The sequence below is a fragment of the Macrobrachium nipponense genome, chromosome 12, assembly GCF_015104395.2.
Source record: "Macrobrachium nipponense isolate FS-2020 chromosome 12, ASM1510439v2, whole genome shotgun sequence".
Lineage (NCBI taxonomy): Eukaryota > Metazoa > Arthropoda > Malacostraca > Decapoda > Palaemonidae > Macrobrachium > Macrobrachium nipponense.
This window is the reverse complement of record NC_087205.1, coordinates 89,100,524-89,163,816: the sequence shown is the minus strand read 5'-3', so window position 1 is coordinate 89,163,816 and position 63,293 is coordinate 89,100,524. Positions and strand designations below refer to the sequence as shown.

General features: G+C 36.5%; 1 protein-coding gene across 2 annotated transcripts; it reads left to right on the top strand.

Moving 5' to 3' along the window:
- The first annotated feature begins 5,322 nt into the window (after window positions 1–5,322).
- Window positions 5,323–44,049, top strand: LOC135224641 (alpha-L-iduronidase-like). 2 transcript variants are annotated; one of them, XM_064263854.1, is made up of 15 exons: window positions 5,323–5,833; window positions 6,567–6,707; window positions 7,321–7,511; window positions 9,278–9,373; window positions 9,799–10,002; window positions 11,099–11,198; window positions 14,538–14,741; window positions 16,996–17,124; window positions 23,733–23,926; window positions 25,229–25,603; window positions 29,066–29,190; window positions 30,802–30,933; window positions 31,331–31,407; window positions 39,863–39,981; window positions 41,236–44,037. In XM_064263854.1, the coding sequence occupies exons 1-15, from the start codon at window positions 5,391–5,393 to the stop codon at window positions 41,328–41,330; spliced, it is 2,625 nt and encodes an 874-aa protein (XP_064119924.1). In that variant the 5' UTR covers window positions 5,323–5,390; the 3' UTR covers window positions 41,331–44,037. The 2 variants fall into 2 exon arrangements, with proteins under 2 accessions (XP_064119924.1, XP_064119925.1); XM_064263855.1 differs by lacking the exon at window positions 14,538–14,741 and having other exon boundaries at window positions 41,236–44,049.
- Window positions 44,050–63,293: the final 19,244 nt, after the last annotated feature.

Sequence of the window (63,293 nt, the reverse complement as noted above, 5' to 3'; positions counted from 1 at the left end):
GGGAGAGGAGAAGTGAATGGATTCTGACCAGTGAGAAGACTCAGAAAAGAAAATCGTGTAGGGAGGGCATGGATTAGGACATGAGCAAGGTGGAAGAAAAATGGAAGAATTGATAAGGCATCAAACTGTGTACTTACAGGTAAAGCCTGTTGTAATGAAAATATTCTTAGTAATTAGGTTTTGCTTCACCACAAGTGTTCTGGATATTTGCTTCACCACTTACTAACAAGTACTCTGGATATTGCTGTTATTTTTTCAAAATCTAAGCTGTTAGTCTTTCGTGCAGTATGAAATGTACTTTTCTTTTTAATACAGATAACAATGGTACTGGTAATTCAGTGCGCATATCTAGTGCATACCTAAGGAAACAATAAAATGGAAAAAGGCAAAAGATTTGTGATTGATCTCAAAGAAACCAACAGACCTACATTTTGGAGAATGGAAGCTAATTTAATAGGAGACTTTTGTTAGAAGAGAGGTCCACAGGTTGGCATCAAAGGCAATAAAACAGTCACTAAAAAGTTATTTTCATTAAAGTTTTTGTACTCACACTGGTATCTTTACCTAACTCAAAGGATAAAACAAAGGTACCCAAGTCTAACAGTGTCCCACTGTCTTTCTCTTACCTGATACAGCATAAGTACTTACTCAGTAAGAAATGAAGTGATTTTATTGAAAGAATGTAAAACAGAACTCAGACTCAAGCACAGGAACCTTGACCAGGAATGGTTAATCGGAAAGGTATGAGGTATGGGACTAGTTGATGGAAACCAGTAAGAAGGCTTATAAACTCATGGAGAAAGGTCATAGATGAAGACCAAGACCAGATGGAAAATCGGGTACGAAGTTCACAGGACAGAAGAGTGGATATGACTTCTTTCACATCAAACTTCGTAATGGGAAAATATGACAAAAGCTTAATGGTTCTGATAATAGTCAGTAATCTTTCCTAGATTTGAAATATGTAATTTAAATAACAGTTGCAGGAATTAAATCATATATTCGGCTTCTATAATGTAAAATAGGTGGAATAGTTGTTTTGTACAAAGGAATCATCGGGGTAGACAAGTCCACTCCCCAATTTGTGTTTGACAGCTTTTTCATAACAAACCCAAACTTATAGTGCCATTTGTTTGCCATGAAAAGTTTCCGAAATAAACCCCCTTCAAAAGAAAAAGAAAAGAGCACGAATATTTTGTAAGTAAGCAGTCCACATGTGCTGTAAGACCTAGTGGGTATCAGCTGACAATCCCCTTCATACTTCATTTGCTTATGTGTGCATGCACTTGTTCCACAGATTCCTTAAATGAATTTTTGTTTATTCTGTCTTGTAATTTCACTGAATGTTGTCCATCTCCAAGTAACTTTGTATGCATTTGATATAAAAAAAACATGGCAGTAACTTCTTGTGTTTCTGATGTGTTTGCAATGTTGTTTTTGTAATTAGTTCTTCATCTCTTTAAACCATATGTATTCTTTCATTCATGCCTAGTAACTTTGATGCTTGCATTGTCAATTTTAGTAACTGTCAAGTAGCTTTCTAACTGAAGTTATTTGTAGTGTTAAGCTTTGAATTTGTTCTCTTTTATATTCATAAGGAACATACCCTTCTGCAGACATCTTGTCAATGAAGTATTATTTTGTGGTTTGTTTCTTTTCTTCTGTTACCAGAAATATTAACAGATTTTCACTCAAAAAGTGGAGTCAAATTGAATTATCGTTTTGAATCACATGGCTCAAAAGTTATGAGACTTGGTTTCATGTTATCCATTTAATTTCTGAGAGGAGAGATTAATATTGTAGTGTCCACGTATGTATGTACAATGTTTGCTTGGTGATCAGTGATAGTTGAACCCTTCTCTCATGGGTTACCTCATGGCTTGTGCTAAGCTATATATACATGTAGTGAGGGCCATTAGTCTATCAAGAATAGAACCAGCCTAGTAGTAGGGCTTGGTATGAGACTGTCATCTTGCTTAGTCATTAGAGCTACTTGGATTATTCAGGTAATGGACCTTGCTATCCAATCTCACCCTTCCCACATTGTTTGTGGGACAGTTAAATCTCTTCTATTCCATGAGTGGTTCTGCACTAAAAGGTCAGTCATGAAAGGACAAGAAGGGGGACAAAAAAGTTGGCACAATCTAGCTAATTTAGTTGGGAGCAACCAAAAAGCATTGAGTTTGGAAAGGTATATTTTGGTCATTGCCCTCCGATGTTCCCCCCCACCCACCCCCACAATGACAAGGGGCTATGAGACTGGGTCTTGAGTCATGTAACTTTTCATTTGCTTTCAGGTCTGTACCCAACATTTTTTTATCATTAAGCTTTTAGACTTACTCCTATAATTTTTTATTCTATTGTACAGTTGCTTACCCCTGAAACACTGATGGGCTTAGAGCCAGAAAAGTGGGACTGGGGTACTGAAACTATCTATTTTGACACCAACCCATTATGTACTATGTATGTACTTTTGTATGGCCTATTCATGTTTCTTCACAGTTACTGCATATCAAGCAGAAAGACACAGAACCTTCTTGTATTCAGTTTCTTTTGATAGTACAGAACCTGAATTCAAGTCAATATCAACTTGACAGATTGTAGTCAAAGGCACGTTCTATTATTGTTTCTAAACCAAGCACCAAAATAATTTTCAGTTATAGTGCTCCATGGCAGAAGTTATTCCCAAAGTAGAGTAGGGTCAATTGGATATTAACAATAATTGTGGCTTGATATTTATGAACATGGAAATGTCACATGTATGTAAGTGACCAAAATTCATAATTAGTTTTATGTTACCTTACCAATCAGGAGTCGTGGTGGAGACCGATTGATTTGGTACTAAGAACAGAACAGAATTCAACTAGTTCAGAAGGGATGCTGTTATCTTAAAGATGTTTACATAAAAATACAACTTCCTCTTGGAATAGTAGCCAATCAAAAGTTAGTGTTAGAGCCCCATGGAGGAGAGTAAAAAGAGAATTACTTCTATTAAAATAACAAAAACTACATATAAAAGTTTAAAGATAATTGCTTTCTTTCTGACCTGGTCTTTAAGATAGCTCACACATTTTTAGACATACTTTAAGATAGTTCACACATTTCAAGATAAGTATGTACTTCTTAATCAAGCCTACAATTTATACTGTTCCTCAATTGAATTTTTATGATAAATTTCCATTTTTATTGGTGATACTTTTAGAACAAACTTTTCCCAACACATCCAAAATAAGTTTGGAGCCATTAAGGTCCATCTGATACCGATTAATCCACTTACCATCAGTTCATTATTTAATTACAAAGATTGTTTATGCCCTTATAGTATGTCCTTTGGGTGTGTGTACATGTTCTAAATATAGTTCAGGAACTTATAATGGATCAACCAGGAGACTTCTGAAGGTATGTATATTCTCATCGTGGAATGAGCTACAGGACAGGCAGTAAAATTTCTACCCCAAAGTTTTCTAATATATTCACTTTAAAATTTAAAAATCTATTGAAAATAAGGATATTTCAGTTTTAGTGCGAGCCTCCAACAGCCATGAACTGGCAATTCTAGAGTCATTGATGATTATCTGGCTCGTCCCCTTGATAAATAGCCAAACCTCTGCTGGATGTACCTTTCTTAGTCTTTTTTTTTTTCAGTCATAGCATTGCCACTGAACTGGTTGGTTCAGCTTTGAATACTTGTGTTATTTAAATTTCTTAAATTTGTTAAGATGCTTTTTATTTTTAAGTTGTATGTTTTAGGTTTCTGCCAAAGAAAACTATTGAGATGGATGGCCTTGTCTATCCGTCCACACATTATCTGTCCACCCTCAGATCTTAAAAACTACTGAGGCTAACGAGGTGCAAATTGGTATGTTGATCATCCACCCACCAATCATCAAATGTACCAAATTGCAGCCATCTAGCCTCAATACTTATTATTTTATTGAAGGATAAGTTTGGCCTTGGTTCATGCATCTGGCACTGCTAGAGGTGCCAGCAACACATCTAATGAAGACATTACGAAACGTCGGGAAGAAATGACCCATTTTAGCAACACGTCTTTGTATCCTCCTCCGCTCAACGTTGTTTACCATCTTCTTCATGTACATTTTCGGGGACTTCCTTTATTTTTATTGTTCAAATAATGTGTAAATGTTTGAACAATAACACATACACTCGCACACATGTATTATCTATATCTATATCTATATATTAATCTATATATATATATATATATATATATATATATTATATATAATTATAAATTAATATTTTTTATATGTATGTATATGTGTGTATGTAGTGTTATTGTTCAAACATTTGGACGTTACTTAAAGAAAGTGAAAACAAGTTCATGAAAATGTACTTAGAGAAAATGCTAACATACCCATCATAGATTCACAGCCAAAGAAAATCGTGTAGTAACTTTGTGTTAAATGCTTATAAGTCGCCTTGTCCTTGAACTCCATTGGCCGGTTCACATGGCATCTCCCACCAAGTGGTTCACATCATCCCTCATTCACCAACTGCATTGTCAGTCTGGGCTTGGAAGTGATAGATACTGGCTGGTGAACGTCCCCTCTCCTACGAAGTGCAAATGCTGCTCTAAGTGTTGAATGGTTTAGTGGTTTTTATACTTTTGGAAAGTGGTATTTTTATGTGACTAACCCTCCATTACTATGTGTGGTCTTTTAATCCTGAAAAGATACTTTGGTTGTCTAATTTCATCGTCATTTCTGAGATGGGTATGAACATATTTGGCCGATGTTGTTCAGGAAGTGAACGGGTTACCTTACGAAAAAAGGAGACATTTTGATTTTTAGTTATGCTAAAAACGCGTCATGCGGGTTATGTGAGGAAAAGGTTTATAATTACCTGTAGTATTACCGTAATAGTGGGTCGTCGATAGAGATGTGTTTTCGTTCCTTTCCCACTTATTTTTTCTGAAAAGTATTGTAAGTCTTTTCGCATATTTTTTTTTTTTTTTATATATATATTTCCTGTTAGGTACTGTAACTTCTCCATTAAAGATCTTCCTTGCTAAGGGAAACTGAGCGGAGGTGTACAAGTGAATGCCCTTATCCAAATTCTTGAAACAACACAAAAATTTGTTAGATATTTTTTTTTATGTTGATGAAAAAAAGGGTATTGGAGATCAAGCATACACGGCGAACAGCAAGTAGATAGAAACACTCATGCGAGTTTTCCAATGGTTATTGCAAAAACGTGTCAAATATAATTGCTGGAAGTACGATCTACAGAGAAAGTAAGGATTATAAGGTAAGTATATTAGCAATTAAGGCTTCAATTTTCTCTGTAACTATTAATTCTAACATTTTTTCCGTATTTCAGGGAAACTGAAAAAAAAAACTACACATTTAACACGACACGCCGAAAAAATGACTTGTATACGACTGATCTTGAGTGTAGCGTATCTTACTCTGAATAGTTGTTATACACGCTGCTACGGTCTTCACACGATAAGGCCACAATCTACTGATAAACACAATGTGAACACAACGGAAGGTCATGTTCTCGGTACCTCACAAGAAGAACGTGAAACGTACAGTAATGAATCGTCCGAGGTAAATGATTCACATGGCTTGCGACTGGGAACTTTGCTTCAACATTCCGCATCTTTCGCCGAGAAAGTCTTGCTTATAAAACAAAGGAAAGAGAAGATTGAACCCTCTTATCAATGGGAGACGTTACGGAGCCTACTCCAGAGCGAAAGCACAGCGTCATCCTCTTCTTCAGAAACAGATGAAATAATTAAGATTTTTGTGGACGGAGAGAAACCCGAAGGGCCGTTCGAACATATATGGCGAAGTTCAGGTTTATGGTAAGTCAGTGTTCTGTTTGAACGCCAAGTGACGTATATAAGATGTCTGTATAGGTCTATGCTTTTGTGCGTGTATATGAATGTGAAGGGGGGATTGAATATTGCCATTCATTTTCATTTACTTTAGAAATATACTAAAGTGATCGCTGAGACTGTTCTTTGACAGCATCTATACTAGCGATCTTCCCCGATGGTTGATATTCTAGTCAATAAGATCATTTGAAAAAATCACAGTTGACTGATTATGTGTGGAATGCCAAGTGGTGTCTGTAATTCGTTGAAAAGACGATAATATATAACAGTTTTAGATCTTTATTGTTTCTGTATAGGATAATAAACGAAAAAAAACTTAAATTACTATTTTCCCGTGGGGGAGGGGGTTAATGCCGTCATTGCACCTTACGGGGTGCACTGTGGGCATTACTAAATGTTCTTTGCAGCGTCCCTTCGACCCCAAGCTGCAACCCATTTTCATTCCTTGTACTGTACCTCCTCCTCTCATATTATCATTCTTCCATCTCGCTATCTACCCTCTCCTAACAATTATGTGCAACTGCGAGGTTTTCCTCCTGTTACACCTTTCAAACCTACTAACTCTCAATTTCCTTTCCAGCGCTGAATGACCTCATGTCATCCCTATTCTGCTAAAAAACTTCATGTTTTTTTTTGCTTAATCCATGTGACTGTGTGAATAATAATATAATAATAATAATAAACTGTTGTGTAATTTCAGTCCTCCGGATCCTCACAGCGATGCGCACTTGTTTCTACTGAGTCAAGACGAACTTCAGAATTTGGCCCTGATTGGTTCTCTCCCCAACGACGGCATTGCGCAAGTTCGTATCCATTGGCTTCTAGATCTTGTAAATGCCACGTAAGTCATGACTTGTTGGGTATACGGATAACAAATTATTTAGTAAGAACCGCTAGCTAATACGAAAAACTAATAGTTCATATATCAATTACATGAATTAGTGCCGTTAAGGAAATTATTTTATGCATAGGTATCCGTCTTTTTGGAGAATTTTACTTTTCTGTGTGATTCCAATTTAATTTTGTAGGCATAATTTATTTAAAGTTGATCTTTTTGAAAGGAGCAAATTTATTTTTCAAAATTTCTTGAGGACGGGAAATTGTTTGTGTAAGTTTTCTGTCGAGATGGGCGACCATTCAAATGGTAAAAAGTAGAATAGTAGTATTAACGCCCATACGTAGAATAGTATGATTAATGCTCTTAGGATGCTTCCAGTAAAAAATAAGAATTTGAAACACTGTAAGAAGTAATTTGTTGCAAAATTATTTTAGACTGACTTTATCTCCAATAAGTAGCTGTAATACTTAGAATTATTAGGTATTATTCGATTTACTTTATCCCTTGATAAAAAGAACTTTGGTCCCTGTAAAAAATTCTATTTAAATGAAATTTAAGGTCAGAATTTTGAATTTTTCCCCTTCTATCTAATCATTTGTGACGTCTGACTTCACAGTGTCGATGACTTGGGACCGAAGTACAACTACACGCATCTTGACAGCTTCATGAACCGTCTCAGACAGTTCAACTTGAAGCCAGGATTTGAAATTATGGGAAATCCCGGAGACATCTTCACCGACTTCGAAAACGTCACTCAGGTCACGTGGTGGCGTCGCCTAGTAGCTCAGACGGCAAGGAGGTACGTAGGTAAGAACAGTGGTCTGAATACTAGAGTAAACATAGCGCCTCAGTGGCGTGGTCGGTTTGGTCTTGGCCTGCCACCTCTGTGGCCGGGAGTTCAATGCTCGGGCATTCCATTGAGGGGTCAGAGATATTTATTTCTGGTGATAGAAGTTTACTCTCGACGTGGTTCGGAAGTCACATAAAGCCGTTGGTTCCGTTGCTAAATAACCACAGGTTCCATGCAACGTAAAAACACCATACAAACAAACAAACTAGAGTAGACATAGTAGGAAGTACTGTTTATTTTAACTGAGAAATTGAAACACTGATAACAGGAGTTATATTAAGTTAATTAGTAAAATTTCTCACATTTTTTCGGGAATTATATTTGTACGTGATCTAAAGTCTATGAGACTAGATTTTTGTTCTGCAAGATCTCTTGCCATGCATTTGTATATACTTGAACTGTTTACCAGAGAGTTTGGATTGGACTGTTTAGCGGATATATTGTCCAGCTGTTGATACCATAATCTCCCTTGACATGACAGGATTGAATATCTCCCTTGATTTGACGTGATTAGATATCTCCCTTGACATGACTGGATTAAATATCTCCCTTGATATGACCTGATTGAATATATCCCCTTGACATGAACTAATTGAATACCTCCCTTAATATGACCGGAATAAATATATACCCTTGAAATGACCTTATTATATATTATCCCTTGATATGACCTGATTGAATACCTCCCTTGACATGGCCTAATTAAATATATCCCTTTGACATGACCTGGTTAAATGTCTCCCGTAACATGACCTTGATTAAATATTTCCCCTTGACAGAATCTGATTAAATATTTCCCTTGACATGACCTGATTAGATATATCGTCTGATATGACCTGATTAAATATATCCCCTTGACATGACCTGGTTAAATGTCTCCCTTAACATGACCTGATTAATTTATTAAATATTTTCTCTTTATTTAATCTGATTAAATATCGCCCTTGACATGACCTGGTTAAATATGTATTCTGATATGACCCAATTAAATATATCCCCTTGATATGCCTGATTAAATGTCGCTCTTAATGTAACCTGATTAAATATCTCATCTTGACATGACCTGATTAAATATATCCCCTTGACATGACCTGATTAAATATATCCCCTTGACATGACCTGATTAAATATATCCCCTTGACATTAGCCTATTAATATATCCCCCTGACATGACCATTATATCCCCTTTGACATGACCTAATTAAATATATCCCCCTTGACGATGACCTAATTAAAATATACCCCTTGCCCCATTGACCAATTGTATATCCCCTACTTATGACCGTAAAATATATCCCCTTGACATGACCTGATTAAATATATCCCCTTGATATGACCTGATTGAATATCTCCTCTCTTGACATTACCTGATGAAATATCTCCCTGATTAAATACATATTAAATATATATTCTGATATGACCAAATTAAATATATCCCCTTGATATGCCTGATTAAATGTCGCACTTAACGTAACCTGATTAAATATCTCATCTTGACAAGACCTGATCAAATGACCTTGATTGAATAATCTTCCCTGGAACATTACCTGATTAAATATCTCCCCTTGGCATGACCTGATTAAATATCTCCCCTTGACATGATCTGATTAAATATATCCCCTTGACATGACCTGATTAAATATCTCCCCTTGACATGATCTGATTAAATATCTCCCCTTGGCATGATCTGATTGTATTCTTTTAACATTCCCGCTGATGTCAGAAAAATACGGCCTGGAATGGGTGGCGTCCTGGAACTGGGAAACCTGGAATGAACCGGATCACCACGACTTCGATTCGTTGAATTTTACTCTTCAAGGTATTTATTTCAATAAAATCCCTTCTTTTTATTTCATAATTTTTTTGTATGACTAGGAATGTGTTATTGTTTTTTTTTTATGTTATATAGTGTTGATGTTGAGGTGTGCTGTATGTACTTTAATTAGAATATTCTATTGGTAAGAAATTCACGGTATCGTGATTAAATTGTTGGATGTTATAAATCTACAAATATATAAATAAAATGTATTCTATGTAAAAGATAAAGACTTCAGAACTTTTGTTTACGGTTGTTCATAACGGAAACACTGAGGAGAAACCGTTCAGGAATTCGAGTCGCTTTTTTATACATTTTACAAAGAGTACAATGTATTGATATAATTGTAAATCTTTAATATACAATATTTGATTGCTATTCCCTGAAGATACACTGTTTTGTTATACACATTTTTTATTTCCCTCCAGGTTTTCTGAATTATTACGACGCCTGTCGGATGGGTTTGGACGATGTTTCTCCAGAGATCGTGTTTGGTGGGCCCGGGGGCTCTTGTCGGGACCCAAATTTTTCCAAAATTTGCTGGGCTCTCCTACACCACTGTAACAACGGATCGAGCATTTTCACGCCTGGAGTGCCACCCGGGATTGATTTCATTTCGTTCCACAAAAAAGGTGTGTTGGATTTTTCCACGTAAAAAAAAGTTTGGCACCAGTACTCTAGCTACTCTATATTTGGGAAATCTCAAAATTATTTCTTTAATTTAGAGCCCATGTTGTATGACCATTTCCATGCTGGAAAACAAAAATTATCAGAAGGTAAAATTCCGTTTCTGAGCAAATGCTTCTGGCCAAGTTAACCTGTAATCAGTCTCAAATTACATGACCTCCGTAGGAAAGATAGTGTCATCTGTGCACCTCATGCGGTGCACTGTGGGCATTACTTAAGGTTCTTTGCAGTGTGCCTTCGGCCCCTAGCTGCAACCGTCTTTCGTTCCTTTTACTGTACCTCCTTTCATATACTCTATCTTCCATCCTACTCCTAATAATTGATTCGTATTACGAGGTGTTCCTCGTGTTACACTTTTCAAAGCGTTTTACTGTCAATTTCCGTTTCAGCACTGAATGACTTCATAGGTCCCAGTGCTTGGTCTTTGGCCTAAATTCTATATTCGATCAATCACATTACAGGACATATCTTCGTTGTGTACTGGTTACCAAGAAGACAAGTGAAAGCATTTATGCACAGAAGATAATCCCGTCTCGATGAGAATGAATCAGTTATGTTAAGATTTATTTCATTACTTTCCACAAATACAAAAAGACGTTTTGCAGCATCTTCCCTAAACGTTCTTCCACCAGGAGCCTGGATCACCATCAAATTCAGTCTCATGGAAATCAAAGAATCTCTGAAAAAAACCTTATGTTTATTTTATTTCATTTTCTCTCATCGTTTTTCAGTATTCTCCTTTTACATGAATATCTCGGGTTTAAATCTCCTTTTTTTTTTCTTTTTTGTTCTACTTTTGAATTAGATAATGGTATTTTGTTGTTACCATTTTTCCGTTAGTTTCTCTCTCTCTGCTCTCATATATATATATATATATATATATATATATATATATATATAAAAAAATATTATATATATATATATATATATCTTATTCGTCTCCCTCCTCTTGACCTTACTAATTATACACTTGAGCGCGCGTGTGTGTGTTCGAGGGGCTTTCGTACGCTGTAGGAAAATTATCTTTTCCTCTCATTGCAGGACAGCAGGATGCTGACACCATCTTGGAAAAGGAGCTTCCCACCGTTGCTCATATTTACGACCAGTATCCTGCCTTGCGTCAAGTCCCTGTCATGAACGAGTAAGTAGTCTTTGTGGTCATTAGCATTTTCTTGGATCATAGCTGAGACGAAACTAGGATTACCATAATATCGAACGGAAGCGTCATCATATATACTGAATGTATAAATACTATAAATATTTCCTGCGTGATATTAGTCTCGTGATGAAAAAGAATTCTTGAGCTTTATGATTATCTTGTAATAGAGTAATGGCAAAGTGAGTTTATTTCCGTGCCCAATTCCGTAGGTAGAACATTTTCAATTAGAATGAAATAACATGGCTAGGGTTTTGATGATCGTTAGACATGAAGATTTCAAATATCTTTGTCAAAAAATGCTAAAGGGTTTTGAAAGATAATAATTTCCATTTGAATCCCATCATCGACCCAAGTCTCATCTATTCCTTTTCTTTGCAACTCTTCTAGGTAATTCGAAAGAACACCTCAGTAACCATGGCTACTGAAATATCAAAAGAAGATTTTAGAAATTAAATTCCAAATGTCTGCTCTAAGGGATTTAACGTCATAAATTCCAGTTAATGCGTATGGCATTTTTTTTTAAATATTAGAATTATTCTCACATATTTTTTCTCCATTTCATAAATATAAGCCAATATAAGATAAGAGTTCGTACGCAATTAGAATATTGAACGAAGTTAAATTGATCCTCTGCTATCTGAAGGTCCTGTATAAAGCACGAATATTGCAACTATAAAGAGCGTTGCATTATTTGCTTTTATTCTTGAAGGTATTCTTGACGAAATGCCTGTGTGTAATAGCATCCCAAAGAAATTATCCATGCGTCATGTCATGAGTGATATCATGAAACTCATGATTTATGCTCACGGTTTTTTTTACAAGTCATTGGCATAACAATTCTTCTTGCATCAGCAATATGCATGATTTTATGTGGTTTATGTTCTCTGACGATTTTCCATTGACATGGCTGTCGTAAATTCCAAAACTGTAGAGCCTTTTCGGTTATCTTATTTATTTGTAAATATATATGTGTATAAAAAATATCATAACAAATAGCTTTTATGTTTTTTTTTATTTTGCCTACATAGGAAAATTATACTTTTAGAATTGAAAAAAGGAAAAGTGTTTCCCAACAAAACAGAGTTGGAAGGCATGAATATTTATGTCTTTTGAATCATTCTGAACGAAAGGTAAGTATTCTCTGAATACTGCCAAAGAAAGATTATTTTAAGGTTGAATTTATGTTAGGCAAAATTTAGCAAAAATATAAGCATGGTTTAGAGTCATTCTAAAAAAAATTTCTTTCATTTTGAAAATGATTAATTTTTTTATTTAGTTTGCAGGCCTGTTTAAATAGGGAGATATTAGAGAATGCCACCGTTATCATTCTCATAGGGTTATGACTGGCTAAAGATAGAGAAAGATAACCCTTTTCATTTGTATCTTTGAAGATTCCGTTCAAATTAAGAATTTTTTTTTAATCGTTTGTTTGTTATTCGTCTGTTTGTCCGTCCACAAGATATATAAAAAAGTAACTGATAATTTTAATTCGCTTTTAAGCTGGGCTCAGATCCGGGTATACAAAGAAAGTTTTTTTTTTTTATTTATTCTGACTGGAGCGTGAGGTTCTAAGAGCTTCCTAGTACAAAAATGTTTATATAAGAAGGCAAGTAGGTGCCCTTCTTAGGTGGTATGGACCATTAATAGGTTAAATATTTGCAGAATTTCTGTCATTGTCTGGAAGTGTCGAAAAGGGTCGTTACATTCTAAGAAGAGCAGAGGTAACACTAAAGAAGAAAAAATTGTAATTTGATATATTTTCTTATTTCTTTAGGAATCATTCAGGTGCAGAATCAAATAGTTATTGAAACTACTCGACATGAAAACGATATCCACTATTGGATTTTTACTTTTTTTTTTTTTTTTTTTAAGAAAGAGAGAATCCTTCTCTTGTGTGAATTTAGGATCGAGGTGTTTTCCTATGGGATTTTGGGAGGTTCAAAAATTGTGGGAATTCTGGAAAATTTTTTCGATTGGTTTTCCTTTTCTCAAAATATATTTTGGCTTTAGTGAAGAACACATTCTTTAATAAATGTATGTGGAATGTTATGGAATATGAGGCTTTGTATGAGGCAAGGAAGAAAAACGGTTTAACAAGACTGGAATTAGAAATATTTTGTGAATTTTAAGGAAAATACTTAAGAAATATGATTTACAATTGGAATGAAAATGATAGTAAAGGAGACATCTTAAACGATAAAAATTGATTATAGAGCACTTCAAATTTTATTTTACTCTTGTAGCATAAGTTATATACATATATATATATATATATATTATATATATATATATATATTATATATATATATATATATATATTGTGAAACATAAAATATTTACCTCCCTCCCCCACACATACAAACGCAAGCACACATATATCATATATATATATATGATATATATATATATATATATAGTATATATATATATAATTTATCTACCGGATATTTATATATTATGTGTATATGTGTGCTTGCGTTTGTATGTGTGGGGGAGGAGTAAAATATTTATTGTTTATTTTCAATATATATTATATATATATATATATATATATATATATATATATATTATATATATATATAAATATATTATATGTTTAATGTTACTTCAAATAAATAGGGAAACTGGCAAAAGCACTGACTTGCTATTGGAAGATATACCACGATTTATATATAATTAATATATAAATATTATGTTATCATAAATTCATTCCTGTAAAAGACGTAGTATTTTTGTTCTCAGTTTGCGTAAGCTATTTGGTTTTCATCTACCCAAAACGAAAATTTTTTGTTAATTTTTCAGTAATTCAATAACGAATTTATAAATGTGAGCATGAAGTCATCATTTTGTTATCGAAAAGCTTATGAGGTGCATTATATAAAGATTATATAAAAAATATATGATATTATATTAAAAAAAACGAATGCCTTCTGCCTTTTTTTCCTATTCTACATAGAGACACTAAACCTGATACTTCCTCTTTCCGGTGTCTCTTTTCTGAGAGAATTTAGACGATCGTATCAATTCTGTCACTGATGCATTCGTAAACACTCGAAGAATAAAAACAGAAAGATTCACGACCTCGGTTTCCATTGCTTAATGGCCTTCCAATACTTTTACCCACTGCTGATGTCTTTGTGATGATTCAGGCCGACCTATTCCTTGTTCGAAACCGGCAGCCTTGATTCACAATAACTTTTTTTTTCTTTCTTTTTTCAAGATGATCGCTCCTCTTTTATAGATTGAAAGAGACCCTCATTTTCATCACATTCCGGAAATGTAGATAATGGCTCATTTCCCCTTTCCATTCCGTCGTTCCAGCGAAGCGGATTTCGAAGTAGGCTGGTCCAAGGGGAGGGAGTGGAGGGCTGATGTGCGCTACGCTGCTCTGGCTGTGAGGTCGGTCTACATCCATCAGCTGGCGAAGTCTCGCCTTCCCCATTTCAAGTATTCTCTCATGAGCTTCGACAACGCCTTCCTCAATTACCGCCCTTCGTTCTTCGATCAACGGACCATCTTAACGAGGTACTGGTTTAACGCTTTCTAATGTTGTATAAAATGTTTCAGTTTCTTTATATTTCCTCCGCCAAGAAGGTTATGCCTTTGGTTTGATTTGCCCGTTTGCCGTAGTCTGTCTGCTAACAAGATTTAAGTGAAAAGATATTAAAGGATTTTTACATTTTGATTCTTAAAGATTCACTGCTTTTCAAAGAACAGTTAAGAAGAATTTGTCGTGAATAAGATTCTGAATGTGGATGTGTGATTATTTTATAACTTTATTCAAAGAAAACAACAGCCCTGATTTTAGTCAAACAGATTCTTGATGCAGTTGAGTACGGGTTACTTATGTGAATCGTGTCCTTGTGTTTCATAAAGAAAACGTAAGCGACTCAGTGTCTATGGGAGTCTATGCTAAGTACTGTGGCGGGCTCTAGCCGTTTCTGATTTTACCTGCTAATTAAATTTGTATCACGTCCAGGAACTTAGATAATAACATCAAAGACAAGTCTAAACTGATATCAGCTTAATTCTAATCGACAGATGAGAGTATTAATATTATCTGAAAGTGTTTTATTAAAAGAGTTTAAATACATTTACTTTTTAACTTTATTTTGCTGTCGCAATTAATTTGTTTGTTAGTTGTTGAATTAAAACGAGCTCCTGCGTTTGATGTGTTCGTTATCTCAATATTAAGAAAGTATATGCAGTATAGTGTGCACTTATGATTTACTAAGCTTCAATTAGAGTGAATATTCATTTAAAGGTCTCATTTTGTCTGCTCTTTAAAACGGAAATACAATGAAAACCTAATGCACCAAGATTATGGGTTTATTCGTATTCTTGCACGTTCTTAATAGTGTGTGTGTATGAAGATGTATTTATGAAGTTGATGCGGCATGTACGAACATTAGCCATGGTCATTTGTGCAATTGACTGTTATAGGAAACGTTTTGTAGGTTTAAGATGTTAAACTATGTTGATTATTAACACAGCGAAAAAAAAAACTATTCCGTTTTCTCTGTGCAAGGTTTGGCCAGTTTTAACTGTGACTCGCCACTGAGAATGGTCATCAGAAGCAGTAGCTAGAAATAGCCCCAGGTCACCAAGGCCAAGATCCATAAAGTTGAGCTCTATGGACCTTGCTTAAGGCAGGGCTGCGGAGAGAGATGCCGTGACCTAGGATTAGTTAGTACGCCTTGCGTCGTAAATGAAGGCAGTTTCAAGACTGAAGTGTTATCGTAACGACCGGGGGAGATCGTGATAGGTCGCCTGTTAGCACCTCGTTACTGAGTAGTTTAAAAATAGGTTTTGTTTTAGTCTCTCTCTCTCTCTCTCTCTCTCTCTCTCTCTCTCTCGCTCCTATTTCTCTCTCCTCTTCCCCTCTCTCTCTCTCTCTCTCTCTTTTATTTTTGTTTCTTGGATGATGGTGCCTTTGTACAAAGACGTTGCAATCGGGAATGAATAATTTTACCCAATACTTAGATTGCGGAGTTAATATAACATTGAGCTTATGCTTGAAATTTAGTACATAAATGAGTACAAATTCATTTCCAGCGGGTATGAGTGTCTATATGCATGCGTTGATATATATCTAAACGGTAAATGTTGACTATGTGCAGTTACCCATTTAATGATTAATGCTTTTGGCGAACAAAAATGAACGCATCGTTTGCATGACCTTGTTTACTTGCGTAATTCCCTTCACTAGGAAATGAGGGACCTATCGAGTACTCTGTCAAGTTTGTAGTTTTACAGAATGTTTAATGGTTTGCCTGAAATTCGATCCTATGGTCGGACTTTCAGTACCTACTTCGTTATTCCATAGCATTTTTTTTATTTTTTACTTGTACAATTTAAAATCTTTATGATAGTCTTGATGAAGTGGTGAAGTCCCAAAAACACGCAGGTCCAATTAGTAAATCTGATTTTCTTAATTATGGGTGTGTGATATCACGGTGCGTGGGGCAGACGTTTTGCAAAAATGTTTGTGTTCCAAAATGGCTATAATTGGGAAGTACGTATTTGTAGAGAAAATATCCAATCCCAGGAATTAATTTGCAGATGGGGGACTCGAGTAGTCGACTCTATAGGAGGATGGAAATAAAGTCGAAAAAGAAAAAGGATGAGTAGGAGGTATAGAAGTAAGTTAAATACTAAAGTATTTAAGTTTGCATTTCCCCCATTCCGGACTAAGACTGACCCCATGGAAAGACCCCACGGAAAGAAAATGACATATTTTAAAAGACACTCACGTTCCTTTATTTTCTCCTTTCTCTAGATTCCAAATCAACAATACCACCCCTCACCAGGTACATTTTGTAAAGAAGCCAGCTTACACCATCATGGCGCTCTTGTCGCTACTGGGAGATCGAATGCTCAGCTATACGGAGAGCTTCAAAGATAAAAGGTGAGAAGTTTCAAAGTCATAAAAGGCGAGTCTTGTTAGTGCTCGTCAAACTGCCAATTCTCTCAGAAATTTTTTTTCAATATTTAGTTTATTTTTTTTGGAAATCGGGTTGAAACTGAAATCAAATGTGAACCATCGTCGCCATCTATATAACCACGTTAAATAATAATAATAATAATAATAATAATAATAATAATAATAATATACCCTAATCCAGACTGTAAGGATTGTATCTGGGGACATCAGGATGGAGTTTGGAATAGAAAATGCGCCCTTAGTCAACATACAAAAAGGCAAAGTAACGAGAACTGAAGGGATAAGCTACCTAGAGTGGGAGCAACATCAAACACATAGATGAGACAGGATACAAATACCTGGGAATAATGGAAGGAGGAGATATAAAACACCAAGAGATGAAGGACCACGATCAGGAAAGAATATATGCAGAGACTCAAGGCGCGATACTCAGGTCAAAACTCAATGCCGGAATATGATAAAAGCCATAAACACATGGGCAGTGCCAGTAATCAGATACAGCGCAGGAATAGTGGAATGGACGAAGGCAGAACTCCGCAACATAGATCAAAAAGAAAACCAGGAAACATATGACAATACACAAAGCACTACACCCAAGAGCAAATACGGACAGACTATACATAACACGAAAGGAAGGAGGGAGAGGACTACTAAGTATAGAGGGACTGCGTCAACATCGAAACAGAGCACTGGGGCAATATCTGAAAACCAGTGAAGACGAGTGGCTAAAGAGTTGCATGGGAAGAAGGACTAATAAAAGCAGACGAAGACCCAGAAATATACAGAGACAGGAGAAAGACAGAAAGAACAGAGGACTGGCACAACAAACCAATGCACGGCAATACATGAGACAGACTAAAGAACTAGCCAGCAATGACAATTGGCAATGGCTACAGAGAGAGCTAAAGAAGGAAACTGAAGGAATGATAACAGCGGCACAAGATCAGGCCCTAAGAACCAGATATGTTCAAAGTACGATAGACGGAAATAACATCTCTCCCAATAAGTAGGAAGTGCAATACGAAAAATGAAACCATAAACCACATAGCAAGTGAATGCCCGGCACTTGCACAGAACCAGTACAAAAAGAGGCATGATTCAGTGGCAAAAGCCCTCCACTGGCCGCCTTGTGCAAGAAACATCAGCTACCTTGCAGTAATAAGTGGTACGAGCACCAACCTGAAGGAGTGATAGAAAACGATCAGGCAAAGATCCTCTGGGACTATGGTATCAGGACGGATAGGGTGATACGTGCAAAACAGACCAGACGTGACGTTGATTGACAAATTCAAGAAGAAAGTATCACTCATTGATGTCGCAATACCATGGGACACCAGAGTTGAAGAGAAAGAGAGGGAAAAATTGGATAAGTATCAAGATCTGAAAATAGAAATAAGAAGGATATGGGATATGCCAGTGGAAATCGTACCCATATCACAGGAGCACTAGGCCACGATCCAAGATCCCTGAAAAGGAATCTAGAAAAAAACTAGAGGCTGAAGTAGCTCCAGGACTCATGCAGAAGAGTGTGATCCTAGAAAACGGCACACATATAAGAAGAGTGATGGACTCCTAAGGAGGGCAGATGCACCCGGAACCCCACACTATAAATATCACCCAGTCGAATTGGAGGACTGTGATAGAGCAAAAAAAAAAAAAAAAAAAAAAAAACAAAAAAAAAAAAAAAAAAAAAAAAAAAAAAAAAAAAAAAAAAAAAAAAAAAAAAAAAAAAAAAATTATAATGGTTGCAGGTCACTTGACTGAGGATGAACCTAGTACAAGGTTCGAAAGCTTTTATTATACATTAAAGACTTTGTACTCTCATGCGATATTATTGTGGACCTGCAACCATTGTCATCATTTTCGACACAGAAAATTGTGCCCAATAATAATAATCATAATAATAATAATAATAATAATAATGAGAGGAATTAACACCCCCCAAACAGAGCAGAGGCTGGCAGACCAAGTATGGAACATAAAGAAAAAGAACTGGCTCTCCCCAACAGAAAGAGAAGAACTGGAAAGGGAAATGTCACACGACAACGAATTACACGAAGACGAACTGAGAGACGATTCCACAGAAGACGACAGGGAGGATGAGGTATCAAACAACGACACACGAAGAAACACCGACGAAGTAACAGAGAGGACGGAATGGGTAGAAAAGATTAGACAATGGATGGAGCCAGATACAGAGAGAACAAAGATCCCCTCCATGAAAGCCTACAACACCAAGAAATTAAGGGAGAAAACAAGTGAGGTCAATGAAATAATGGGCCTAATACACACCCCAGTATCTACAGAAACAAATAACTTGACATATGCAGGAGCAAGATTAGTAGCAGAACTGATGGGGATTCGAACACCAACACCACCGTCCACAACAACCCAACAGAAACCAAAACAGCAACCTCCTTGGAAAAGGCGCCTGGAAAAGCAAATCATGGTGATGAGATCTGACTTGAGTAAACTGAAAGAGATGGCAGAAAAAAAGGCTAAGAAGCAAGAAAACAAGGGAGGAAACTCAACGAGAAATACAAAGTACAAGAAGGGGAGGGGACTAAACAACACAATAGAAGATGTAAACAGAGGCTTAAGGCCAAAGCACACAAGATCCAACGGTACATGAACAGGAATAAGGATACCAACAGAACAAACTATTCGGAACCAACCAGAAAAGACTATAACAGCCAACTAAGAGCGGAAGACAACCACCCAGAAATTCCTGAAGCCGAACCAAGTAAGAGACTCTGGGAAACATATGGAGCAATCCGGTATCACACAAACAAACATCGCAACATGGCTCCAGGAAGTCAAGGAAGAAGAAACAGGGAGAATAAAACAAAGATTCACAGACATCACGACAGACACAGTCAGACACCAACTAAAAGAAATGCCAAACTGGAAAGCCCCAGGTCGCCCGATTGAAGTCCATGGATACTGGCTCAAAAACCTTCAAGGCCCTACACCCACGAATAGCAAAGAACAACCTCCAGCATTGTATCTCAAATCACCAAGCACCCAAATGGATGACCACAGGAAGAACATCCTTAGTACAAAAATACAAGAATAAGGGAAATATAGCCAGTAACTACAGGCCTATCACCTGCCTACCAATAATGTGGAAGTTACTAACAGGTATCATCAGTGAAGGCTATACAACTACCTAGTAGGACAAACACCATCCCCCACCAACAGAAAGGCTGCAGAAGGAAGTGTAGGGGCACAAAAGACCAGCTCCTGATAGACAAAATGGTAATGAAGAACAGTAGGAGAAGGAAAACCAACCTAAGCATGGCATGGATAGACTATAAGAAAGCCTTCGACATGATACCACACACATGGCTAATAGAATGCCTGAATAAAATATATGGGGCAGAGGAAAATACCATCAGCTTTCCTCAAAAATACAATGCGCAACTGAATACAATACTTACAAGCTCTGGAATAAGACTAGCAGAGGTTAATAATCAGGAGAGGGATCTTCCAGGGCGACTCACTGTCCCCACTACTCTTCGTAGTAGCCATGATTCCCATGACAAAAGTACTACAGAAGATGGATGCCGGTACCAACTCAAGAAAAGAGGCAACAAAATCAACCATCTGATGTTCATGGACGACATCAAGCTGTATGGTAAGAGCATCAAGGAAATAGATACCCTAATCCAGACTGTAAGGATTGTATCTGGGGACATCAAGGATGGAGTTTGGAATAGAAAAAATGTGCCTTAGTCAACATACAAAAAGGCAAAGTAACGAGAACTGAAGGGATAAAGCTACCAGATGGGAGCAACATTCAAACACATAGATGAGACAGGTTACAAATACCTGGGAATAATGGAAGGAGGAAGATATAAAACACCAAGAGATGAATGGACACGATCAGGAAAGCATATATGCAGACTCAAGGCGATACTCAAGTCAAAACTCAACGCCGGAAATATGATAAAAGCATAAACACATGGGTTAGTGCCAGTAATCAGATACAGCGCAGGAATAGTGGAATGGACGAAGGCAGAACTCCGCAGCATAGATCAGAAAACCAGGAAACAAATGACAATACACAAAGCACTACACCCAAGAGCAAATACGGACAGACATACATGACACGAAAGGAAGGAGGGAGAGGACTACTAAGTATAGAGGACTGCGCAACATCGAAAACAGAGCACTGGGCAATATCTGAAAACCAGTGAAGACGAGTGGCTAAAGAGTGCATGGGAAGAAGGACTAATAAAAGTAGACGAAGACCCAGAAATATACAGAGACAGAGAAAGAACAGAAAGAACAGAGGACTGGCACAACAAACCAATGCACGGACAATACATGAGACAGACTAAAGAACTAGCCAGCGATGACATCGGCAATAGGCAATGCTACAGAGGGGAGAGCTAAAGAAGGAAACTGAAGGAATGATAACAGCGGCACATCAGGCCCTAAGAACCATATATGTTAAAACAAAAGTATGATAGACGGAAATAACATCTCTCCCATATGTAGGAAGTGCAATACGAAAAATGAAACCATAAACCACATAGCAAGTGAATGCCCGGCACTTGCACAGAACCAGTACAAAAAGAAGCATGATTCAGTGGCAAAAGCCCTCCACTGGAGCCTGTGCAAGAAACATCAGCTACCTTGCAGTAATAAGTGGTGTACGAGCACCAACCTGAAGGAGTGATAGAAAAACGATCAGGCAAGATCCTCTGGGACTATGGTATCAGAACGGATAGGGTGATACGTGCAAACAGACCAGACGTGACGTTGATTGACAAAGTCAAGAAGAAAGTATCACTCATTGGTGTCGCAATACCATGGAGAACACCAGAGTTGAAGAGAAACGGAGGGAAAAAAGGGAAAAAATGGATAAGTATCAACAGACCTGAAAATATGAAATAAGGAAGGATATGGGATATCGGCCAGTGGAAATCGTACCCATAATCATAGGAAGCAACTAGGCACGATCCAAGATCCCTGAAAAGAATCTAGAAAAACTAGAGGCTGAAGTAGCTCCAGGACTCATGCAGAAGATGTGATCTAGAAACGGCACCATAGTAAGAAAAGTGATGGACTCCTAAGGAGGCAGGATGCAACCCGGAACCCCACACTATAAATACCACCCAGTCGAATTGGAGGACTGTGATAGAGCAAAAAAAAAAAAAAAAAAAAAAAATAATAATAATAATAATAAGATCTGTGTATGCTGGAAAGAGACCTTCTTTCAAACATGTTGTATTAAATATAATGGCAGAATTCACAGAACTGATTTTATACAAAATTCTTTCAATTCTCCTTATGATTTGTCTTTCTGGCACACTGGTATTACTAAGCAGCTGTCCAATATTCATCGTGAAGTAGGTCGTCAACGGAATTTCGGGCTGGTGTTATCAAAGGCGACGGGGTATATTGGACAGCTGCTTAGTAATACCAGTGTGCCAGAGAGACAAATCATAAGGAGAATTGAAAGAATTTTGTATAAAATCAATTATATGAATCCTGCAATTATTTTTATAAAATAATAAAAATAATAACATGTATTATTGCTTTTATTACTGTTGCTTCTTTTGTCCTCGTTGTTGCCAGCATTGTCTTTTAACTTTCATGGGGTTTCTAGCAAGCAATTTTTCACTTAAGGTTTCATCCGCAATTCGATTTGGACTTTTGAAGAAACTCCTTTCGATGATTATAAAAGATTCCTCAGGACTTTCATATCCTGAAACCGCAATGACAACTTAAAATACACTACTTTGTTAAGGATTAAATCAATGTTCCTTGATGCACATTATAAAGACTATAATGAAAAATAGCCATGAAAGGCTTGAGACTTGTTTATTATAGTGACAAATGTTTTTAATGTAAAAAGATAGTGACTGTGTTTCTTTTGCTTTTAGAGATAGTACTGTTGTCAATTATATTCATCATTCAGGGCTTCTTCCATATGAAGAGGGTTCATCTTCTGTATATAATAATTATAATAAATTATTATTATAATTATCATATTATATTATAATATAACAATAATAATAATAATCAATAATAATAATAATAATAATAATAATAATAATAATAATAATAATAATAATAATAATAATAATAAGTAGCTCCAGGACTCATGCAGAAGAGTGTGCTTCTAGAAACAGCACACATAGTGAGAAAAGTGGTGGGCTCCTAAGGAGGCAGGATGCAATTCGGAACCCCACACTATAAATACCACCCAGTCAAATTGGAGGACTGTGATAGACAAAATAATAATAATAGTAATTGTAATAATAATAATATAATAGTAATAATAATATTGTTAAAGACAATGAAAGAATTAAGCGAGCTGATTTGATATAAAATCAACTCGGTTAATTCTGCCATTCTCTTTAACAGTATTTGCTTAAAAGAGGGTCTTTTACCAAATAATAATAATAATAATAATAATAATATAATAATAATAATAATAATAATGATAATGATAATAATAATAATAATAATCATAATAATAATAAAATAATATAATAATAACAATTAAGAGTAAAATTATTTACTTTACGTTACCATAACTGACATATTATGTTTTGCAGATTATCAGTGTTATCAACATGTAGACACTGCGTTGTGGCGAATTCGGTAGACCCGGTGTCAGCCCGAGATGCTCTTATAGAAAGGGATGCCACGAGAGCAATGGAAATTGACAGTCAATCTCCGGAATTGGTTAGAAGGGCGGGAGACGTCGAGGAAGACCCGACGCTGGCTACGGGGAGCCGTAAATCGTCGGGTAAGGGAACACAGAAATAGTCTTCGGACAAAAATCAGGGAAATGGTGTTTTGTCATCGGACGGAGGATAAAAGATGTAATATGCTAGCATCCGAGAACCTAGTGGATATTTTTTTCTAGGATATTACTGAACATCAGCACCAGTATGCAATAAATGTGGCTCGCTGTCGAACTTCAGAGTTCCAGAGGTCCTTTATTCCTCACACCGTTGGGCTGTGGAACAGTCTTCATGAAGATATCGTGCAATTGGAACTTGAGAATTTCAAGCAAAGATCCAATGCATTACTCCCCTTATATAATTCTCCTTGTGTTTGATTAATTTACTTACATTTTTATCTATTTATTAATGTTTCACTTATTTTTCCATTTTAGTGATCTCGTCTTTCTCTCTGTTTCCCCCCCGTAGGGGAGTAGTACCGTCAGTGCACCTTATGCGGTCCACTGTAGTATTACTTAAGGTTCTTTGCAGCGTGCCTTCAGCCCCTACCTGCAACCCCCTTTCGTTCCTTTTACTGTACCTCCTTTCTTATTCTCTTTCTTTCATCTTACTTTCCACCCTCTCCTAACAATGGCATCATACTGCAACTGTGAGGTTTTTCCTCCTGTTACACATATCAACCCTTTTACTGTCAGTTTCCATTTCAGCGCTGAATGTCCGTCCTCATTAGGTCTCAGTGCTTGGCCTTTGGCCTTACTTCCATATTCAACTCAATTCAAATCTCCGTTTCCCATTATCTTCTGTTACTGCTTTGTAATGGACGCCATGTTCTCCAGTAGCTTGAATTTCAAGTCAGTGGCCCCTGTGGGCTTGTTCCATATGAATAAGGTACATCTTCTGAATGATAATAATTTTGTATTTAGAATCGTGAACCCCCCCCCCCCCCCCAAACCCCCCCCCCCCCCCCCGAAATCCTGAAAAAAAATATACACATATATAATGCCTCACTTAAATTATTGGCAATTCCCACTGCATATACTGTAATATATATATATATATATATATATATATATATATATATATATATATATATATTTAATATATATATATATATATATATTATATATATACGTGTGTGTGAGTGTTGTGGGTGTGTGGGTGTAATTGCTTCATTCATTAAAGAAATGCAGGATAAGAAATTAACCTGCTAGTTCAAATGGTCAAAAGTGTTTGTTTGCTTCATACCGTTAACTATCCATGTATGTATTAAGATTTGCCAACACCACCACCATCCTCCCACCCCTTTGGAAAATATGCTGCAGACGCCCATGATTACAATCGAAGTACTAATACTATGCTTTCAGGTACCGGAGAAGAATTACTAAAAGAACACGATCACAAGAGACCGGGCGATCTTCGTGAGAACCCAGTCACCACCCGGATAGTCGCATCGGATAACAAAAGAGCATCGGTGACGAGCGCTTCCTCAGAAGGTTCTAGAACGCGACCAGACGATGGTGAATATTTCAGTTACTCCGTTACGTCAGGCGGAGGGAGTCGGAGGGGCTCCGCATTATTATCGTCTGAACTGAGGAAAATAAAGTCGAATGATCAGTCTGTTTCTGGAGGGCCGTGGGAGGCAACTCTTCTTCTCTCGCTTTCCAATGGAACGGAGAAGAACGAAGATGAGATCTTGAAAGTGAAGGTTTCCTTTGCTCTCCCTGAGTTCCTTGTGGGGAGTGAGTATGATTATTATTAATATTTCTAAGAAATTCACAATATCATGATACCCTTATATAATAAAAACCCACAGTTACATGCAGAAGATAAATATCAAACAATTTATTATTATTAGTAGTATTATTATTTAAAGATATTGTGCATATGACATTACGAAAATAATTAAAATTGTCTTGGGAATTCAACGAAGTTAACCCACTGTTATTATTATTATTATTATTATTATTTTTTTTTTTTTTTTTTTTTGCTCTATCACAGTCCTCCAATTCGACTGGGTGGTATTTACAGTGTGGGGGTCCCGGGTTGCATCCTGCCTCCTTAGGAGTCCATCACTCTTCTTACTATGTGTGCCGTTTCTAGGATCACACTCTTCTGCATGAGTCCTGGAGCTACTTCAGCCTCTAGTTTTTTCTAGATTCCTTTTCAGGGATCTTGGGATCGTGCCTAGTGCTCCTATGATTATGGGTACGATTTCCACTGGCATATCCCATATCCTTCTTTATTTTCTATTTTCAGATCTTGATACTTATCCAATTTTTTCCCTCTCTTTCTCTTCAACTCTGGTGTCCCATGGTATTGCGACATCAATGAGTGATACTTTCTTCTTGACCTTGTCAATCAACGTCACGTCTGGTCTGTTTGCACGTATCACCCTATCCGTTCTGATACCATAGTCCCAGAGGATCTTTGCCTGATCGTTTTCTATCACTCCTTCAGGTTGGTGCTCGTACCACTTATTACTGCAAGGTAGCTGATGTTTCTTGCACAGGCTCCAGTGGAGGGCTTTTGCTACTGAATCATGCCTCTTTTTGTACTGGTTCTGTGCAAGTGCCGGGCATTCACTTGCTATGTGGTTTATGGTTTCACTTTTCGTATTGCACTTCCTACATATGGGAGAGATGTTATTTCCGTCTATCGTACTTTGAACATATCTGGTTCTTAGGGCCTGATCTTGTGCCGCTGTTATCATTCCTTCAGTTTCCTTCTTTAGCTCTCCCCTCTGTAGCCATTGCCAATTGTCATCGCTGGCTAGTTCTTTAGTCTGTCTCATGTATTGTCCGTGCATTGGTGTGTGCCAGTCCTCTGTTTTTTCTTTCTGTCCTTTGTCCTGTTCTCTGTATATTTGTGGGTCTTCGTCTGCTTTTATTAGTCCTTCTTCCCATGCACTCTTTAGCCACTCGTCTTCACTGGTTTTCAGATATTGCCCCAGTGCTCTGTTTTCGATGTTGACGCAGTCCTCTATACTTAGTAGTCCCTCTCCCTCCTTCCTTTCGTGTTATGTATAGTCTGTCCGTATTTGCTCTTGGGTGTAGTGCTTTGTGTATTGTCATATGTTTCCTGGTTTTCTGATCTATGCTGCGGAGTTCTGCCTTCGTCCATTCCACTATTCCTGCGCTGTATCTGATTACTGGCACTGCCCATGTGTTTATGGCTTTATCATATTTCCGGCGTTGAGTTTTGACTTGAGTATCGCCTTGAGTCTCTGCATATATTCTTTCCTGATCGTGTCCTTCATCTCTTGGTGTTTTATATCTCCTCCTTCCATTATTCCCAGGTATTTGTATCCTGTCTCATCTATGTTTTTTTTGATGTTGCCCTCCCCCATCTGGTAGCTTTATCCCTTCAGTTCTCGTTACTTTGCCTTTTTGTATGTTGACTAAGGCGCATTTTTCTATTCCAAACTCCATCCTGATGTCCCCAGATACAATCCTTACAGTCTGGATTAGAGTATCTATTTCCTTGATGCTCTTACCATACAGCTTGATGTCGTCCATGAACATCAGATGGTTGATTCTGTTGCCTCTTTTCTTGAGTTGGTACCCGGCATCCATCTTCTGTAGTACTTTTGTCATGGGAATCATGGCTACTACGAAGAGTAGTGGGGACAGTGAGTCGCCCTGGAAGATCCCTTCTCCTGATATTAACCTCTGATAGTCTTATTCCAGAGCTTGTAAGTATTGTATTCCAGTTGCGCATTTGTATTTTTGAGGAAGCTGATGGTATTTTCCTCTGCCCCATATATTTTCAGGCAATATTCTATTAGCCATGTGTGTGGTATCATGTCGAAGGCTTTCTTATAGTCTATCCATGCCATGCTTAGGTTGGTTTTCCTTCTCCTACTGTTCTTCATTACCATTTTGTCTATCAGGAGCTGGTCTTTTGTGCCCCTACACTTCCTTCTGCAGCCTTTCTGTTGGTGGGGGATGGTGTTTGTCTCCTCTAGGTAGTTTGTATAGCCTTTCACTGATGATACCTGTTAGTAACTTCCACATTATTGGTAGGCAGGTGATAGGCCTGTAGTTACTGGCTATATTTCCCTTACTCTTGTCTTTGTGTGACTAAGGATGTTCTTCCTGTGGTCATCCATTTGGGTGCTTGGTGATTTGAGATACAATGCTGGAGTTGTTCTGCTATTCTTGGGTGTAGGGCCTTGAAGTTTTTGAGCCAGTATCCATGGACTTCATCGGGACCTGGGGCTTTCCAGTTTGGCATTTTCTTTAGTTGGTGTCTGACTGTGTCTGTCGTGATCTCGGTGAATCTTTGTTTTATTCTCCCTGTTTCTTCTTCCTTGACTTCCTGGAGCCATGTTGCATGTTTGTTGTGTGATACCGGATTGCTCCATATGTTTTCCCAGAGTCTCTTACTTGGTTCGGCTTCGGGAATTTCTGGTGGTTGTGTCTTCCCCTCTTAGTTGGCTGTATAGTCTTTTCTGGTTGGTTCCGAATAGTTTGTTCTGTGGTATCCCTTATTTCCTGTTCATGTACCATTGGATCTTATGTGCTTTGTCCTTTAAGCCTCTGTTTTACATCTTCTATTGTGTTTAGTCCCCTCTGTTGTACTTTGTATTTCTCGTTGAGTTCCTCCCTTGTTTTCTTGCTTCTTAGCCTTTTTTCTTGCCATCTCTTTCAGTTTACTCAAGTCAGAAATGCTCATCACCATGATTTGCTTTTCCAGGCTCCTTTTCCAAGGAGGTTGCTGTTTTGGTTCTGTTGGGTGGTTTTGTGCTGGTGGTGTTTGGTGTTTCGTTTTTTTAATTCCCTCAATTCCCAGTTCTGCTACTAATCTTGCTCCTGCATATGTCAAGTTATTTGTTTCTGTGATACTGGTGGTCTGTATTATGCCCAGTATTTCATTGACCTCACTTGTTTTCTCCCTTAATTTCTTGGTGTTGTAGGCTTTCATGGAGGGAATCTTTGTTCTCTCTGTATCTGGCTCCATCCATTATTATATATTATTATTATTATTATATTATTATTATTATTATTATTATTATTATTATTATTGATTAACTTAAATATATTGATTGTTTACATATGAAATTGCAAAAAATTATGAAAATTGTCTTTGAAATTCAACGAAGTTAATTCACTTGTTGCTTGTGCCATTGCTAATCTTATGTACTTATCTGACTGACGCTTGATCATTAATTCTGATCTCTCTCTCTCTCTCTCTCGTTACAGAAAATCTAAGCCTGGCAACGTACCGGTTGACTGCTGACGTAAAGGGTCCTTACGAGGCTTGGCTGGAACTTGGCAGTCCGATTGAGCCCAACCGAACAGAGTTAGCTTACATAAGATCATTCGAGGTAAACGATAAACTAATTCTTCAATAAGACTCCTCTTCGGTCCCTAGCTGCAACCGCTTTCATTCCTTTTACTGTGCCTCCGTTCATATTCTCTTTCTTCCATCTTACTTTCAACCCACTCCTAACAATTGATTCATAATACAACTGCGAGGTTTTCCTCCTGTTACACCTTTCAAACCTATCGACTGTTAATTTCCCTTTCAGCGCTGAATGACCTCATCGGTCCCAGTACTTGGCCTAGGGGCAACATTCCGTATTCAATTCCATTCCCAGATGATGAGTTTCCTCATTAGACTGAAATGATTAGTGGGTAACTTTACGCCGTCTCGTCGGCGTTCTTGAAGAAATGAACAAGTTTTATGACGAAGCAGAGTTACGTGTTTCTTTACCTCTCAATATTCTGTGAATGTTCAGTAGTAAATTACAAGTCGCTTGCTGGAACAGTAATGTGGTGGGGATGTAGAGATGGCTTCCAAAATATCAGTCAAGATACGGTATAATAAACTAAAACACGATGAAAAGGCATCGTATCGCTTGAAAATGAAAGAATTCACGTGCTTTCATCTACGAAAGTGAGTCGTAGAAGTACGGATGAATCTACAAAAAAAAAAAAAAAAAAAAAATCGTAGGACGCAAGTGAACTAAACTTTGACAAGAATACATACCTTCGAAACACCGGAAGACAATAAAACAGTCGAAATAAATAAAACGAGTGACAGTTTTATTTAGTTAAGAATAAGACAAAGCTAAACCGACGCAAGCATAGTAGTGCGTCTGTTCGTCTAAGCCAGACATACTAATGGTCAACAGGACGATAATATCCTTGGTTCGAAATTTCTCCCCAGAGGGTCGAGTCGATTTGGAATTCGCACAAGAACTGTCGTTCTCACTTCCGGAACGTCGTTGGGGGAAACATTACTTCCTGGAGACAGTTTGATGGCCTTGGCAGAGATAGCTAAATTTTGCGATTTTTTGATGACATTGGTAATACCTCAACTACCTTTTCATGTCTGCCTTTTTTTTTCAAATTTAAACACGCAATTAATAATCCCAGTTATATTAAGTATAAGCAGTATTTTTCGCTTACTCGGGGAATAAACCTACAAACTATTTGTTGTTGTTGTTGTCGTTATTGTTGGGGGGTGGGGTAGGGAAGCCTAAAAAGTTCTGAAGAAGGTGTTTCGCATTGAGTTAAAAATACGGGAATTTTAGGACAGGATATTTATGATTTATTTATTAGAATGAAAATAAAAAATAATGTGCATGTTAAACAGCACAGAAAAATAATTTCTAATAAGATATAGCGTATTTATTTTAATTTTCGTTGGTGAAACAACGCTCTATTTGACCGTAGATTTTAGCACGCGCCCCGAGTAAGCTGGAGGTCGGATCAGGCCTGGTTAGCCGTGCACAATACGTGAAAACTTACTTATGAAAATATCCATGTACTATTTTCGTACAGGAAAGACTGACTTCACTGTATTTTAGTTCCTCAGCTGTCAACAGTGTGTATTTCATAGCTGTAATATTGGCTGATATAAAAGAAATAAATCTTGAAATCTCCTTTAGGTTGTTTTTATAATTTTTATTTTAGTTGCACATTCTTCACAGGGAGCCGTCCGGGATGGTCCTCAAAGGCTACAGGCTGTTCCTCCATCCTTAGATTTTAAGGTGAACTTAACGATGCCAAGTGTTCTTTTTATTCATCTCTGCGAAGAGAGTCAGGAGCTGCAGCCCGGACAGGTGAGTGAACTTTCTTCCCTTTTTCAATCCAAATTCTGTATTAATTTTTGGTGTATCTTTTCTCTCTGTATTTCTGGTTTCTCATTTAAAGGTATTATCACATGATTTTAAGAGGCGTGTCGGAACTGAAGTTGACTTTAAAGCATGATATATATATATATATATATATATATATATATATATATATATATATATATGGTATCTGTATGTATATACGTACTATATATATAGTATATGTGTATATATATGTATATGTGTATATATATATATATATTCGTATAAATGTATAAATATGTATAACCAGCAGCATACACAGTATAGAAATACAGAAGTATTTCCCTTATGCACGCATTCACTAAATTTTCAGTTTAACAGTGAAAAACAAATCATATTCCAGGTGACTAATGTCAGCACTATCAGCATAACGAGTGCTGACGTCCTGATCACGTGGTCTGATGCCCTCATCTCTACCAGGTAAGTTGAATTTAGCTGTTTTTATTTTATTCAGTTGAAAAAATTTTCTTCTTTATTTTTAGCATCTTATCAGCACCGAACACTATAGGTCAGGCACTATACTTTTTAAAGTCTGATTATTGTTAGGTAGTTTGATTTATACGTTTTGCAAATCCTAAAGCAAGATTTTCGATTTTCATGGTTTAACTGGATCTAGAAAAAGCTTTATAGTTTTGTGGAGCACTGTAGTCGAAACAACCAAACATAAAAAACAAAAATTAATGGGCAAGCTCTTGATTAGTTTTCTCATCTGACTTTTCTTGACAAATTCAGTTTTCAGCTTTCAAGACTCAGGTGTTGTATGTTTTACGAAGCAGTGATGTAGGGAAATAAATGAAGCGTTCCATAACTTGTAGACCAAAATATTTTAGCACGTTTTTATGGTAGACGTGTCCCTCTATAAAGATTGTAACTTCCACCCATGCAAGCAAGAACTCCGTGAGGTCTTTCTGCAATCATGCTCATCTCTGAATACCAAGAAACATTGCACATGGTCCAATACCTTTTTCTTCCTCTCATTCACTCATAGAAACAAACAAGGGGGTGCGCTAGTCTCTCTCTCTCTCTCTCTCTCTCTCTCTCTCTCTCTCTCTCTCTCTCTCTCTCTCTTTTCCGTTTTAATCATGCGTTTTGGAAACTAACAGTCAGTGGGCTGAGAACAAGAACAATTCTGCAGTCTCTCATATCCAGTTCGTATAGAATGCAGAATATTCAGAGGGAAAAATCTGGCAATTTTTGGAAAAGTTTTGACATCAAAACAGGTACAACAGAATATTGAGACTGCGCACTTGTCTAAGTCATAAATCAAAGATCATAACAATAATTCCTTCCGTGATAACTGTATTTTGATTGGAATTGTTGATATCATGGATTTTATAGATATGAAATAGTATTTTCATTCCAAGTACACTGACTTGGGTGTATTAATAATTAAACAATGCGGTTGGCTCATTCAGTCCCCCTTTCTTCCTTTGATGTTATTATATACAACACAGTCAAAGGCTTGTGAAGTGTAGGGTTCCTTAATACTTGATATAGTACCCCTCTAAACGCATCAAAGACAGCGAAGACGTGGGGGACCAAGGGACACCTGGATCAAGAATGGGAGCCCCAGGGCGGTACTGATAAAGAGAGAGAGAGAGAGAGAGAGAGAGAGAGAGAGAGAGAGAGAAATGTGGGCCTAGTTTATTAAGACTCCAGAGGATAAATATTCAGCGAGGCTTTGTCTTTGCAGCGGCCCTTTGGCCCCCAGCTGCAACCTCTATTCAATTATCTTACTGTACCTCCGTTCATATTCTCTTTCTTCCATCTGACTTTTCACCCTCTCTTATAATTGTTTCCTAATGCAACTGCGAGGTTTTCCTCCTGTTACACTTCTCAAAGTTCCTCACTGGACGAGTCTTGCCCTGCCACCTCGGTGGCCGCGAGTTCGATTCTCGGGCATTCCATTGAGGTCTGAGAGATGCGTATTTCTGGTGACAGAAGTTTACTCTCGACGTGGTTCGGAAGTCACGTAAAGCCGTTGGTCCCGTTGCTGATTAACCACTGGTTCCATGCAACGTAAAAACACCATACAAACAAACAAACTCACTGGACGAGTGGGTTCCGTGCTCGACTATCAATTTGGTAGCCAGAGTTCGCTTCCCACGGCCGCTCAGTGAGGAATCAGAGGAATTTATTTCTGGTCATCAGAAATTCATTTCTCGAAATAATGTAGTTCGGATCCCACAATAAGCTGTAGGTCCCGTTACTAAGAAACCAATTGGTTCCTAGCCACGTATAAAAAAAAAAAAAAAAAAAAAAAAAAAAAAATCTAATCCTTTGGAACAGCCCTGGAGAGCTGTTAATCAGCTCAGTGGTCTGGTCAAACTGAGATATACTTTTTACACTCTTCAACCTTCTTACTGCCAATTTCCCTTTAAGCACTGTATGACCTCATAGGTCCCAGCGATTTTCCTCTGGTCTAAATTCTATATTCTGTTCTATTCTCTGTAGTGAGTCGACTCAGTTAATCTGTATACAAAAATATCTCTCCAAATCTGGATATTCGATGGAACGTCCAGTGATTCTAGTCCATTAATCTGCATATCAAAATTCTGACGAAATCTGGATATTCGATAGAACGTGTAATGATTCTAGTCAGTTAATCTGCATATCGAAAATCTTTCGAAATCTGGTCCAGAGCAAAATCTAAAGAAACTAACGTTTGCAACCGAAAATGTTCACGGGAAAACTAGTGCCCAGACGACCTTCGGCTCTCCTTATTATCATTTCCCCCCTCTCATCTGGCCAGGTTTAAGTACCGCTCGACGGCATCGAATGAGGTTTAAATGGTTAATTGTGTTCCTGGAGAGGCAGTTTGGCAGGCAGTCTAGATTCAGTAATTTAGTACGCCATTTTGCCCTGTAGTCATTCTTACCTGATTTATTTCGTCTTTTTAAATATGGGAGATAACTCGATGTCTTATCAACTGGTTACCTTAGAAAATTCAAATCACAATGGCCTACAAGAAGACAAAATTATTATTATTATTATTATTTTATTATTATTATTATTATTATTATTATTATTATTATTATTATTATTATTATTATTATTCTTATTATTATATTCAGAAGATGAACCCAATTCATATGGCACAGGCCCACAGGGGCACTTGGTTTGAAATGCAAACTCCAAAGAACATGGAGTTTATTAGAAAGAAGTAACAGGTAAATGGAAATGCAAAAAGGAAGAGATCTCAGTTATTTAAAAATGAAAAAAACGGACTAATTAATAAATAGATATAAATGTAACAAAATCATTAAAATGCAGAGGAGATAAGATTGAAAAATTTATATTAGTTACTGAGTTCAGACGTATTCGTAATTTAGTTTCATTTGTGTAGGCAATTAAAAGCATTCCTTTGAATTAAAGGAAAATCAGATTTCTTTGCCTTTTATTTCACGGTTCTTTACGATGGTGTAATTTAAGCGCGAGAGGAGAGTTGCTGGTCATAATCTTAATAGTAACCACCGTGTGATGTATTTTCCTTTAATTATTCATTATGGGACTTTTTACCTGCACGGCTTTCATAGATAAGGTATTATTATTATTTACTTGAAGGTTTTATGAATTTGACTGTTAATGCAGTGATAGAATGCAAACTTTGAGATTAAAGGATGATGAAATTGAGTTGAGAAGTTGTGAAGCTAATTTAATCGCGAGGATTCTCTCGAATTTTGATTTTTTTTTCTAGTTAATTGCTTCTTGCAAACTTCCATCAGGCCATCTGGGATTCCATCTCTCCATTAATTTTGTTTTTCCAGCTTCCATTCTTTTTTATTTTATTGCATTTTTTCGGAAATATTTCTGTGACTTTGTAACAGGACACAATCAAGATTTTCATGTCCTACAAATTGCATTCATATAGACATGCACACACACACACACGCATACGTTTGCGTGTTTGCTCGCTTACTTACTTGTGTCTCCGATTAGGGATAAGTCGTTTTGGACGAAAGGAAAGAATAACTTTCCTTGGTGTCTGGGACTGACCCAGAGAACAGCGCAAAGCCCCAATTGTTCCCCAACGCCATACAGTATCCCCATTACGGGGAGTTGGGCCGTAACGCTTGGACGTGACCCCGAAAAAGGATCGGGTTAGGACTCTCAGGAGCGGAAGTCGGGTTGTCGGGGGTTCAGCCCTCTCTCTCTCTCTCTCTCGGCATGGCGGATTATGCATCTAGCCCTCTTACGCCGATTGACGTATTAAACGTCGAGTCAAAATGTCTCCCGTATGCCGATTGGACGTATCATACGCGGCTCAAAAAAGTTTTTTTAAAAATTCGCGGAAAAATACTTATAGGCCTACCAGCCGAAAATTTTTGTATCACGCGCCTTGGGGGATGCTGGGAGTTCACGGATCAAGGCGTTGTTTTGTTATAATCGCTACGCAGGCGCGCAAGCGCGAATTTCTTTCTTATCGCACTAAAAAGTATCAGTGACACATCTCGGAAATTATTTCGTCACTTTGACATAATTATTGCACCATTTTAAATTATCCTTTACATGAAGTATTATATATGAAAATGTGCGCAATTTCATGCACAATACAACTAAAAATACTCATGATTGTAGCTTTTATCAATTTTGAAATATTTTCATATAAATAACGATAAGTGCAAAAATTTCAACCTTCGGTCAACTTGACTCTACAGAAATGGTCGAGAAACGCAATTGTAAGCTAAAATTCTTATATTATAGTAATATTCAATCATTTGCCTTCATTTTGCAACAAATTGGACGTCTCTAGCACAATATTTCGATTTATGGTGAATTTATGAAAAACTTTTTCCTTACGTTCGTGCGCTAACGTCTTCCGATAAATTTTTTCGTGCGATTGTCCTAATGTTTGTTTTTTTTAAACCCTTTTAAATTTGCCGTTACATAAAGTTTTATATATGGAAATGTGCGCAATTTCATGCACAATACAACAAAAGACAACCCATGGTTGTAGCTTTTATCAGTTTTGAAATATTTTCATATAAATAACGTTAAGTGCAAAAATTTCAACTTTCGGTCAGCTTTGACTCTACCGAAATGGTCGAAAAACGCAATTGTTAGCTAAAACTCTTATATTCTAGTAATATTCAATCATTTACCTTCATTTGCAACGACTTGGAAGTCTCTAGCACAATATTTTGATTTATGGTGAATTTATGAAAAAAAAAAAAAAATTACGTTCGCGCGGTAAACTCGTCCGGAAAAAAATCATAATTTTTTTGTGCGATTGTCGAAATGTTTGCACCATTTAAAAATTAGCTGTTTCATAAAGTTTTATATATGAAAATGTGCGCAATTTCATGTAGAATACAACTAAAAATGATTGAAGGTTGTAGCTTTTTCTCTTTTTTCGAAAATATTTGCATATAAATCACGAATAAATAGAAAAAAAAAAAAACCACGTTCGGTCAAATTTGACTCTACCGAAATAGTTGAAAAAACGCAATTGTAAGCTAAAACTCTTACGGCCTAGTAATATTCCGTCATGTTTCTTCATTTTGAAACAAATTTGAAGTCTCTAAAACAATATTGTGATTTATGGTGAATTTTTGAAAAATATATTTTTACCTTCACTCCGCGCGCCGATTCGCGGCCGCAAGTCTCCGAAATACGTACATGGCATTATCCTAATATTTGCTCCTTTTCATATTAGCCTTTTTATAGAGTTTCATATATCAAAATGTGCGCAAATTCATGAAGAATACAATAAAAAATAATTGAAGGTTGTAGCTTTTTCCATCTTCGAAATATGTGCATATGAAAAAATATATATATTAAAATTTCGACATTCGGTCAAATTTAACTCGTCCGAAATGGTCGAAATCTGCAATTCTAATCTAAAACTCTTACAGTATCGTAATATTCAATCATTTGTCTTAATTTTGAAACAAATTGGAAGTCTCTAGAACATTATTTAGAATTACGGTGAATTTTGAAAAAAATATTTTTTTTGCGTCCGCGCGTTACGAATTCGTACATCATTTTTGTGATAATATTTTTCCGGTGTTAATATTATTGTTTTACAATGTATTATATATCAAAATGATCGCAATTTAGTGTACAATACAACACAAAAAAAAGTAACTGGTTAGCTATGACCGTTTTCTGCACAGCGTGATTTGAATACAATTATGTATGAATTTTTTTTTTTTCGCTACCATATATCGCATTATTTACATATGATAATGATATTATTTTTCATTTCTGATGGTTGCATTCTAAACTTCAGGCAATGACAAAAAAAGGAGCCAAAAATGAACTCTTAATCTTCAAAAGTACGCGCGCTGTAATTTTTTGAAAAAATTATTTTTTTCCACTTCCGCGCTCACTCCAAACCAGGCCCGGCATACGGGAGACGTTTTGATTTTTAGGGCTCCGGCTTAAGAGGGCTAGAGTAATAAAGTCGTAGAGGGTCGTTAAAGAAGAAGCCGAGTGCCTCCGCTCACGACCAGAAAATCCTCGTCAGAGTACAAAAGAAAGCTTTCCTTCTGAGGTTTTCCTTTGGATAGCATCAGTTTTGTGTTCTGAAGTCTCGGAAAGCTTGTGCATGGCATTTTGATATTATAGATATTAATAAAAAAAAAAATCCTCATAGTAGCTCGAGTCTTCAAATGGAGAAACAAATCCACAGTTACGTAAATATACATATATTTAAACTTAAAACTTTGAGGATAGCTTTCGGAAATCTGTTCGATTCCCCTTCATTTCGAACGTTCCCGAAAACTATCCTTAAAGTTTTAAATTTAAATATATGTACATTTACATAACTGTGGATTTGTTTCTCCATTATAAGTATTATGCGAGATAATGTCTCTAATTTAGAATACGAATTTCATGTAGAGTTTCATTGAACGCTGCATGTTTCTTTTATGTTGTGGAACAATGTTGTAAAACCAAATCCTTCTATTAAGGAAGCCTTAAAGATAGTAGTATTGCAAAAGTCATCACTGGTCCTTGCGGGGTCTGTTTCGCGTGTTTTACGACCGACACGAAGAGAAAAAAATTACATCTTGTCAGGGACTTTTTTTTTTTTATATTAATACTTTTAAACCAGTACATCACGAAATATAATATTTTAAGCTTCGGCCAACAAATATAGCATTCTAAATAATAAGAACAACTGGAGGCAGACATTCTTACGGGTTTAGACAGGATAATGAGTCAGTGACCCATTTTCTGCTAGAAAGTGCTGATTTATAAAAACATAGGTCAAAGAGCAGTTTGTACCATGAAGCACAGAATTAAGCCTAATGTGGACTGGTGAGATAATGAAAGGATAATTAGCATGTGCTGATATTTGGGGGCGGGGGACAATTTACTAGCAATGGATTGTTTTGAGCAGGAGACTTCCGGATATTTGTTGCTAATTGTGCTTCTTTTAACAGGAATCCTTGTACTTCTTAAATTAGGTTATGATACCCTCTACCTTCCGGAGATCTAACAGCCTGATTTTGTCTCCCCACTAAAAAAGGGAAAACTGCGTCTGTAAATTGTCTGCCTATGTTAGATTTCTGCTTATGACCAAGTTTCACTATATGGGTTCTTTTGTCACGAATCATGGGCGTGGCTCAGTGTATTGCTTTGCATAGAAAACGTTTATGGTTACGGTTGACGGACTCTCTTATTTCATTGTCATGATTCATATTCATGACTGATTTAGGGTTCATTGGGATCATTCATGGTTACCGTATATCAGATTATGTCTTTATTTATTACATGGCTCACTTTTGACTGTTTTATTTATTACAGGGCTCACTTTTGACTGTTTTATTTATTACAGGGCTCACTTTTGACTGTTTTATTTATTACAGGGCTCACTTTTGACTGTTTTATTTATTACAGGGCTCACTTTTGACTGTTTTCTTACTAAGTGTATCAAGTTTGACATGAGTGGTTTTCAAGCCACTGTTACGGTTTTCAGTGGATCTCGGCTCTTGCTCAAGGTTGCTGGCCATGATTCCCTGTTATGTTTCAGTTTTAGCATAGATATTAGTACGATATTTTATGTTGTTTTGTTTATTCTTTAGTGTTGTATTTATAGGTTATGGTTCAGTTTATTGTTCTTGATTGACTTGCATGGCTCTATATATTGTACGATAGGCTGGTTTTTTGTTCACGTCATGGAATTATGATTGCGGTTCAAGGCATTCATTCTTTATTACGTTTGGTGTCAAGAATGTAGTTTGCTGGCTTAGTTCATGATTCACTTTTACGGTTCAGTGGTTTGATTCTTGATTCATTTCGATTGTACTGGTAAAGGGTTCATTGGGATAGTTGTTGATGTTCTTAACTAATTGCTAGGCATTGTCAAGTCTCAGTTCATTGTTCTGTTTTGCGGGCTCTTGGTTCAATTTCATATTACTATGCCTATTTTTTTTTCTTTGTTATTACAGTAGCGGCTATATAACTAAATCTATCATTTTTCTCTATGTGGTAGATACATCTTACCAGCAACATTACTAGAAAGAATAATGGTATTTTCTCTTAGACTTACACTCGATTTTTAGATAAGAAATATATCATGCAGGTGAATCTATACCCACTTAGGTGATACAATGAGAGAAGGACCTACCACCACCCATTTATCTTGAACTCGTTTCATAACAGTTGACTTCCGCGTCCATATGGACTTTAATTTGATTGTAGAGTACAGTCATTTTTCTCTGACATTATATATATATATATATATATATATATATATATATATATATATATATATATATATATCTTGAGTAGCGTTGACTGAAAATTCCTATGTCCAAAAAAATTACCATGAAAAGTTGTATTTCCGAATTAATACTACTACTTACCGAACAGTCATTATTATTGCAGTATATTAGTCACTATCTGCATGTCTTAATGTGTTCCGCAGGTGCGTTTGGTATTACGAGGTGCAGAGAAGCCAGACCGACAAAAATGGTCCATATCAAACCATCAGCAACCAGGATGTCACTGATAACAATTACACGTATTCCTTACCGGAGATATCAGGTAATCACTGAGTTTCTGGGAGTGATCGGGGTATGTCCAGAAGAATACGGGAGGGAAAAAATGTTTAATGTGCTTTTAATGTGAGAGTGAATGAGGAAATGAGGAAGACGTGACAGATATGCAGAGTTAAGATTGATATTTTATTATAATACTAAGATACGTATATATACTAATACATATATATTATACAGGGTGTCCATAAAGTCCCAGTACCATTCTGAGCAATAAATACTTGTGATAGCACTGGGACTTTATGGACACCCTATACATACACAATACATCTATAATATATATATATAAATAATTAATGTAATATATATTATAATCTATAATGTATATATAGATATGTATATATATATATATATTACATATATATATATATATATATATGTGTGTGTGTGTGTGTGTATGTGTGACGTGTGCGAGTGTGTGCGTGTATAATGTGTTTGTGCCTGTGGTGTATATCGTTTTACAACACCTATGATATCCTTTAACTTACCTTAATTTCAAGGCTTATGTTCCAAAGAGAAGATGAACACCTGTTTTTAATTACATTTATTAACCGCTGTTTTATCCATTAACTCATTGTTGTTATTAGGGTCAAAGTAATTTTGCAATGGATGGTTGGTTTAGATTAAGCAGATTTATGTCAGTCCTATACAACCGTTGGGTCATACGTTAGCATATTTTTGGATGTAATGACAAAAAAGAAAAAAAAACTTTGAATATTGTTTCTACTTATAAAACTAATTTACACCAATATTGAGATAAGGCATTTTTGATTCAGATTTTAAGCCAACGCCATAAAGATATCTATATTATTATCTTAAGATTATTGTTATTATTTTTTTTTCTCAAGCTGTTATTATTTCTATAATGGATTTTTAATTTTTTCCCCATTTTTGTATCTCATTTATGTTATTATCTAAATCTTCAATGTTATTATTTTGTCATTATTTTTCATGGGGTTGGGGCGGGGGAAGGGCACGTGCCCAGGTGCAACCTGCCCTGGATCTGCTTATAGTGCCCAGGTTGAGGGAGAGGCCCTCTGCTGGTCCTTCCCACAAAATCCAGCGGGAATCTTTTGTTTGCGAAAGCAATGGCAGAATTTTATGTGTTGGGAACCGGAAAGAGGTTAATTACCATAGAATACATCAGTTTGTTCCTAGACTTAAACACCGTACTTCTATATTACTTATAACACTCAGATGTGCGACAGACTATGACCAATGACTTATTTATTTACTCTTGCAGGAAGTGCAAAAGTTGACGGATGGTATCGTGTGAGGGTTGTGACGTACTGGGGTTCCACAGGCGCCTTCTCAGAGCCCTTCTACCATAGTGTGTGAGCCTCCTGAACAGCAAAGTGTTGCAAGATTTCATGGAAGCAGAGTTGGAAATTATTCAGCGTCTATGTATTAATATATTTTTGAGACACCTACATTTTAAAATTATAACCTTATTTTTCGATCGCGAAAACGAGCTATTATATAATATACTAAGAAGTGTTCTCAGTATTTTGTGAAGTACAAACAACAGTATTTTTGAATGGAGAGTGGAGAAGCTACAGTTTTTGAAGGATATTCAAGACAAAGATAAAAGAACAGCTCATACATTTTTGGTACATTAAAATATTTCTCCTTCAGTATCATCTTTGAAAGGTTCATTGCATAATTGTTGACAGGATGTGTTTTTTTATGCAAGATGGGATGAGTTTTAATTGTTAAAACAGTTTCAGATAGCAGTCAAGTGGAAGGTATAAAAAAACATTTCCACGGTAAATCAAGTGCAAGTGACCTTTGGAACATTGCGTAGCAAGGAAAGGAATAAAATCAGTGGAAAACTATCATAACATTCATTCATAAAAAGAGAAACCCTGCATAAAAAATCCCACTAAGAAGTTCCCTCATTTAAAAAGAAAATTAAAGCTGTTCTCACAAATAAAGTGAAGGCTGAGACTCCGCCTTCAACCAGAGTAGGAGACTATAGCCTTTTGGAGATCGTTTTTGCCACAAGAAAAACTCGACACAAAACTAACGTTTTTCTCCTCGACTGACGTCGAGATTTTTATCATAAGATTAAAATGTTTTCGTTCTATTTTCCTTCACAAATAATGACTTTGTTTGGAAACTCCTTCCTCGACTGCTATGCATGATTGCCTTGCTTTATCAATGCATTCAGTTTTTTGTGGAGCTATTATTAGCGATGGTGTTGTATTGAACTGAGAAGCATAGGCTGATATTTGATAAGGCTGAATGCTCAACTGGTAAACAGATTACTACTATTACAACTAATAATATAATAATAAGCTCAGATATAAAATTCATATTCAGTAACATTCAGCACTTGGAAAAATGTGATGAGACAGAACAAATAATAATAACGTAAAGAAACAACAGGAAACGTATCGATATGCTTAGGCCTACATATTGATCACAATCAATTACACTTGGGAATGTACGTAATGAGTTAAGAAAGGTGCATCATAGCATTCGTTTTTATTTAGCTAATGGAAAATAGGTACTGTAATTGTATATCTGCTTCCGTTCTCAACTGCCCTTACAAGTTCTGTCACCCTCTACAGTTATCCTTGTTATATCGGATCGGGTACTGGCAACGTATTGAGTTACTCATCCCCTCATCCCATTATTGGTGTCTGTGTCAGCGAAAAAGAAGTATCGTTCTCATGAGAATATCTCGTTTTCATCATGTAATTGATTGAATAAAACTTAAAGTCTTTGTAATTGTAATATACAACCTTATTATACGACATGCATTATGAACAGAAAACTTACCTTTCGTACGCAGTTTAACAACCGATTTCCCCAGTTTGATTGTTTCGAAGTTTCTGTCATTCGGTGAAGAGCGTACGGCGACAATTATCCAGTAGGTACTGGAATTATTGAAAATTTATTTATTTTTTCGATGAAGAATTATGTTTCTGTAAATTACCACTGATTCACGACATAGTAACTGAAGACCAAAATATCATTTACCTTGTTTCTAGTTGCCTTCAGAAAACCTGACACAGTGATTCGACTCTCCGTCTCCAGTCTCCTCGTGGAGGAGGTGATGTACAGCCACTCGGTTGGGTTACAAGTGCTCACTGTTCTTTAAGTTCAATGATATAGCTTTGAGGTCAGTCGTCAGTGCAATGATTACCATTCTGATACTAGACAGGCAAAATAATGACAATTCAAAGCCCCCTTTCCTTCTTTGGTCCGTAAAGATAGAACTTTTGTTGTGATTGTTCTAAGTGTAGTGACTGAACTGACTTGAGGGCTACCCTGCCGGGTAGGCCAACTGTGTTGAAGTAGTTCAAGCTGCCATTGCCGTTGTCAAGCGTTAGTCTAAGCACCATCCTTCCATCCGTTACAGAAAATAAATTATTCTTGATACCTGTTGAAGTGAGTACCTGTTACTGCCTACATAAACTTATGTAGCTTACCCTCAATGTTTTTTTCCATGTGTGCATACTTGGACTTAAATAATTATGTCACGGTAAAGAGGAAAAAAAAAAAAAACTACATAAACCCCTGGATAAATTGGTTCCAGAAGCAATGCTAACCGTTTAGCCAGCTCCCCTCCCCCCTCCCAAAATGAGGTAATGGTGTAAAGGCAGTTTGGGCTATATATTTCATTAGCCTATTCTAAATTAGGCCAGTTGCACTGTGTTAATTACTAAGAATGATGTTTAAGATTCAGATATTGAACTTTTCGACCCTTATTGTTAATAGAGTTTTATGTAAAAATTGGTTATTAACAGGCCATTATCGGCGTTTATTGTTTTCCCCAAAATAATCTGAATGTGAACGATTGACGGAACGTGTTACCATGGAATCAACTGAGGTTTATAAATGCTTGCGAATCTTTCGCTTTTAGAAAAGATTGGTTTGTAAATCTCCGTTTTCAGGGTAGTACATGTTTCAACGAACAAATGATTGTGAATTACTATTATTATTAACATTATATCAGTCGATATAGGCTTGGCGTTGAAACTTCCGGATTATGTTCGTCATATTTTTCCCCAGAAACTATACTTTTACAGTATCTGTGGTAAATTTGGGTATTAAAGATCTTTAAGGCTTTTTAAAATTAGATTTTTTTGTTTGCCTAAACTATTGATCATTCCATTAGCAACAAAGGATTACAGCGAGAGAGAATGGGCAATTCGGTAAGGCCAAGGAAGCTTGACTGATGTGCAGTATTAGTCGGAATACCACGGCTACACATTTTTGCCTATACTCGGTTTTTTTCCATCTGTCCATCCGCCTGTGGTGTTTTTGTATGGTAACACTGCGTCCCGGGCTTTAGATAGTTACATTCAGCTTGCATTCAACAATAATAACAATATCCTATTTCGAATATTAACGGTGTAATTCGCATACAGTAAATTATTAAAACACTTTTCAGTTGCAAATGTACACCCAATATCCTTTTATTTACCTAAAACTTACACAGCGTAACTATCTAGAGCCCGGGACGCAGTGTTACCATACAAAAACACCACAGGCGAATGGACAGATGAAAAAAAACCAGAGTATAGTAGGAGATTACTTTGTGTGGATGTGTGCGTAACTACCAGCAGATAATCGTTATGTAAATTTTACTCTTTCACTGAAAAGCAAATTTGTGGCTATTAAACATAGGTTTTGAAAGATTAATATACAATAATCATGTTTGGGAAATTGCACGGCATTGCGTTTGCAATGTTTGGTTAATTTGAGGTTATAAACGTTACATTGACTAGATACCGTAAAGTAACCTATCCTAGGGGTTAGGATACTACCAAGGTTTCGGAGTCTGTAATTTTGAGGTCTTTACTTCATTACCTGACGAGGTTAAATATTTTGATTTTAATCCTAATATCTGAGAAAGTATAGGCTGTCTAGATACAAGAATGCATTAGGATATGAGAATGAACTAGTGCCCCCCTCCCCATAGGTGTTGAAATTTTCTCGTATTTTTCACCTATTTTACTAACACTTTTGTTTGGTTCAGCCCTTATCAGACATATTTGATCAGTCGAGAGGCTAATTTTTTTTTTTTTTTTTTTTTTTTTTAACTTTCTATTAACATTTCATCAGCTGTGGATGTTATTGTGACCTTTCCTTAATCTGAAATTCCCTTTGCCATTAGTGTCACTAATTGTGTACATATTGTAGTGGGAAGGGGGCAAAGTCATCCCGTGACAAGATGGAATTCAGTCAGATAGAGTATTATTAACACGCTAGTACGTAGAAATTTTCTGACAAGTTACCTCCTACGCTGCAGACCGTGGTAACCATAGCTATTCACTGAAAACTGATTATCACTGATTGCAAATTTATTGTTCTAACAATTGGTGTATTTATTAGTTAGTTAAATATGATCCGAAGTCAAGGAATTTGCTTTTGATGCACGCTAACAATTAGAGAATAATTATCATCGGACACGTAGGCTACATGCATTCGTATAAAAATGCATACACACACATATACGATTGTTGATTCATAGTAAACAAGCTTCGTATGAGTTGCTTTGAGATCTAGCTGGATTCAGCTTCGGATCATAAGGAATTTAATACCCCATGATGTTTTAACAGAATTATGTACTTGTACTACATCGGAGATAAACTATTTAACGTTGTACAACAAGAAATGTTTAAGTCAGACCTCAAATGGGCAGGTAAATTGGTGCTAATTTTCAGAATAGCCAGCAATTTTGAATATATTAATATTCAATCACATCGTGCGTCTGTTATTATTGTATTATTTTAGAGCAATAATTGGAAGCAGAATTCAGAAAATTACACATTCAGTCATTAGTTTATGAAGCACCGGAATATTTACTAATTTAAACTTGCGAATAGTAAATTAAGATAAAATACAGGTTTGGGGATGAAAAATAACATCCCACCCTCGGGAAAAAAAAGGTCACAAAAAACACTCGTAATCAATACACAACTATCGTGTGAAGGGGTCATTAATTTCCAGGTAAGAGGAGGTAATGAGAGAGATAAGCTTTGACTCAAGCTGAAGAAGGTAGATGAAAGAAAACTATTAAGTGAAACTCTCCTGTTCTCCTTATTTACTTTCCTCCACCGATGATATGTTTTGACGCAGATTAATTTGCAAGCCAAAATAAATTTTCTCTCTCTCTCTCTCTCTCTCTCTCTCTCTCTCTCTCTCTCTCTCTCTCTCTCTCTCTCTCTCCTCTCCTCTCTCTCCTCTCTCCCCTCTCACTCTCTTCCTCTCTCTCTCTCTCTAAGTGAATTCTGGTTCTTCGTGACTCTGGATTAGACCAACTTTATCTTGACCATTTCTTAACATCTGTTTAGTCTTCATTCTGACATTAGATTGACTAAAAATAGACATTTGAGTCCAACAGGAAAATACATATCTCAATTGGGTTGTTGTTGCAAGTTCTATTAGTATGTTTGTTTATTTGTTTCGTTATGGGATTACTCTAGAACAACAATCAACACGAGTTGTGAGATTGTTTCGAATTTCCAAGTTTGATGTTAATATTCAAAATTGTATTCAGTCTCAGAGAGAGAGAGAGAGAGAGAGAGAGAAGAAGGGGGGAGGGGAGGGGAGGGGGACAGCTGAACAGCCAAACAACGAGCTGTTGTCACGGACGATGTCTACCAATGTATGCGTTTAGTGGTACTGAATAACCTAACGGTTCCAGCGCCAGGTCATTAGACCGAACATTCATAAATCGATCAATCAATGCAGTCGTTTAACGTGTATTGTCCGACTTAGAACGACTGACTTTGCTATTGAATTCTCATACGAAAAGTTCAACTAGCATTTGATTTGGTTAACATAAGACTATTGTTAGTCGTAAATATAATGTGACCTTAACGTAATAGTTTAAGGACATGTACTTGATCTGCACGAATTTCTGCGAGTGACTGTTATCTAGGAACTGTAGCTGGTGTTCTGCGGGTGTTCCATTGCTTAGCGCTTTGGGATATTTTGTTTTAATGTTTCTGGCAACGGTCACTTTAAAAGTTAAAGTATTAAATTGGGTAAATGATCATAAAGCGGTGTATTAGGCAATGGGATGGGTTGAACATTTGCCACCTCATGATTTTTATGGATAGGTAACACAGTTCTTGTTAATTCTAAATATTTGGTCTGAGTTCGACCATAAACTTTTTTTTTTTTTAGCAAAAGTAAAACAAAATAAATATATAAATAAATCATAGAATACTACTGCTAAACTAGGCAATGATCGGAAAGCTTCCTAGGCATAACGAGTTAATAGTTGGTACCATACTCCACATCTTTCGCGCTACCGTTAGTAGGACGTTCTGTGTCTCGATGTCAACACCCTCGTGGTTAGATTTAATTGCTCAAAACGGCAGTTCCTTATTTCCTTAGACCGACGCCCGAAGTTATTTATTTATTTTTCCCCCCACGGGTTAGGTATGGACATTTTGCCTCAATTTAGTGCGTTTTACTTGCTTTGGGAACGCTGACAACCCGGGTTTCATGATGTCACAGTGCCGAGTACCTAAGGACTGTCATTCGCCTAGGCCTTGACAGTAAAACTGCAGAATAGTCTTACTGGCATTTTTATGGATGCGGATGCTCCAAAGCTTAGGAAACTAATGCTGCTCTAAAGCGACCTTCAATCCTATCTTATTCAGTATCTTCACATTTCTATGTTGAACGTATATATGGTGGCGATTTTCCTGGTTTATGATTGTTAATGTGTTATATTCTTCTGTATTTTATGCTCTCTCTCTCTCTCTCTCTCTCTCTCTCTCTCTCTCTCTCTCTCTCTCTTTATATATATATATGGGGCTTCTGTTCTGTGAGGGATCGTTTTGTTAGTTAATCTCCTATTTTTACACACAAATGTCTTGTTTTATTCTAGTTATAATAGTAACAATAGGACAGCCACTGAGAGTACGCTTACGCTTTATATAATAAAAGCCATTTACAGACGACAAAGTAATATCTATAAGTGAAATATAATTCCTTATTTTCCATTCCCCAGTTTTTTTCTTTACGTTTTTTTATCTGTCCGTCATGCTCGCATGTTCGGTTTCTTTTTATGGATTTTTTTTTACCGAAAAAATAAGGGACCAGAACTCCAAGCGCCGAGATCCAAAGTCCCCTTTTTATATCTGTCTAGACTTAGGCTTATCTGAAAGGGTAGCAGATATGCCCTTTCATTTCTTTTCAGTAGAATACCATAAAACTTCGATGGGTTACTACCATCCACGTGAAAATAAAATGGGAGAGCAGCTTTTGAACATAGAGAGAGAGAGAGAGAGAGAGAGAGAGACTAATGAAATCCTCGATTTCTAGCTTGTTATGCATTAGCTTTGATGTAAGCCTGAAGCTTTGGAGTTAACTAACTTCTTACCAAAAACGATATCGATGCTATTGACTCGTTCATTATACTCGTAGGTGGAATTAACTGTCAATCATCATTTGATAACAAAATTATTTTTCCACTTGAAGGCTAGGATTGAGTTTTCCTAGGTTAATTGGCCATCTTTTGAGTCGCAGACGTTTGTAACTTACTTTGGATACATGAGTCTAAGCATTTGTAGCGTTGCTCTTGTGCTCACTACTGCCAAGTACAAACTTAGTTTCATCGGTTCACTTCAATACAACTATTACTGCTGAAACTAGAATGTATTATTATTATTATTATTATTATTATTATTATTATTATTATTATTATTATTATTATTATTATTATTATTATTATTAATATCCTTTGAGAAACTGAGTTGCGTTAAAGTATCTTGTTCAAAACCTTTATGTTTCTCAGATAACAGTCACATTCGTCCTTGCCCTCGTAAATGGTGGTTGCGTTGTCTACAGAATTTGTTTCTTTGTTATTACTTTAATCTTTTAGATATTGGCTGATGGAATAAACATGTCCTCTTAACTTGATTTTCATCATCATTTAATCATTTTTATGAAGTGACTTCAGAAGATGTCGGTCACGATGAACAATCATTTTTATGAAGTGACATCTCAAGAAGTCTGTCACAGTGAACACTGTCAGTTACGTAACATTTTATGAAGTAACATCTCACGATGCCTGTCACACTGAACACTGTCAGTTACGTAACATTTTATGAAGTAACATCTCACGATGCCTGTCACAGTGAACACTGTCAGTTACGTAACTTATGTTGAAAATGATACATGACAGCAGGCATTTATTGGTCGACATATTTATTATGACAACGAATTCAGCACATCCCCTAGACCAGTGTTTTTCAACCTTTTTGTGCCCATGCCCCATTTTTGGCATTCCTAAGTACTCGTGGGCCAATGCCCTTCAAAATTATGTAAAAAATAATAATAGAATTTTATTAAAGTTTTTTTTAGAACACTTTTATTAGTTTTACATTATCATTTACAGAACTATTTCTTTAGAGCACTTCATTAGTTTACATTTTCATTACTGAAAGAAAATGCTGGCCTTCATTCGCTGTTAGTAACTCATATATGTTGTAATCAAAACTCAAAGGACATGTATTCACTTATGATATTAAACACTTTCCAGTATTTGTGTAACTAAATTTTATATGGAATTGTAATAATAACCTAAAAATTACTTTTTTATCTTGTGTATGAAAATAAAGTGGCACTGGCCTGCATTTTAACATTTTATTTTAAAATTTATTTATTATGTAAAAAAAAGATTACATGTATTCTAAATAAATTTTGGACATTCAAATAAAAATAAAATTCCACTTTTTTTATGTATGAAGTTAAGCACTGGCATGCATTTATAGTAAATAAAATTTGTCTATTTGTATTGTAATAAAAACAAAATTTACACTTGTACAACAATTATAGACATAAAAATAATAATACTTTATTGTTGGCATATAAAATACTGCATAGATTTGGTAGCTAGTGTGATGGTTGTGCTTGCTTTTTAACTACAACTTTATCCATTTGTGGGACATTTGCAGATAATGCACATCTCATATCATGCTCCACCTCCAACCGATTTCTTGTTTATTTTTCCTTATTTGTAATAAGGCATAAACCCCGGATTCACACAGGTATGTAGAAGCAAAGGGTAGAAGGACTTTTAGCCTAAGCTTCCCAACTCTAGGATATGATATACTTGCTTGTGACCAGAATTCCTGTATAGAATTTTCTTTAAAAAAAAATCCTTGATACTTGAATCAAATTTCATTTCTAGAAATTCATCTTGGTCAGACTCAGGAATAAGATCTGGTACTGCATTAAAAGGGTTTCTCACAAATGACAGATCTATTTCTTCAAGATCAGGAGAGTACCTGGAAAATTCTTGGCACAAATTATGAAGGTGACTGATTATTTCATTTTGGAGGCAAGATTCTGTTTCTTCTTCTCTTCCTTCAGCCTCTTCACATAGCTTCTCAAACATAGCAAAATTACCAGAGCTAACTTTGCTAGACCAGTTCTTCCTTACCCTGAAGCTTTAGATTAAGTTTGTTAAGCTGGTCAAGCAAATTGGCTAAACGTGGTTCCAAAGTGGGTCATTGAAAAAAATAGGCTCCTTATCTTGCATATCCAAAAGCATCATTAGCTCATCTCTAAGTTCAAAAACTCTGTTCAAACATTGCCCTTGGATAACCATCGTGTCATGGCCCCCCTCAGAACCCGCCATGGCCCACAGGTTGAAAACCACTGCCCTAGACTAAAGGAATGGTGATTATGGTGTATGCTGTTGCCAAATCATATGTTATAGAAAATGGACGATCAAAACCAGACTGGTAGACAACTGCTTTTAGGTCTAAGCTTAAACAAGAGCGGAGCACAGATCACAAAGGTCTGTTAAACAGAGGTTGACAATTCGAACCCAGTTAGCAAATGAATGTCAAATGTTAATGCTGTAGGGTACAAATGATAGTCTCAGTAGAGGCATTTTTTAATTGTAATCTTTCTTTATCGTCTCAAGTGCCATGAGATTCGTATTTACTTTTGTACAATGATCTGCTTAATTTCCCGGGTTTTACGTTGTTATAGCTACATTGCCTGCAGTATGCGCTACCGAAATAGTTTTTATCTTTATTACCCCTGAGTACGATTCGTACATAATGACGTTAGATACTAATGAAATAGGTGGTACTTTGACCACTTAAATTCCCTTGGGTCGTTTCTTGAAAGATTATGTAAATGATCATGAAAATCTGTTTTTCATTTGCTTGAAATTTCAGATTTTTGAATAACGAATGGTGTCAGTTGGTGAACTGTATAAATATATACGGTTTAAATGACTGTGGCAGTGCTATAAGTAGTGTTCACTTGTTACGTGAATTTAAATGGTTACATAGTATAAAATTTTCGTGTTTATGCATAGGCGTGCGCGTATTTACACACATACATATATAGATGTATATATATATATGTGCGTGTGTATAATTGTAAATATGTATGTGTATATCAATGTATAAGTATGTAAGATATTAGATCTTTTACTTAGATTGAACCTCTTAAGTTTTGAGAGCACGTTCCACCCTCTCCTCATATGACATTTATATACTTGATTTTTCATCGATTTGACATTTTCCCTCCGTGAGAACCTTGGTTAACGGCATCCCCTCTGCTACTTATTTTCTGTTTGGGCCTAAAACTGGTTTTAATTGTTGGAAGTTCTACCTGGATAAGTAGTAGCTCACGGCTAGAATATAATATTCTCTATATTTACGTATTAAAAGGTATTATTGAGAACGATGCACAGGACAGAAATCGATGGAGACCACTCATTCACAACGGCGACCCCATATAAAAATGGGCTAAAGCTGGGAAGCAGACGAGGTTTAATGATACATTTTTATGTGATGTAGTTTTTAAGAAATATCACCTCCTATCTGAAGCTTAATTAAGTGATTGGTCTCAAAACTTGATGCTGGTTAGCAAAAACTGAGCGACCGATTTATTGATTCGGGAAATTTGCATTGTAAAGTGCATCCTAGAACGGAAAAAAAAACGAGAAAACAAAAATTGGTTTTCAGTCTAATCGCTTATCCCAGAACTATGTACTAATATCAGGTAATCGTTTGATTAGCTCGTTGTGCGTGCTGTATATAAAATTGGTCATAATTCTGATCTTCCCAGACCATACCATCCTAAACCATGCTTGGATTGCTGATTTACTTTTCTTTTATATGACTTAAGGTTTTACTACTATTAATATCGTTATATTATTTTTCAAGCATGGGTAGCTTTTTGGATGCTTCAAAGAGATTCACCTGTTGGACTAATTTTTTAATGGGAAGTATGCTGGTAATTCCTGGGAAGGAGGATAACACAGATTCGAAGAGTTCAGAACACTGACGAGAGATATAGGAAAATCAACGGAAATAGTTTAAAGTAATAGATTAAATAATAAAAAAATGTGAAAATAGTGGAAAAAATGAAAACACCTTCTTGTGTGGGGACCGGGGGAGGTGTTGCCAGGTGATAACCCCTACTCCGGCAGAATGAAAATACCAGCAGAAACAAGTTACCATTGAAACAAAGTGAAAACAACACTTAAGCAAGAAGTAAACACATGAAAGATCGAAAACCAGTAGCACAATAGAGTGAGAACATCTACTGGAATCAAATGGATTTATATACAGTAATATCTAAACTCCCAACAGGAATAGGAATGAGAACACATATTAACACAATTTAAACGTATGGTGGAATGATGAAAAGTGGGGCATCTACTGGAATACAGAGAAACCTCCTTCGGAAATGGCCCAAAAGATCAAGTGGAGTTGAGACAACATTCTGCTGGAAAAAGATGAAATCATTTACTGGACCTTCCGCAATTACATCCTACAAGGAGTAACGATAAAAAGACCTAACTGAATAAAGTGAAAGCAAGTACTGGAATTTATTAAAAGCACGTGCTGGAACGGAGTGAAGATACTTGCTGGAATAGAGTGAATACACGTGCTGGAACAGACTGAATACCTTAGATGGACAAAAGTGAAACCTGTGTGACAGAGTGAACACATTTACAGAATGAAAATTATATATATATATATATAATATATATATATATATATATATATATATATATATATATATATATATATATATATATATATTCTAGATAAACTCGATTGTGACGAAAATGTGTTCGATACTCGACGATACCACTAAATTTCAGAACTTGGGAACTCCTAACCTTTAGAATGATATTAAAGTAGAGGACAGGAACGACAGATTTCTGAGACTTCTTAAAAATAAAAAACATTATTGATGAGATGACTTTTCAGAATTTATATGTTACCGGGTCCACTTACGGGATTATGTATAGTCTCCCGAAAATCCACAAGGAGGTCTTCCCACTTAGACCAATTCTATCTTCACTTAACACCCTTATTATAACCTTGCCAAGTACCTTGTTCCTCTCCTAGAACCACTCGCCCATAGTACCCATAACGTAAAAAACACATCTGATTTTAAAAATGATATTTTAAAGTAAGATTCTGATATTTTCATGCGAAGTTTTGATGTTGAGCCCTTATTTACCAGTATTCCAGTTAGAGAAACTATCGAAATTATTTTAGATAAACTTTTTCCTGTCTGATTATATTTTTAAAGGTTTTACTCGTTCGTTATTTAAACAACTTTTAGAATTGGCCGTGCAGTACACGACTTTTATTTTTAAAGACTTGTTTTAAGCAAATCGAAGGGATGGCGATGGGCAGCCCGCTTGGTCCCACTTTCGCCAATATTTTTATGAATTCCATGGAGGAGACCATTTTTGACAGTTGCCTTCAACGTTTACCCCCTATTTTACAGAAGGTACTACGTGGATGACACGTTTGCATTGTTTAGGTTTGATTTTAATGCTGAAGGTTTTTTAGAATTTTTATTAACTTTCAACATCCTAATATTAAGTTCACCATAGAGAAAGAATCCCATAGCTCCAGAGGTAATAATAGCTTTCGTACAGGAATTTACAGAAAGAGTACATTCACAGGCTTAGGGACAAATTTCTATAGTTCATGTAATTTTAATTTTAAATTAAATGCCCTCTCCACCCTCCTTCATAGAGCCTTTGTCCTCACTTCCAGTGGGTCTCTTTCCACAACGAAATAGATTTTTTAGTAAACTTTTTTATCAACAACTGTTTCCCCTCAGTGTACTTTTATAGAACTCTCAATACATATCGTTCCCAAGTTAATCATCTATGCTAAGTTCGAGTTCCTCCATGACAATTCCTTCAAAAAGAAAGTTATGCAATTAATTAACAATGAATTACCAGCCTTGAATCTAAAATTAATTCCGAAAAATCCTCTAACCATCCGATCTCTTTTCAGAGCCAAAGACAGATTAAGCCCGCCTTTGATGTCCAACATAGTCTATAAATACACTTGTCCCAAATGTAATCGGGGTACTTATGTTGGATGCACGAAGAGCTGCTACAAGTCCGTTTCTGCACCCACAAAGGAGTCAGTTTCCGAACAGGATGCAAACTATCCAATCCAGAGCTATCTAGCGTCCGTAATCATTCTATTACCTGTCGCTCCCGCTTGGACATCGGTAATTTGAAAATTATCGGATCAGCCAATAAAGATGACGAGCTTTTAACACTAGAATCCATTTTGATCAAAACCAATGTACCGAATTTAAATGCCCAGTCCTCGTCAGTTCAGTTGTTCTTAGCCTAACTACTTGTTTGTTTACTTCAGTTGTCTCTCGTCTTTTGTATAGTTTTGTGTGTATGTTTTTTTCTTATTTTTCCCCGCTCTGTCCTTCAGTCACCTAACTTTTACTCTGGTAGGTTGTCTCTCCAACCTAGTGTTTTGTTGTACAGTAATATTTACATTTTAAATGTTTTAGTGTCCATTTTTGAATATTATACCGTGTTTTATTAGTGACAAGTCATATTTTTGTATTCTTATCAATTCCACAGCCTTGAAAATGCATCGAAGCGCTGTGAAACGTCGGCAATATATTATGTACGCTGAGACATGCCTTTACCTCTCCGCCTTGTGATATCTGTAGGGCTTGAGCCCCCTTACTAGTCTTATATATATATATATATATATATATATATATATAATATATATATATATATATATATATGTATGTATGTATGTATATGTATATAAACAGGCTGGATAAGACCGGCCAGACGTACTGATATTACTGTTCCTCTCTTCTCCAGAGAAATGTCACTCTGGTAGATGAAATCGATGGCTTTGCTGTGAAGCTGGTCGATAGTTTGGCGATAGCGACCTGTCTTCAATTATTCCGAAGCTTAGGACGGCAACAAAGGTAGTCGCGTCGTTTTCTCTTTTTGTGTTTGTTTTTTGCTTTTGTAAATTGTCTGTAGCACACCGACGACTATCTCTCTTATATAAGCACTTGAATCGAGTCGCAAACTAGCTGCAGAGTGCTCAGATCAGAGGGAATGTGGTGAATCTGATTTACTTTTGGTAAATGTCGAAATCGGCAGTCCATGTACTCTGTGACTCCAGAGTGGATGCAATAATCATGCCCAGGTGTAACTGGATTGATCCGAAATCTCAAATTTTGTTATCGCTTTATGATTGCTTTCTTTAGTTGAAGATCATTTTCATTTGTTCTGATGACGTTTTGTTATGATTTATTATAACAAGAGCTTTGACAAGATCTAGGATTAATTTATTGTCATCTTTAAATTCTGTTGCAAAGAATGATAAAAAAAATCTCTGAGTACCATAATGTGTTTAATAATTTTTGGAATATTCGGAAGTCTTACAGAATTGTTCGGTGCAATGGAATTTTCATCCGTCCTTAGATTACCATCCATTTCTCTGTTGGTTATGATATTTACTCACTTAAGCTTGGTCTCGTACAGTGGAGTTTTTTTTATCCATCGAAGACAAACTTAAAGAACGTGTTTTTATTACTGGGCATATCTCCATTACCTCCACCCATCAATCCTCTCTCTCTCTCTCTCTCTCTCTCTCTCTCTCTCTCTCTCTCTCTTTTATATTTTGTACCTTTCCTTCCTCTTGCGTATCATTGCCTCGCCATTTAAAGAAATTATAAATACAGAAGATAATTCACGAAAAAATGAAAATTTTAATTTTAACGCAGGGTTCAGATTTGCCAGGCCAGGATGCTCTCTTTGAATATCATGAACTTCGTATTCAAATTGAAAATTTTAAAATTTTTACTGGCGTTTTTGTGTTTTTCGAATATTTTTTTTTTTAGTTTTGCTCTGCTATATATTAGAATACAGTCGACTTGGGAATGAGTAAATGTAGTGGTATTATAGCAGTTTTGTAATGCCCTCCTTGAAGACTGAAAGAGCACTGGCGATATTTGAGGCTATGCCAGGGAATTATTTGCCCTCTTATGCAATTCCTGTTGAAGTAGACTGCATTTTTTTTCGCAGATACTATCCTTTTATCTAGACTTTGAATCAGTCTATACTCATCTCTTCAGGCAAGCTTTTCAAATAGGAAAAATGTTTCCCCTCTCTTTCCACTTACGCCTAAAATTTTGAACATGGCGTCATTGGTGTTGTTGACTTGGTAGGCGGGTCTCATTGGGCGACATCAAGGGCATTCCTGGTAAATGTTTAGGTCACACCCTATGCCGCGGTGTGCGGCAAAGGGCATGGGCAAGTGCGTGGTTCCCGTATCTGGCCGATGATCTTTAGTTGCTTCGTTGTCTGTAGCCGTATCTTGTGGCTTCCTTGAGGGAAGGAGGATGCGTTCCGTGTTTCTTTGTATGTTTAACGAAGGCCTTTGTCGATTTATACTCACAGCTTCTGCTATTTGTAGTCTTTAGAACCTGGCTTATCGATGCATGAGAGAGAGAGAGAGAGAGAGATAGAAATTTCAATGTCGAGGCCAAAACACCTTTGAAATAACTTACATATAGGGAAATTTATAGCTGATAAGTGCATATGCCCTGGCCTGGGGCAGACGCACTCGTCAACTATATGTATAATTCCCCAAGGGTGCAAAATGTAGTGAATTCAGTATTAAATGGTATTTGCAGGTTAATGTTCGTAAATAAATAAAGTCTCGCATGAACGGGGGTTCTCCCGCTTGGCTGTTGCCACGTAGTACTAGTCAGCGTGACGTCATTTTCTGCGAAAAAAAAATTGTGAATGCCATGTTTTCATGAGGCCGATATGTTCTCGTGGCATTTTGTTGTCGTCTTTGACATTAAAGCATTTTACCTTGACATTCGTTTGCTGAGCATTAATTCTTGAATTTCGTATTCTTAATGCCATTGTGTAAAAGTTACCTACTGTCTTTCTTGGTAGTAAAAAGCAGCTTTCTCTATAAGAGTCACCTCACTTGACCAGTGAGACTCAAGCTGTTATCGTTTTTATCCCCAAACTGTCTTTAAAAAAAGAACCATCTTAAGTATTCTGTAAAGTCTGACTTGGCACGTTTGCTTCGAAACTTTACCAGTATTTTGTTACTCTTTCCATAATGGAATTATGTGAACGCCTTCCTTTGCAAGCCTTCTCTCCAATTTCTTTGTGGATCAGTGGCTGAATGTCCTCTTCACCAGCTTAAAAGATTTCAGATCAGTATACAGCCCGTAGGGGGTTTGGGTTAGTGCCGTCAGTGCAACTCATGGGGTGCACTGTAGGCATTACTAAAGGTTCTTTGCAACGTCCCGTAGGCCCCCAGCTGCAAACACACTCATTCATTTTACTGTACTTCCATTCTATTCTCTTTCTTCCTTCGTACTGTCCACTTCCTCCTTACAATTGTTTCATAGCGCAACTGGAAGGTTTTCCTCCTGTTACACCTTTCAAACCTATCTTCTCTCAATTTCCCTTCCCTCTCTGAATGACCTCATAGGTCCCAGCTCTTGGCCGTTGGTATAAACTTTACATTCGATTCCATTTCTGAGTATTATGCAATTTTTTCAGTAATTGTTTTCCTTTATATGCTCCTAGACCATCATTCTATGTCCAAATATTCTCTGAAATTTCATGTGTCGTTCTGGATACAACTTTGTAATCAATTCATGTTTTTTGTATCCTATTTGCCATTTGTGATTTTTGTTCTGGTCATACCTCTTAATAATTTCAGGCATATCCTTCCTTTTGTAAATGAGGCATTGATTAATTCCTCACATACCTGTCAGTTATCTTTGTAGTTATCTTTGTTCTCTGAATGTCACCTAACTCCGTGTAGCGGTATATAGTTCTCGTTTTACAATATCTATATTCCATACTCCCAAATATCAAGGTTACTACTTTCATTCTTGTGAAATCCGTAGAAACAATTTTATTTTAGACAGTCTCCCCCGATACCACCCCTATCATCATTCTCTCCAAAACAAATCCTACTATATTAAAATACATTGTCAGTCTTTATAGTCTGATAGGCCTCTCTAACTTATTTAGTTTACTTCGTGGCTGCCTTACCAGATGACAACCATTTCATATTCTATTTACATTCTTTTTTTTTTCGTCCTGGAAACTGCGATAATTACCTTTGACTGTCTTCCTGACTCACCTTCTCAATCTGCGTCAACAAGAAGCTGCTTTTATCCGTAGGGGGTAAATGACAAGTGCATCGCATGCGATGCACTGCAGGCATTACTTAAGGGTCTTTGCAGCGTCCTTCCAGTCCCGAGCTGCAACCCCCCTTTCATTCCTTTCTCTGTTTCCTGGTCCCGGATTCATGTTGATCACAATACACACACACACACACACACACACACACACAAACACACACACACACACACACACACATATATATAATATAGATATATATATATATATATATAATATGATAGATATATATTATTTGTGTGTGTGTATGAAGATTTACAGATCATAAACTACACACACTTAAAAACGTTCGCTTACCAGCACATCACTCACAGCCAGTCTTATGCTTCCCAGACACGAGAAAGTCCTTCCCGTGTCATTACTCGGGTGCGGAGGTGGCGGGAGGGGAGAAATTGCCTACCTTGATCGTCGTCGTGTTTTCTTGACCCAGTCTTAACGATTATGAAGCAGCACGATATTTCTTCATAAATAAGTGTAGCGTCCTTCCCCCTTGTTTGCTGATTTAAATGGCCCCCCTCCCCCTGACCCCACCCCAACTCCAACCGGTCCCAGTACATCAAGGAGCTGATGAAGAGCTACAAGACAAGTTCTTAAGTAATTTCGCGGTAAGTCACGATTAGAGTTGAGGTCTAGTGATGCCTGTTGTTTGCTGGACGTAAACTGCATTGCAAAGGAGGTTCACGTCTATTGTTTCTTGCAAGGTCTTCCGTTGCATGCATGGAAGATGTGTGTACAAGTTGTATGGTGGCAGGGTTGCGTTTTGGAAAAAAGCACACACACATAAATATATATACACACACACACACACATATATATATACATATGTATAAAGGAGAAGCCACGAAGGAAAGAGTAACACTGGAGTAGCTGCAAGATCTTTCGACTCAACGTCCTTTACATAGCTAAGTAAAAGGACGTCGAGTCGAAAGATCTTGTAGCTACTCCAATGTTTCACTTTCCCTCGTGGCTTCTAGTTTTATTTATATATTCATCACGTTCCAAACTTTCGTGGCTCTGTTATACATATATGTATACACCCATATATATTACATATAAATGTGTGTGTGAGTATACCATATGAAGATTTGTGACAGTATAATTATTCATGAATGCCTTAACACAAGTCTGTACCTATTTTGACTTGGGGGCCAATTGCAACACATACATCTTGGATATGAAATGAGGACGATCTGATATGTCTATCTATCTATACTCACATTAATGTGTGTGTATGTAGATACATAGATATATAGATACTAGTTATATCAGATCGTCCTTATTTCACATCTAAGGTATTGTTGATGCAAATGCAAGCAAGTCGAAATATGTATAAATTTACGTAAAGACATTCATGAATGATTATACTAGTAAAGATGGTAAGATGATTAAGATAATTATAGGCTTGGATTGGATTTCTGGACTTTGCCCAAAACAGCCGAGACTAAAGGGTCGAGTAATGTGTATCAAGAGGCTTGATTGATGTATTAACTTGCAAACGAATCGTCTTTGAGAAAATAGCATTTGATTTATAATAATAATTTCGATGACATTGAATTTGTCTTCCACTAAGGTTGGCTCCTTGAGGAGTAGTATCATCACTGCACCTCACGCGGTGTACTGTAAGCATTACCTAAAGGTTCTTTGCAGCGTCCTTTCGGAGCCAAGCTGCGACCCCTTTCATTCCTTTTACTGAATCTCCGTTCGTATTCTGTCTTTCATCCTTTCAGTGCCGAATGACTTCATGGATCCCAGCGCTTGGCTTCACCCAAATCTGACTTTCCTATGATTGGAAAGTGATGATGCATAGCGATAATGAAAAGCAATTCTTGTCATCTTAAAATACCCCACGCGTGTTTTATTAATCATTGGCATCTCTTTTACATAAGCTACGAAATAAAGAGAACTTTGATGTTCACGACTATTTCCTTCCCTTTCAGATAGGAAATAAGCGCTCAGTGGCGTAATCGGTATGGCCTTGGCCTGCTACCTCGGTGGCAGCGAGTTCGATTCTCGGGCATTCTACTGAGGTGTGAGAGATGTCTATTTCTGGTGACGGGAGTTCACTCTCGACGTGGTTCGGAAGTCACGTAAAACCGTTGGTCCCGTTGGTGAATAACCACTGGTTCCATGCAACGTAAAAACACCATACAAACAAACAATCAGACTTGTAATCCCAGAGATGATTTGTACAGGCAATTTTGCATTTGCTGATGCAATCTTACGACTGAATTGTTTTTTTTTTTTAATATCGGAGTGGAAATACTGCTATTCTCATTTAAGTCACGTGATATTCTGTATTTCGAGTGTCTGTTTAGTGTTAGAAGTGACTGACGTTTTTCCTTCCTTTTTCTCTCTCACTTTTATTACCTTCTGCAGATCGTAGAGTTTTTTCTCGTCATGTTTGGATGTTCATTCGGTTCTTTTCAGTTTTGGGATGAGACGAACGAGGGGAAGTAATTTTTTCCCTAAATTTTTGTCGTGAATATTATTTTTTAAGAAGTTTCTTCTGGCCATTGCATTTTTGGTTGTGTATTTTGAAGTGCCTCTCTTGATGGGTGGCTGGATAAAGTCAGTGTGACCCACATAACTCAAAAGGCATATACTATATATATATATATTAAATATAAATATATATATATATATATATATATATATATTATATATATATATATATATATATATATATATATATATTTACTTATTTAGTATACTTATATATATATTATATATTATAATTATAATATATGTATATTGTATGTAGTATGTATGTTATGTATGTATGTATGTATATAATATATATATATATAATATAATATTATTAATAATATATATATTATTTAATTATATTTATTAATATATATATTATTAATTATATATATATGTGTGTGTGTGTGTGTGCGCGCGCGTGTGCGTGTGCGTGGGCGTCGTATCATCCATAACAATCTTTCGAGGAACCCAAGCTGAGTAACAGTCACATTCGGACAGAGGATTTAAACGGTAACTCATTGTGGTAGTTCCTTTTTTTTTTTTTTTTTTTTTTTTTAATACCCATCGTTTTCCTATATAGAAACTCGATGGTCGGTAAGCAAGTTCTGAAATTACTGCATTCAAAAACACGTACAGTTCTTCGTGTTTACAGTTTTCCATTTGAATCACTTTTTCATGCAACTATGCGCACTTACTTCTTTCGTGTGTTTGTTGTAATTACATTTTTTATGAACAACTGCAGCGTGTTTTCTTGCATTAACGCTAATTATTATTTTATATTTGTATTTTAAATATACTTACATGTTCTAGTGTTTTTTTTTATTTAATTTGTTTCAGTTGACCATTGTGATTTCTTTAATTGAGAAGAAAACATTGCATTATCATACGGCTGCATTTTTTAAAATAGGTGTTGAAGTCCTTTTGTTTGGCGTGGCTTACTGAAATTTTTTCAATGCATTGATACTAACAAGGCGTGATCCGACCTCCAGCTTACACGGGGGCGTGTGCTAAAATCTACGGTGAAATAGAGCGTGGTTTCACCAATTACTTCCTCAATGGACGAGTGGTTTGCGTATTTGCCTATCAGTCTGGTAGCCCGAGTTCGCTCCCCGCTGCGCCAATGCAGAACCAGAGGAATTTATTTCTGGTGATTAGAACTTCATTTCTCGATGTAATGTGGTCCGAGTCCCTCAATAAGCTGTAGGTCCCGTTGCTAAGTAACCAATTGGTTCCTAGCCACGTGAATAGACAAAAATCTAACCCTTCGGGCCAGCCCTAGGAGGGCTGTTAATCAGCTCAGTGGTCTAGTTAAACTTAGATATACTTGAACTTCTTTTCTCACCAATGAATATTGAATTAGATACGCTCAATTTTATTGGATAATTGTTCTGTACTGTTTACCATGCGCATTATTTATTTTTTACATTTTCATTTTAATAGATAAATCATAAATATCCTATCTGAAAATTCCTGTATCTTTAACTCAAGGCAAAACACCTTTTTCAGACCTTTTTAAGCCTTTTTAGGCTTTTCCATAGGGCTTTCTTACCCGCCAACAAGAACAACAACAAGAATAGAATAGTTTGTAGGCTTACTCCCCGAGTAAGCGAAAATACAGCAGCTTTTATTGGTGCAATGAAAGCTGTTAGTCCTTGCGGCCATTCTGAACTGATTGATTCACTGTTATACGCTTTTTGTACGTAACCTGGTAGTACTTGATTACGAGAGAGAAAGCATTAGCGTAATTAGAGAAGCAAAAGTATTACTCACTATTCTGTTACACATTTGAGTAATCATTTTCCTATTTTAGTTTATTGTTATTGAAGAAAATGACTTATTAGTCACGTGTTCCATTTGCTGTCATAGCGCTGTCCTAAGAAAAGTCTACGAGATGTCAAGGTTTCACGTTGCTGAACAAACTCAGGATTCCATTTCCTGGAAAAGTTTTGCAAATTACAAGAACCTGTTAAAATGGGTTGAATAATTCTGGAAATTAAATACGTTTTTATTCGTTGTAACAATCGTGGTGTTTTTTGTTATTATTGTTGGTGTTATTGTCGTAAGTGTTCAGAATTCCTGCAGATAGCTGGTTTGCAGTGTTGGTATTCCTTTTAATTTAGGAATGACTGGAATGCAAGGTGACTTTGTAACTTTTGGTAACTAATATTGATAGGAACAATAGAGTGTCATCCAGGAATATTAAAAACAACTTCAACATTTTATCTTTATTGATCAATATGAAAGAAAACAAAAAAACTATACAAGCATAATAGATGAACATGAGAAATTAGAGTTATGTAATTCATTCCATGACGGAGAAC

Excerpts from the sequence above, each read along its gene's own strand:
- LOC135224641 (XM_064263854.1), top strand. The coding sequence starts at position 5,391 with ATGACTTGTATACGACTGATCTTGAGTGTAGCGTATCTTACTCTGAAT. Across the intron at positions 5,834-6,566 it reads TGGCGAAGTTCAGGTTTATG|TCCTCCGGATCCTCACAGCG; the intron begins GTAAGTCAGTGT and ends GTGTAATTTCAG. Across the intron at positions 39,982-41,235 it reads TTCCTTACCGGAGATATCAG|GAAGTGCAAAAGTTGACGGA; the intron begins GTAATCACTGAG and ends TTACTCTTGCAG.